General features: G+C 39.2%; 1 protein-coding gene across 2 annotated transcripts; it reads right to left on the bottom strand.

The window, feature by feature from the left end:
* Positions 1-41,606: 41,606 nt before the first annotated feature.
* ZDBF2 (zinc finger DBF-type containing 2) lies at positions 41,607-64,747 on the bottom strand. Of its 2 annotated transcripts, XM_044937621.2 has the most exons (5): positions 64,480-64,747; positions 57,614-61,421; positions 55,229-55,333; positions 54,008-54,135; positions 41,607-50,267 (listed from the first exon to the last, which is right to left on the bottom strand). In XM_044937621.2, exons 3-5 carry the CDS (start codon positions 55,286-55,288, stop codon positions 43,184-43,186), a joined length of 7,272 nt encoding a protein of 2,423 aa, XP_044793556.2. In that variant the 5' UTR covers positions 55,289-55,333; positions 57,614-61,421; positions 64,480-64,747; the 3' UTR covers positions 41,607-43,183. The 2 variants fall into 2 exon arrangements, with proteins under 2 accessions (XP_044793556.2, XP_044793557.2); XM_044937622.2 differs by lacking the exon at positions 64,480-64,747 and having other exon boundaries at positions 57,614-62,076.
* Positions 64,748-72,089: the final 7,342 nt, after the last annotated feature.

Below are 72,089 nucleotides of genomic sequence, written 5' to 3'. Positions count from 1 at the left end.
TCCCAGCCCCCATTACTCTATAAAGTCCCAGAGGATAGGGACCTTATCTTGTTCTCAATATATATTGATTGAATGAGTGAAGAAACTAAGGGAGACTTAGAAACACTTATATAAGCGGGGGACCTCCATGGGCAGAAGACTTTCATTCTGCTTCCTGTTGAACATCTGGAATGCAATCACCTTTCCAGTTGTCCCAGCACCCAGCAGAGACACGAACTCCTGAAAGTAAATCGGGTGGTGAGCATGGTTTGGGAGATGTGCTATAGATGGGATTCATTTATCACTGAAAACTGGCAAAGGGGTTTGAAAGAAAAAGTACAAGTCAGGGTAGAAGTTGAATGTGTAATGCGAGGGAAGAGTGTTGTGGGCCAGGGCCAAATGGGAGTCAAAACCAGACTGTAAGGGGTTTCCATAGATCCTAGATCCTGTCAACCAGGGAAAACACTGGCCCTGATCAAACTAGAGAGGCCAGAACACAAGTTACCCTAGGCAGTGGCTTCACCGTGGAGTGCACTCAGGTCTGGCATTAATCAGGTGGAGAACTGATAGCACTAAAGAGCCAGAGGACATGGTTTATGAACACAAGGACATCCTCCTCTCAATACCATAAGATTATGTGAGCAAATACACCGAGACGCCATCTTGGAGTGAAACAAGAAGGAAGAAGAAAGACCAAAGACCAATAAGATTAGTTAAATTGGTTTTTTTCATATTCATAGATTCCTTTTTGTTTTTCTTTTCAGCAATACTTTTTGTTTTTCCTTTCAGCAATACTTTTTGGGAGGCCTTTTTGAAGAATTATACAATAAACAAGTGATGAGCTGTAAATATATTAAAAACAGAGAAGGATAATAAAAAAATGCTATTATCAAAGCTGATCTGATGCTCAATGGAAAAAATGGAGAAGGGACACTATCATTTTGACTCAATATGCTTAACTTTAGGTTTAAATCACTGAAATAGATTAAGTTTATTTTTCTTCTGAAAAGAAGATCACTTCAATTTTGGAGAAGCATGAATCTACCTTTCCTCAACACATTCAAGTGATAGTGTAAGAAAATTAAAAGATTTCACAGCAAATGAATAACAGAACTCTGATGGGCTATGATTTGGAAATATCAGTCTATATAGCTGATTTGAATACTACCTATTAATGCTTTTTGTCTGGTTCTAGAATGCTTGACTTATAAACTTCTGCTTCTAAGTCACTTCAGTCGTGTCCAACTCTGTGCAACCCCATAGATGGCAGCCCACCAGGCTCTGCCATCCCTGGGATTCTCCAGGCAAGAACAGTGGAGTGGGTTGCCATTTCCTTCTCCAATGCATGAAAGTGAAGTCGCTCAGTCGTGTCCGACTCTTCACGACCCCATGGACTGCAGCCTACCAGGCTCCTCTGTCCATGGGATTTTCCAGGCAAGAGTACTGGAGTGGGTTGCCATTGCCTTCTCCGAGCTGGGCAATTTCTTAGTAGTCATGTGTTTCAACCTTCCTTATTTTACAAATGAGAAGTGAAAGTGAAAGTCACTCAGTCGTGTTCGATTCTTTGCGACCCCAAGGACTATACAGTCAGATTTCTCCGGGCCAGAATACTGTAATGGGTAGCCTTTCCCTTCTCCAGGGGATCTTACCAACCTAGTGATCAAACCCAGGTCTCCTGCATTGCAGATGGAGTCCTTACCAGCTGAGCCCCAAGGGAAGCCCAAGTATACTGGAGTGGGTAGCCTATCCCTTCTCCAGCGGATCTTCCTGACCCAGGAATCGAACCTGGGGTCTCCTGCATTGCAGGTGGATTCTTTACCAACTGAGCTATCAGGGAAACCCCACAAGTGAGAAAAGAGATATTATTTGTTCATCCCAGTTTTGTTTCTTTAAGATGCCATCCTTACCTCAAAAGTCTTGCCAGAATTCATATAGAGGTCCCTACTAAGTCACATGGATCCTCCACCTTCACTCGCCATGCACTCCCATCCTGTTCCAGGCTCTCCCTCTCTTATAATGCTTCATCCAGAGCTCCCTATCCACTTCATAACTGAATGCAGTATCTCCCCCTTCAGTGGTTCTGACTGCAGAGCCAGATCCATTTCTAAGCAGTTGCTCTCACTATGGCCCTGCAGTAAAATGATCTTATGAGTAGCTTCTAGGTAATCATCTACCTGATTTGACCCGGCCCTCAAGACCTCACACCAGCACATGGACCAGTATTCTTGCCTGGAGAATCCCATGGACAGAGCAGCCTGCTGAGCTACATACAGTCCATAGGGTCACACAGAGTCAGGCATGACTGAAGCAACTTAGCATGTATGCATGGAAGGCAAGATTCTCAGGTCTGTTCTGACCTTGACAATGAGAATAACTATGTTTTTTATTTTTCCACATCTTGAGCTCTTCAATTAGATCATAGATTCCTTGAAACAAGGGTTATTCATTTTTATATTCTTCCCCATATTATCTAATACAGCTCCTGGCATATAAGTATTGATGAAAATATTGATTAATTGATTTAAATCACTCCCTGGTCACCAATGCAACCCCACACCATATTCTGAGTGAGAAGAGTAGGCAGCTGCCGGCTTGATATAAATTTAGAGTTTAGGAAAGCTCTCCCAACCCAAGGACTGGTTCTCTCTGCCAAGATCCCTAAAATAACCACATTACTCACTCCTTTGAGTCAAGGCCTTGAAAATTCTTGTTAAAATGCAAATGTCATCTGAGAGGGATAACATGAAGTTATCAATACCTATTAATAACATAGAATATGATTAGCTTAGCAGAGCATATGAAAGATCCAGAGCATGGAAAAGCAGGCTTAAGTCAGTCCCCAAATTTAGGACCTGGTGAGATCAGGAACAGTATCTTGGCAATAGGTGGATATATATCGAAAAGAACAAGTATCTCAGAAAACTCAAATTAGGTAATAGTAAAAATGCATGATGCAAAATGTAAAAATGATTAGGAGTCATATAATAACTAATTTTAGGGTACATACTCTGAGTCAGGTGGCTTTCTGGGTGCTTTATATATTTTAGCTCACTTTTCATTTCTTCATCTATAAGACAGGTATAATTATTATTCCACATCTTTAGTTGAAGAAACCAAGAGAGAGAAACATCAAGTGATTTACCTAATGTCAGGAAACCAGTAACAGGCTAGCCCTAGAACAAGCTGTCTGATTCTAGAGTCTCTATGTTGAACCTCCAAGCCACAGCATTTGATTGTTGTTTTCATAATATGGTCATGATTTTGATCACAGAAAGACAGGTGATCATTCATTCCTCTTGAACTCACTCACCTACAATCTACAAGTCTCTCTATGTCTATCCTTTTCCAGTCCACCTGAAACCTAACCCAAGTTCTCTTTATTTCTCTTTTAAGAAGCACTCACTCTCTGCCAAGCACTATTCCAGTATTGCATCTCATTTAAGCCTCAGATAAAATATTAATGATTTCTACATGAAGAAATGAAGGCACAGGAATGTTCATTACCCTTAAAGTCATTCTGTAAATATTATCCTGGGGTTTAAACACACAAAGGCTAATTCCTGAGCTCTTTCCATATTTCTCTTGTGCTCCCAACCACATGGTTATCCTAAGAGTTTCCTAACTTGCTTCCCTTTTGCTGATCTTTCTCCAACTCTGACATCACAAACCATAAGTTTTCCCCTCCTAGCTCCTAATCTGTCACTCAAGGAAGTGAATACTGTGGCTACCACTTCCTCTTGCTGCTCCAGGAATAAGTACCTACCGAATATCTAATGACACATTTGACTACATTAAAAAAAAGAAAAAGAAGAAGAAATTAAACATTTCTCCAAGGACACAATTCAACAAACAAAGGGCAACTCAGTGGGGAGAGGGAAGGGTGGAGGGACAAGATAGAGGTTGGGGATTAAGAGGTACAAGCTACTATGTATAAAATAAATAAGCTACAAGGACATATGGGCTTCCCTGATAGCTCAGCTGGTAAAAAAAAAAAAAAAGTCCGCCTGCAATGTGGGAGACCTGGATTCGATCCTCGGGTTGGGAAGATCAACCTGGTGAAGGGAACAGATACCCACTCCAGTATTCTGGCTTGGGGAATTCAATGGACTGTATAGTCCACAGGATTGCAGAGAGTCAAACATTACTGAGTGACTTTCATTTTCACTTTTCACCTTCACAAGGACATACAGCAAAACACTGGGAATACAACCAATATTTTATAATGAAATACAACCTCTAAAAACTGGATCACTGGGACTTCCCTGGTGGTCCAGTGGTTAAGACTCTGTGCTTCTTTTGCAGGTTCGAGCCCTAGTTGGGGAAGTTCCATATGCTGCAAGGCACAGCCATAAAAAGAAATTCTGAATCACTATTTTGTACATCTGCAACTTATATAATATTGTATATCAACTATAACTCAATAAAAAAAGGGGGAGGAACAATTTAGGAAAATATTTACAGCACATGTAACAAAGGGCTAATTTTCTTCATTCACAAAGAGCTCTTAGAGGTATCTCTCCTCAAAAAGGAAATATTGGCATGGGATATAAACAGACTAAGTCTATTTTATTGAGCTGGCCAAAAAATTCATTCTGGGTTTTTTGGTACTATCTTATGGGGAAACCCAAACAAACTTTTCACCAACCCAATGAAGGGTCTGCACTTAGAGATAAGATAGCAGAGTACACCAAAATGGCAACTATTTTCAGAACAACCATCAGTGGAAAACGCCATAATCTACCAGAAAATATTTTCTATAACTAAAGATATAAAAAACAAACCACAATCAGACACAAGGAAAACTTCTTGTCTTCCCCTCTCTACCAGAAAGGGCAGATAGACTAAATCATTAGAGACAACACTGGACTCTTATCAGCCCAGAGATGGCACCAGAGAATACTACATAACAAACTTTGCTAAAAACACTTGTCCATTTTTGTAGTTGCTCAGTTGCTCAGTCTTGTCCAACTCTTTGTGACCCCATGGACTGCAGCATGCCAGGCTTCCCTGTCCTTCACCATCGCCCAGAGTTTACTCAAACTCTTGTCCACCGAGTCGGTGATGCCATCCAACCATCTCATCTTCTGTCATCCCTTCTCCTCCTGCCTTCAATCTTTCCCAGCATCAGGGTCTTTTTCAGTGAGTTGGCTTTTTGCAACAGGTGGCCAAAGTATTGGAGCTTCAGCTTTAGCATCAGTCCTTCCAATAAATATTCGGGACTGATTTCCTTTAGGATGGACTGATAGGATCTCCTTGCAGTCCAAGGAACTCTCAAGAGTCTTCTCCAATACCACAGCTCAGTTCAGTTCAGTTCAGTTCAGTCACTCAGTCGTGTCCGACTCTTTGCGACCCCATGAACTGCAGCACGCCAGGCCTTCCTGTCCATCACCATCTCCCGGAGTTCACTCAAACTCACGTCCATCGAGTTGGTGATGCCATCCGCCATCTCATCCTCCGTCGCCCCCTTCTCCTCCTGCCCCCAATCCTTCCTAGTATCAGGGTATTTTCCAATGAGTCAACTCTTTACATGAGGTGGCCAAAGTACTGGAGTTTCAGCTTTAGCATCATTCCTTCCAAAGAACACCCAGGACTGATCTCCTTCAGAATGGACTGGTTGGAGCTCCTTGCAGTCCAAGGGACTCTCAGAGTCTTCTCCAACACCACAGTTCAAAAGCATCAATTCTTTGGTGCTCAGCTTTCTTCACAGTCCAACTCTCACATCCATACATGACCACAGGAAAAACCATAGCCTTGACTAGATAGACCTTTGTTGGCAAAGTAATGTCTCTGTTTTTTAATATGCTATCCAGGTTGGTCATAACTTTCCTTGCAAGGAGTAAACATCTTTTAATTTCATGGCTGCAATCACCATCTGCAGTAATTTTGGAGCCCCAAAAAATAAAGTCTGATGCTTCTGTTTCCCCATCTATTTCCCATGAAGTGATGGGACCAGATGCCATGATCTTCGTTTTCTGAATGTTAAGCTTTAAGCCAACTTTTTCACTCTCCTCTTTCACTTTCATCAAGAGGCTCTTTAGTTATTCTTCACTTTCTGCCATAAGGGCGGTATCATCTGCATATCTGAGGTTATTGATATTTCTCCCAGCAATCTTGATTCCAGCTTGTGCTTCTTCCAGCCCAGCGTTTCTTATGATGTACTCTGCATATAAGTTAAATAAGCAGGGTGACAATACACAGCCTTGACATACTCCTTTTCCTATTTGGAACCAGCCTGTTGTTCCATGTCCAGTTCTAACTGTTGCTTCCTGACCTGCATATAGGTTTCTCAAGAGGCAGGTCAGGTGCTCTGGTATTCCCATCTCTTTCAGAATTTTCCACAGTTTATTGTGATCCACACAGTCAAAGGCTTTGGCATAGTCAATAAAGCAGAAATAGATGTTTTTCTGGACCTCTTTTGCTTTTTCCATGATCCAGCGGATGTTGGCAATTTGATCTCTTGTTCCTCTGCCTTTTCTAAAACCAGCTTGAATATCTGGAAGTTCATGGTTTACGTATTGCTGAAGCCTGGCTTGGAGAATTTTGAGCATTACTTTACTAGCATGTGAGATGAGTGCAATTGTGGAATAGTTTGAACATTCTTTGGCAATTGCCTTTCTTTGTGATTGGAATGAAAACTGACCTTTTCCAGGCCTGTGGCCACTGCTGAGTTTTCCAAATTTGCTGGCATATTGAGTGCAGCACTTTCACAGCATCATCTTTCAGAATTTGAAATAGCTCAACTGGAATTCCATCACCTCCACTAGCATTAATTCTTTGATGTTCAGCCTTCTTTATGGTCCAACTCTCACATCCATACATGACTACTGGAAAAACCATAGTTTTGACTATACAGACCTTAGTTGGCAAAGTACTGTCTCTGCTTTTTAATACTCTGTCTAGGTTTGTTAGTTTCCTTTATATATTTATCTTTCCATAATTTGCCATCCCCTAGAAGCTCAAGGTGCTTTTCCTTTGTTTTGTCATGACTCTACAAGTTTATTATTCTTTACTGTGCTCAGTCACGTCCAATTCTTTGCGACCCCGTGAACTGTAAGCCCACCAGGCTCTTCTGTTCATTGTTCTTTATTAAGATGCTATAAAAACCTGGCTGACACCTTGATCTTGGACATCCCAGCTTCCAGGACTGTGAGAAAAAAATGTTTGTTATTTTAGCCACCTAGTGTAGGGTATTTTACTATAGCAGCCCAAGTAGCCATACAAGTCCCTTCGCACTGGAGTTTTAAATTACTTTATGAAGGACAGGGAAGCCTGGCATGCTGCAGTCAATGGGGTCGCAAAGAATCAGAGATGACCGAGTGACTGAACAAAAACAAACAACTTCTTTTCTACTCTTACGCTTCCATTGAGGTTCTCATGTTCTTACATGTCTAACTGCCTGTGCCAAGAATGCAAAGCCCTAACTGATCTTTACCAGGACCATTTCTCAGGGTTATCTATAACCCGTGGAGATGAGGCAATGTTTTCCTCTGGGACAAAGAACAGACTTCCTTACAGCTTGCTATAAAACCAAATACAATTGCTTATAATACTATTTACAGCTGATGTTCATCATCAGTGGATTCAGTGTTTCTCTCCTGTAACACAACCCACTACATGTGCAAACATCCATCTGAACCCTGTGTATCCCTGCTATGGGACTTAGGAAACATAGGGACTGAAACATATATGCTAACTGATGCTTACACTATTAACCAGGCTGTGAGTAACATTGCCCTTTGTATCTTACCCAACAATCTTGTGTCTTCTACCAACATCCAGGAAGCTATAATAGGCTAAGTTATTAGCATGTAAGTAGAGTAAAATCAAACGTGCCTGATGGTGGAGCCCCTTTTCCACTTCTATTCCATTGCCCACACATTCTTTTGAAACACTCTTTCTTCCTACATTCACTTCTTTGTTTCTTCTTTTTCTCTTTATTTGGTTATCATAGTTTTAAAATTCCTTTTTCCCTACTAACTTCAAAATTATACTTTCTGTTTTTATTTTTTTATTATCCTTAGGTTATGCTCATGTGCCTCCAAAAAAAAGGTTTGATCAGTGTCCCCTTTCTTCTTCCAAAGTCTACAAAGATTTCAGCATGCTTTAGCACCACTTATACCATCTCTTTTTCCTTGTTACAGTGGCCTTTTAATTTAATTTCACCTCATTTTCATTTTCCTCCCCTTTTATTAGTTTTTTTTTGTTTGCTATATGTAATCGTTCAGGTTTACCACATGTTTACCAATCATTTTGCTCACCATTACCTCTTGCATCCCAATCCTTCCTTTTAGTTTTAATTCTTTTCTTAAAGCAAAGTATATCCTTAAGTAGTTCTTTTAGCAAAGGTTTGTGACAGGTAAATTTTTTCAGTCACTTTATCTGAAATACCATTATTTCATCCTCACTCTTTAGAGACTGCAATAGCAAATGTTTTTCACACTAGCATGCATAAGGATAATCTGGGGGAATTTGCCAAAAGCAGATTTTCTTGGGTTCATTTGAGATTCTAGGCTAGTAGTTTTGGAAGGGATGGGACAGGATTAAACTTTTTCAGCTACCAGTTAAAGTGAGTCTGATGTAACTATGTCAAAGCCACACTTTGGGAAGAAATAGAGCTATAGACAAATGCAGTGGGGAACCTGTTTAGTTTGTCTTTTTTACATTTTTCTCTTTACAAAATTTATACATACACATTAAAGGGATATTAGAAAAATAGAAAAATGAGAAAGAAAAAGTCAATTAATTATGTCCAAACACAATTGCCAGTAATATGATTATTTACAACTGATGTGCATTATTAGTGGATTCTAAATTTGCAAATGCACCTACTCTCTAAAATTTATTTGGAACCCCAAAATCAATACTTGTGGGCATGACATAGCGTGAAAAATGTTGAGCAGGCTACTGGATTTGCACTGGTTTCCAGATTAGTAAGGTCACTCTTTGCCTTCTATTTCAGCTCTCCTGCAAAGACCAGAGGATGGAACCAGTAGGGGGCAGTGTGGTGTAGCAAAAGAAGCTCTGGTTCTGCGATCACCTGGACAGGGTTTGAATCTTAACTCTGGTACCTGTGATGGGAGGGTCTCAGGCAAGTCCCTTAACACCTCTGAGCCTCATGGTTTTCTACGAGGATGATTTGTTTTTAGTATTTAAGATTATGATCTATGCGAGAGATGTATATGCAAGACCGTATTTCTCCTAGCAACAATTCACTAATTCAGTGTTTCCAGACTTTATGGAATATAACTACTAGTTTGAAAATGGACTGATTTTCTCCCAGGCTTTTTAATATGCTTCAGGTTTTTGCACTATTGCTGTTGAGATCTGTATGATATATATTTCTCACCCAGGTCAGCCTCTCCTATTCCTCATCACCATCTCTATGGCAGTGGTTTCACCCTGGCTGCACATCAGAATCACCTGGGGACCTCTTACAAAATCTTGATGCCCAGACCCCATCTCAAGAGGTTCAGATTCAGTTGTTATGAATTGGGCTCCGGGTATCAGTAGCTTTGAAAACTCCTAGGTTGTTCAGAGCAACCTGGAGCAGAACCTCTGTTTCATTTCTTTGGTGAAGAAGCAAATGGTCTCAGTACACCATGGAGCCACCCATTTGGCAGCCCCCTGTTCCTAAGGAGTAGTTACTCCCCTATGCCCAGCCCTGCTCTGGCCATGGCCCATTCCCCCGCCCACCAGTGCTTGGAATACTAGTGTCCTTCCTGGGACGGTGTTGCTATTTGTGCTGCTGAGTTCACACATAGTAAGTCAGTGAGTTACTACAGTAGTGAGCTACATGATGCTTTTACTGTGAAAATGAAAGTCGCTCAGTTGTGTCCGACTCTTTGCCATCCCATGGACTGTACAGTCCATGGAATTCTCCAGGCCGGAATACTGGAGTGGGTAGCTGTTCCCTTCTCTAGGGGATCTTCCCAACCTAGGATCTAGGTCCCCCACATTGCAGGCGGATTCATTACCAGCTGAGCCACCAGGGAAGCCCAAGAATACTGGAAGTGGGTAGCCTATCCCTTCTCCAGTGTATCTTCCTGACCTAGGAATCGAACCGAGATCTTCTGCATTGCAGGTGGATTCTTTACCAGCTGAGCTACCAGGGAAGCCCCTTTTACTGACCTGCTCCTTAATCTCCCTTCAACAGTACTGCACAAGCCTAAAAGAGAGACCAGACTTTCTGAAAGGTCAGAGGTAATGGAAGTGAAACACAGAGCAAAGAAAAATGCAAACCAGACACCAGAGACGAGGCTCCACAGTTCAAGGAAAAAGAGCCATCACTACCAAAGCAGTCTGTGGGCAGACCCAGAGCCCTGCCTGCAGCTCCTTTCTCTCATAAGCAGTCCGTGGGACACTCTCAGGAGAACATCTCCCAAAGTCAGAATAATATTCCAGGAAAGGTGCCTCTACCATTGTAAGGTAAAAACAGGCAGCTTTCTTCCGGATAGATTCAGCTGCATACACACACAGAGACAAAGAAAGTTCTGAGTTCAGTCTCAGTTCATACCAAGGAGTTAGAGAAACAGTTTCCTAGATGTGAGTTAACATGGGCCTCACATATACCGAAGATAATATTTTACCTTATCATATAAAACCACCTCACCACCCCACATCTGTTTCCTGTCTTCCTGCTCACAAATCCTTCCCAGGTTTGTAATTTCTGCATCTTTTTCAAGCATCTGAGATGGCCACATCTGGCTCCACAAAGAAATAGCAAGGCGTTGAAATCACTTGCTTTTCTGTCATATCAAATCATTGTCGTAGGTAGGGCATCTATCTCCAAGACTAGGTTTGTCAGTAGTAAAAGGCAACATGAGGTTTATTATTCTTCCCTACTTCACCAAAATCACTGCAGATGGTGACTGCAGCCATGAAATTAAAAGACACTTAACTCCTTGGAAGAAAAGTTATGACCAACCTAGAGAGCATATTGAAAAGCAGAGACATTACTTTGCCAACAAAGATCCGTCTAGTCAAGGCTATGGTTTTTCCAGTGGTCATGTATGGATGTGAGAGCTGGACTGTGAAGAAGGCTGAGCGCTGAAGAATTGATGCTTTTGACCTGTAGTGTTGGAGAAGACTCTTGAGAGTCCCTTGGACTGCAAGGAGATCCAACCAGTACATTCTGAAGGAGATCAGCCCTGGGATTTCTTTGGAAGGAATGATGCTAAAGCTGAAACTCCAGTACTTTGACCACCTCATGCGAAGAGTTGACTCATTGGAGAAGACTCTGATGCTGGGAGGGATTGGGGGCAGGAGGAGAAGGGGACTGACAGAGGATGAGATGGCTGGATGGCATCACTGACTCGATGGACATGAGTTTGAGTGAACTCCGGGAGATGGTGATGGACAGGGAGGCCTGGAGTGCTGCAATTCATGGGGTCGCAAAGAGTCGGACACGACTGAGCAACTGAACTGAACTGAACTGAACTTCACCCTGGGTGGTTGGGGTGAGGGCAGGGTGTGCAGAAATGAGAAGAGGAAAGAGAAGGTTTCAACTCTTTTTCTATATTTTATGGTTTTGGATTTTGATACAGTTTTGTATTTTAAGATGTTTACTAAATATTATTGCATAAGCACTGTCCCATTCTATAAAAGTGAAAGTGTTAATCAGTCGTGTCCAACTTTTTGCAATCCTATAGATGGTAGCCCGCCAGGTTCCTCTGTCCACAGAATTCTCCAGGCAATAATACTGGAGTGGGTTGCTATTCCCTTCTACAGGAGATCTTTCCATACTATAAAATAGTGTAATTAAGTATTTTTAGTTGCTGAAAAAAGTCTTATTGACCATGGCCTACTTCACTATGTAAATGTATATTAAGTTTGTTTCCAATTTTTATTATCTTAAATAATGCTGCATTAAACATCTCTGTATTCAAAATACCTTGCTTAGGACTATCTGCTGAGGACAGATGCTGAGGATGGAGAAATAGAACTGCTGAATCATAAGACAGATATATTTGTTAAATTCTTGATAAATATTGGCAACACTTATCCAAAAGATGTGTACAAGCTTGCATCTCTGCCAGAAAACTGGATGGGAATGAATTTTAAACAATAAATGGCATGATCAGAACTGCATTTTAGAAACATGTCTGGCTTCATGTCTAGGCCTGGTTAGGTGGGGTTTTGGTGATCCAGGTGTAGATGGTAAGGGCCTAGTAAAAGCTAGAGGGAAGGCTTCATTAAGTAGACTTAGCCACCAGACACCCAGGATAAAAGTAAGGTCCATATTGGCCTTAGAACCACCATGAATATAATACAAAACTGAAAAGAGCCTGAAGCAGTATCTTACTCTGTACCACAATTGTGACATGATGCTGTGTCTGCCAGATTTGGTTGGAAATTACTGCAGCATCTGAGGACCCCTGAGCTTCCCAGGTGGTGCTAGTGGTAAAGAACAAGCCTGCCAGTGTGGGAGATGTAAGAGATTTGATCCCTGGATCAGGAAGATCCCCTGGAGGAGGGCCCAGCAATCCATTCCAGTATTCTCGCCTGGAGAATTCCATGGACAGAGGAATCTAGAGGGCTGCGGTCCATGGGGTCACAAAGAGTCTGACATGAGCCAGCAGCTTAGCAGCACGCACACAACTGAGGACCCTTGAGGGTGTTTTCTATCCACATAAAGTTATATTGTGCACAAATGCCATCTACATGGATATCAGAGTAGCAAGAAGCACACAATCAAGCTTTTATTTTTTTAATCAAGCTTTTATTTTTAAAAAAACAATTGAAATACTTTCCTTTATTTCTTATTCCTAAAATATGCCATGCTCACTCTCATACTTCTAATTTTCAGGCTGATTTTCCCATGTTTTAGAGAGATTTAATGTCTTCAGAATAAATTTTTCTCAAAGAGTGCTTTAGAATCTAAAAATAATAGCTATAGCACTAGAGTTCCCTTTTACGTCACTAAGAAAGATAATTTTTATAAATCATTTTAAATTGTCCACTTGCAACTAACCAGAACTTAAATCTCTTTTTTAAAGACAGTAGAACTTGCATTTTAAATTCCATTACACAAAGTATATTGATCTAAAGCGCAGGTCTCAGATATATTAACTCTAACCACTACAGCAACAATTTTAACCAAAAATGATTATTATTATTATCAAAAAAATCATCAAAATTATAATAATCATCAAAAAGGAGAAGATGTTTATTTCATGTAGCCTAATTTTGCTTTCCTTTACATCTCTGGAAATTTTCCTAAAAATTTTCTAAATTTTCTAAATTTCCTAAAAATTAAAATTTTCAAAGCTGTCTATGGGGACAACATGACACAACTTTTTTTTTTCAGGATAAATCTTAAATGTTACTCCATCTATCCATTTATTATGCATCTGTCTAAATTGGTTCTTGTGTAAGAGATGCTTTTCATAAAAAAATGTAAATGATTACTTTTGTAAAAAATTCTGGTCCATTCACTTAGAATTTTCAGTTTCATTTAAGAATACACCAAAAGTCATGGAGTGCTGGGCACTTTCAAGAATATAATCAGGTGGGAGGGAAGTTCAAGAGGGAGGAGACACATATATAGTCATGACTGACTAGCAATGTTGTATAGCAGAAACCAACACAACATTGTAAAGCAATTCAGTTCAGTTCAGGGGCTCAGTCGTGTCTGACTTTGCAACCCCATGGACTGCAGCACACCAGGCTTCCCTGTCCATCACCAACTCCCGTCAAATTCATGTCCATTGAGTCAGTGATACCATCCAACCATCTCATCTTCTGTCATCCCCTTCTCCTCCTGCCTTCAATCTTTCCCAGCATCAGGGTCTTTTCCAATGAGTCAGTTCTTCGCATCAGGTGGCCAAAGTATTGGAGCTTCAGCTTCAGTATCAGTTCTTCCAGTGAATATTCAGGGCTGATTTCCTTTAGGATTGACAGCTGGATCTCCTTGCAGTCCAAGGGACTCTCAAGAGTCTTCTCCAACACCACAGTTCAAAAGCATCAATTCTTCAGCACTCAGCTTTCTTCACAGTCCAACTCTCACATCCATACATGACTGCTGGAAAAACCATAGCTTTGACTAGATGGATCTTTGTCAGCCAAGTAATGTCTCTGCTTTTTAATATGCTGTTTAGGTTGGTCATAGCTTTTCTTCCAGGGAACAACCATCTTTTAATTTCATGGCTGCAGCCACCATCTGCAGTGATTTTGGAGCTCCAAAAATAAAGTCTGCCACTGTTCCCACTGTTTCCTCATCTATTTGCCATGAAGGGATGGGATCAGATGCCATGATCTGAGCTTTCTGAATGTTGAGTTTTAAGCCAACTTTTTCACTCTCCTCTTTCACTTTCATCAAGAGGCTCTTTAGTTCTTCATTTTCTGCCATAAGGGTGGTGCCATCTGCATATCTGAGGTTATTGATATTTCTCCCAGCAATCTTGATTCCAGCTTGTGCTCATCCAGCCCAGCGTTTCTCATGATGTATTCTGCATATAAATTAAATAAGCAGGGTGACAATATACAGCCTTGACATACTCCTTTTCCTATTTGGAACCAGTCTGTTGTCCCATATCCATTTCTAACTGTTGCTTCCTGACCTGCATACAGATTTCTCAACTGGCAGGGTAGGTGGTCTGGTATTCCCATCTCTTTCAGAATTTTCCACCATTTATTGTGATCCACACAGTCAAAGGCTTTGGCATAGTCAATAAAGCAGAAATAGATGTTTTTCTGGAACTCTCTTGCTTTTTCGATGATCCAGCAGATGTTGGCAATTGCTCTGCCTTTTCTAAAACCAGTTTGAACATCTGGAAGTTCACGGTTCACGTATTGTTGAAGCCTGGCTTGGAGAATTTTGAGCATTACTTTGCTAGTGTGTGAGATGAGTGCAATTGTGCGGTAGTTTGAACATTCTTTGGCATTGCCTTTCTTAAGGATTCGAATGAAAACTGACCTTTTTCAGTCCTGTGGCCACTGCTGAGTTTTCCAAATTTGCTGGCATACTGAGTGCAGCACTTTAATAGCATCACCTTTTAGGATTTGAAATAGCTCAGCTGGAATTCCATCACCTCCACTAGCTTCGTTCGTAATGATGCTTCCTAAGGCCCACTTGACTTCACATTCCAGGATGTCTGGCTCTAGGTGAGTGATCACACCATCGTGATTATCTGGGTCGTGAAGATCTTTTTTGTACAGTTCTTCTGTGTATTCTTGCCACCTCTTCTTAATATCTTCTGCTTCTGTTAGGTCCATACAATTTCTGTCCTTTATTATGCCCATCTCTGCATGAAATGTTGTAAAGCAATTATCTTCCAATAAAAATAAAAAAGCGATTACAATAATAAATACTTTGTTGTTGCTGCTGTTTAGTTGCTAAGTCGTGTTTGACTCTTTTGCAGCCGTGTGGACTACAGCCTGCCAAGTTTCTCTGTACGTGGTATTTCCAGGAAAGAATATTAGAGTGGGTTGCTATTTCCTTCTCCAGGAGATGTTCCAACCAAGCAATCGAACCTGCGTCCCTTGCATCTCCTACATTGGCAGGCAAGTTCTTTACCACTGAGCCACCAGGGAAGATCAATAAATACTTAAAATAGTAGAAATAAGAATACATTCAATTTCTTCAACTAATTTTCTGCAGAATTTAATTGGCTTTCCTCTAATATCAACTCTGGTTTTAATTACTTAGATGAAGAATAAGGTTTTTGACTATTTCTTTGTCAAATACCAGGAAGATAATGCTTTATATTGTGTCAAAATAGTGAAATACAAAAACTACTTTGCTCCCCAAAGTACACTAAGTGTTGCAATTTACCAGATGGCAATGGATAATTGCCCAGTAGCCTGTGGAGAAACCTTTACTTAATAAACAGTTTTTTCTAAGATAGGAATAGAAGCAGAAATGGTCAGCTACTATTGAAGACTCTACCTGTAGTCCTAGAAGTGCAATCTGTCAGCTCCCTGTTATGTTCCTCGTCTAACCCTGTTGCTCTTCTGGAAATCACTGAAGCACAAATCATGCATCCTATGAGTCATAACTGCCCACCACTAATCTGTTATCCTTCTTGCTCTCCAGGGCAACCCCAAAATGCATTTCCAAATGAAAATTACTTCCTAATTTAGAATAAAGAGAGAGAAAACTATTGAACAACAACAACAAAAAAAAAACTGGTCTGCTTAGCAATTTTCAAAATTTAGCAGAAAGAGTAGATTCAGAAGAAAAAAGACCTAATCTACAGGCTTGCTCTCCAAGACAATTCTCAGCTCCTCTCTGCTCCCCACACACTCTTCAGCACCCTCCCAGTCTCAAGAAGCCAGCAATGGCCAATAGGTGCTTTGGGGGGTTTGGGTAGTGGATGGTGGTAGGCCTGAGTTAATGTGTATGTGAAGCCCTTAGAACAGCACCTAGCACACCATTAGCAGAGTGTGCTAGCTATTCTCATCATCAGGATTATTATTGTTATTAGGCAATGGTGAATCAGTCTTACTCCTTCTCAATTACTCTGGAATATTCTGGAAATTCTGAGCCAATGAAGAAGACTCCAGAGTGTCTCATCACAAATAAATGTGCAGGGTCCTTAAGTGCCTCTAATCTCCTCCGTTGGCCAGGCAGAGCCTCTAGCGGCTTGTGTTTTCTCACGAGAGGCCGTGATGGTGCTCTTGCTGCTTCTGTAGCACCAGCACCAGGGCCTCCCCACTATACCACAGTGAAGTGATTCACAACAGCTGCCATGCTCATCCACTGCTGCTCATACTGCCCTTGCTGTGGCATCACGATGACTAAAGGTCATCTCATCACCAGGATTATAGTCCTTCTATATGCTCATTGGGCTTCCCAGGTGGCTCAATGGTAAAGGATCCATTTGCCAATGCAGGAGATGCAGGAGATGTGGGTTTGATCCCCTGGGGTCAGGAAGGTCCCCTGGAGTAGGAAATAGCAACCCATTCCAGTATTCTTGCTTGAAAAATCCCATGGACAAAGGAGCCTGGAAGTCTATAGTCCATGGGGTCACAAAGAGTCAGACATGACTGAGCAACTGAGCATGAACACGATGATTCATTAAAGTGTAGTATCTCTTCTTTTATAGGTTATTTTCACTCTGTTTTGTTTGTCAAGGTGACTGATGTTTATATAATGATAACTATCTTTCCTATATTACCCTAAATATTGAGTAGAATATAGACAGATGGATAGAAGATAGATAGACAGATAGATGATAGATAAAAGAAAGAAAGGTAGCAGGGTAGGTAGGAGGTTGATAAATCACATAGTTCCTACTCTCTAAAATCTTACAGTGTTATTAAGGAGCTATTATTCTCATGGAATAACTAGATAAATGATACAACACAGTCAACTGTTTGAGTGTATAATACAAACTACCAATGTTCAAAGTATTCTAATATGAAAGAGATCATTTTGGGGGGTCCAAAATCACTGAAGATGGTGACTGCAGCCATGAAATTAAAAGATGCTTACTCCTTGGAAGAGAAGCTATATTAAGCAGCATATTAAGCAGCAGAGACATTACTTTGCCAGCAAAGTTCTGTCTAGTCAAAGCTATGGTTTTTCCAGTAGTCATGTATGGATGTGAGAGTTGGACTATAAAGAAAGCTGACTGCCAAAGAATTGATGCTTTTGAAATGTGGTATTGGAGAACACTCTTGACAGTCCCTTGGACTGCAAGGAGATCCAACCACCAATCCTAAAGGAAATCAGTCCTGAATATTCATTGGAAGGACTGATGCTGAAGCTGAAACTCCAAGACTTTGGCCACTTGATGAAAAGAACTGACACATTGGAAAAGACCCTGACTCTGGGAAAGATTGAAGGCGGGAGGAGAAGGGGACAACAGAGGATTAGATGGTTGGGTGATATCACCGATGGACATGAGTTTGAGCAAGCTCCACGAGATGGTGAAGGACAGGGAAACCTGGCATGCTGTAGCCCATGGGGTCGTAAAGAGTTGGACACGACTGAGTGACTGAACTGAAGAGTTAGGGAAGACAGCATAAAGTGCTTGGCTGTTACTGAGCTACTATTTGAGAATCAGGTAAAATATTGATTGAAAGAATGGACACAGATAAGTGGGGAAGTAGGAAGAGAAAAAAATGACAAAAGTAGAAAAGATTCCACAAACTACTGATTTTGAGCTTGGAAAATGAAAGGGAAGGGAAAGTCAAAACCCCCAACCATCTGAAATAAAGAATTTATGCTAGAAAATAAATGGGGGAATATTCATTCATTCAATTGTAACTAACAATAATTAAGGTAATGTTTGGCATTGCTGTTAGGCAGAATTCAAGCCATGTTTTGTGACTAAAGAGAGTCTCTTACAGAAGAACAACAGTCATGACAGGTATGGCGGAGGAGGTAAGTCTGGAAGAAGACCTAATAACATCCCCACATATACGCCTGCCTAGTCTTTCCCATCATCAACCCCCACCACTAAGACTAAAATTGTTTTGGAGGTGTTAATTTCAAAGTAACTGTGGGAAGTATAAAAGAGAGAGCTGAGGACAAGCCAATGGTGGCAAAACAAAACATACCCTTGAAGAGGAAGAAGCAGGATGTAAGGCTGGGAAACAGGGAGAAAACAAGCATCAAGGGTATCTGCAGCGATGGCAGGGCCCTCAACATGGCAAGCAGGAAGGAACAGGACAGGAAAATTCCCTGTGACGGAAGCAGAGCATATTGAAAGGCTGAGACATCAGCTGGCTTTTGGTCTCCATGTGGCATCTGAAGAGTTACACGTGTCATATGCTTTTCTGCTCATCAGGCCATCCCAAGCACCTCCTAGACAGGCCATGTGAGAAGGAATACCAGAAAGACAGTATGGAGTCACAAGGGCAAGGACAGTTGGCTACCTGCAAATAGTTATTCACACCTTCTTCTTTGGTAGAGATCCCCATCTATAGTCAAGTACATTGCTGCCTGAAATACAGACCGTGTTCCCCAGCCTTCCTCGTAGATAGGTACAGCCTGTAGCTAAGTTCCAATCAATGAGGTACAAGCCTAAGTATCAAATGGGTCTATTAGAAAAGAACCTGAAAAGAAACAATCTTGAAAGACTCCTTAAAATATGCCCGTGATTAGCTTTTCTTTGAGGAAATGTGAAAAATAACTAAATCCTACTTCAAGGTTAAATGGGATCATATCAGAGGTAGAGACAATCACCATCTGGTTAAATATTGTGCTATAGAAAGTTCTTTGGAAGGAGATATGAATGGTTTGAATAGGCAAAGTGAGAGTAGCATCAATAACAGTGAACAATTTTACTAGGGAGGTAAATGGCAGAAAGTACTAAGAGAAAATGCTAATATTTGCATATTCTCAGAAACCTTCCAGGGAATGGTTATTACAATAAAGATTTCAGATACCATGTCAAACTAGCATGGCAAAAACTGGAAAGCAAATGGACCTTTCAGTATCTAATAAATCATGCCATTTATGTAGGTGACTGATAAATAAAGGGAGGTTAACAAGGGAAACACCTTTAAATCAGCCAAATATTTCGTGAGTACTTACATACTAGGCATTCAAAGAAGAATAAACGTAAGTCCCACTTATATTTCCATTTTATATATTTCATCTCATATATCCATCAGATTTGCAAATTTGCTTTTTGTTTGTTTGTTGGGGGGGGGGTGTTTGGGTTTTTTGGCTGTGCTGGATCTTCACTGTGGTGCACTAGCTCTCTAGTTGCAGGGCTTTAGTTGCCCTGCAGCATGTGGGATCTTAGTTCCCCAACCGAGGATCGAACCTGCATGCCTTGTATTGAAAAGCAGATTCTTAACCAGTGGACCACCAGGGAAGTCCTCTCAATGTGTTTTATTCCCAAAGAAGAGGATAGCTTCCAAATCACTACTAAGAAGCTCTTCAATGTGACAAATTATTATAGATTTGTCTCAACAAATCACAACTGAGCTCCTTTAAGCTCTGAACCTAACACCCCCAGAAACAGAACACTTAATATGCCCAAAAGATTATAATTGTGTTTACTGTAAAATAGATACAGAAACTATCTTATTTAATTCTGAATCATAGTCTAGCCACTTTCTATCTCTTCTAAAACAGAGGAAATAACATTCTAACTGCAATTAGCTTAGCAATGAAGATAGTGAATTAAACCAGAACAGTGAACAAGATAGAAAAGACAGATTCAGGAACCTCTCATTTAAATTGAAAATGAGATGTTCAGCTGAGGACAAGGCAGGAAAATTCATGCAAAGACAACATTGGAGTTATGATAGCTCTAATGTGCTACCATAATGACAAACTTTTAACCCATGATTAATTTAACTCATTCACATGAGTCAACCTGCCAGTTATGTCAAAATAAGTCGCCCAAACAATAAATTCTGAAAACAGTTCCAGCAGATGTAAGAACAAGTGAGAAACGGGGTGGACAGAACGGGGAGGGTGGGGAGATTAGTCAGAGAAAATGGGGCTTGCGTGTAAGGCAGAATTCTACTCACCTGCCAATTCACTGGCTTTACTTGAGCCCAATGAACTCTTCAATTCAAAGTACCTCATAAAGAAATAAGTAGTCTAACTTCCTGGAAGACATTGGTTTGGTTGTTCAGATTTGGGACTAATTATTCATAAAATCAAAACTAGCAATTACCTACTAGATAGTGTGATTTGAGAGACAGGTCCATTTGCCCCTAAATTTTTGCACTTCTGGCTTGACATAGGACCTGAAATCCTCACTATTATAACCTTCCATTAAATGAGATATTCTCTGGAAGGTCCCTGGGAAAATGTAAGTATTTGTACTTAATGTCTGGTGCATGCTTAGTAGCTCATCTCTGACTCTTTGTGACCCTTTGGGCTGTAGCCCACCAGGTCAACGGAGAAGACACTGGCACCCCACTCCAGTACTCTTGCCTGGAAAATCCCATGGACGGAGGAGTCTAGTAGGCTGCAGTCCATGGGGTCTCTAGGAGTCCGACACAACTGAGCGACTTCACTTTCCCTTTTCCCTTTCATGCATTGGAGAAGGAAATGGCAACCCACTCCAGTGTTCTTGCCTGGAGAATCCCAGGGTTGGAGGAGCCTGGAGGGCTGCCGTCAGTGGGGTCGCACAGAGTCGGACATGACTGAAGCGACTTAGCAGCAGCAGCCACCAGATCAAGCTCCTATGTCCATGGAATTTTTCAGGCAAGAATCCTGGAGTGGGTTGCCATTTTCTTCTCCAGGGAATCTTCCTGACCCAGGGATCGAACTAACATCTCCTGCGTCTCGTGCATTGGAGGCAGATTCTTTGCCTGTTGAGTCCTTCTTTACAGGAAGCCCCTGTGTCTGGTACCTACTGCCAAGCCATCCTGTTACTCTCCTGCCTAGATAACTTTTATTGATCATGACTAGAGTTTTCCAAAATTGCCTGGGCTAATTCTGTGACTAGGCCTGTGGATTCTGACAAATGACTAAGCCAAGAGAATATGTGTATTGTTATATATATGGCTCTTTAAGAGATACTGACATATACTGTAAATACTGCATTTACTAATATTCCACTCACCATTAGGATTTAACTTCATTGTAAGTCAAGGAGGATCTCTACTTGAAATTTGCTGAGAATAAACTTCCAGTGTTCTCACTACATACAATGAGAACTATGAGAAATGATGGAATTGTCAATTAGCTTGATTATGGTAATCATTTCACAATGTATACATGTTTTAAAACATTGTGCTATATGTACATTTTTATATGCCAATTATGTTTCAATAAATATAGGGGATTTATTGAAATATAAACTGATTGGAATAGACATTTCTCCAAAGAGAAATGACTAATAAGCACTTAAAAAATGCTCTACATCACAAATCATATAGAAATCATGTAGGGCAAAGTAAATCAAATTGAGATCCCACTATACACCCATTAGGATGGGTGTTTTTTTTTTTTAAATAATAAGTTTTAGTGATAATAAGGAAAAATTAGCCCTTTTCTGGCTAAAATGATGAGATTGCCCCATTTTCAAGCAGCATGATTAACAATAGCAAAAGTTGGAAGCAATCCAAGTATCCATCTACGATGCTGTATATACATTCAATAGAATATTACTTAGCCTTTAAAAGAAGGGAAATTCTGACACATGCTATAAGATGGATAAACCTTGAAGACACTAAGCCCGTCACAAAAGGATACTGTATGATTCCAGTGGTATGAGGTTCCTAGAACAGTCAAATCCACAGAGACAGAAAATAGAACTGTGGTTGCTAGGGGGCTGGGGATAGAAGAGAGCTGGAAGTTATTGTTTAATGGGTCTCATGTTTCAGTTGGGGAAGTTGAATATTTTCTGCAGATGGATTGTGGTGGTACCTCCACAACCATGTGAATCTACTTAATGCTCCTGAACTGTACACTTAAAATTGGTTCAAGTGGTAAATTTTATGTTACATGTTTTACCACAATAAAAAAAAAAAGTCAGCTAAAACAAAACACAACCCACAGCTGAAGCTGTCTGTCCTCTCATGCAGAACTTCCCCAAAGTAACGCCGGGCATTGGCCTAGTGCCCAGTTAACTGTAAATTTTGAATTACTTTCAGAGCTTGGCCAAAATACAAGCTATATATAGGGCCACATCAAGATTCTAATGCATTATGTCTGGGGTGGAGTCTGAGCATTTTTTAATATTCCCCTGGTGGTTCTAATATGTAGCTGTGTTTAAAGGCTGCCATTCTACAATTTCACCATAGCAGATTTAGAGGCAAGAAAACAGTTATCTATCTTTTTTTGTTCATGATTAACTCAACTCTAAATGGACTGATTTTATATAATGAAACATGGTGATCTTTTTTTTACATTATGCTATATTGACATATAGCAAGAAATTGAATAAAGTCTGAAAACTTGACTTAGAGACTTATTACTTAAAAAAAGAATTGATGGAATCTTTTAAAATTAAGTTTTTAGGGACTTCCTTGGTGGTCCAGTGGTTAAGACTTTGCCTTCCAGTGTAAGGGCATGGATTCCATCCTTGGCCAGGGAGCTAAGATCGCACATGCCTTGCAACCAAAAAATAAATTCAAAACATAAAACAGAAGCAACATTGTGACAAATTCAATAGACTTTAAAAATTGCTCACATGAAAAAAAAATCTTTTAAAAAAATTAAGTTTTTAGACACATTTTCCCCAATTTCTTCTGTTAACTTACTGTTGAAATTTCTTAGATGTCCACAGAATACTTTCTAAGCTGGTAGGAAAATGTCACCTCACATGTTGTTTTGGTAGATGCTGGAATTGTAAAAAAAATTCTGATTATTTGTTCATGGGTATATCACAGTTTATATTTTAAAAGTCAGCTTCCCCCTGAAATAATCACTGTCTTTTCAGTGAAAGCACAATACAGTAATTGTATCCTATTTGCATCTACAGATTCATTCATTATTAACAACTTTATGATTTTACATATCAATCAGCATCTTTCTGAAGAGGGAAATTTTTTTATTACATACTAAGTCAACAGTCGAAAGAAACAGGTGATTCTTGATTAAGTGCTGACACACGGTATCATGGAAACATTGAATAGAAACTCAAAGACCTGGTATCTAGAATATGTGCCACTCAGTCTAGTGTTTAGAACTAAGTACTCACTGCCCCAGCTGAATGAAAGAAAGTACTCTCAGTCAAAAGGTTATGCTTCTTCCCAGGGTCAATCTACATACAATGACCCATGGACCCAGACCTCTTGCCTCAACCCACACATCTCTGAAGGCCCATCCCCACTTTAGAGTTTCCTGGCTAAACACATCACAGTTCAACCTGTCTCTCCCCAGTCCTGCTTTCCTTGCTCCCAAGAGCAAGCTCTAATAAATGATTGGCAACTGAATCATCATCTCAGAGTCTGTTTCCATGGAAACCAGACTTGCATCACCTATTCTCTCAACTAGCTCTGTAACCATAGTAAAATCACTTAATCACACTTACCTCTGTAACTGAAGAATATTTACTGAGCTTGGAACCACTGGAAATTTCCAGTCACACTAAACAATGTTCTGCACTGGCAGAGGAGACCTGCCCTCGGGACTCACCTGCTGTAACCAAGCTTATACATTTTCCAGTCTAACCCTTTGCATCCCACCCACTCCCCCCACTTTAAATGGCAAGAAGGGGAAATTCTGTGTCACTACAGGCACTGTCTTTAAGGTCCATCAATTCCAAAGGAGCCTCTGACCTTCCACTTGATAGAAAATGTCCTAGGATAGGGGTAGCTTGGGATGATCATGGTTTACCTGGGTTTACACTAACAGACCCATGTGCCAGAAATGTCAAGTCCCAGGCAAATCTGGTCACCATAACATGGCTCCATATACCCCTCGGTCCTTGGATTTGCACAGTTGATCATCATCCTGGTGATTCTGGCTGCCTAACTGTACACAAGACAGAGGGTAAGTAAGTCCCAAATCACATGTCTAGGTCAGTTCTCCTGCTTATCACAACTGTGCTTGTTAGTTATCCAACTGTGTGTCTAATTTTGTCTCCTCAAATAGACTTCAAGTGCCACATGGGCCCATGTGCCTTGTTCATGGCTGCATCCTTAGTGCTTAGAAGAGCACCTGGCACACAAGCAGTGACTAATAAATATTTGTTGGATAAATGAGTGAAGTGGGACGGAAGGAGATGTGTAACACCTGGGATCTACTCAGAGGGTGGAAGACTAAAAGAGTATAAGTGCAAGTTACTCAGAGTGAAAGTAGATAAATAGGGAGTGGAAGACTAAGTGGGCATTCGAGCTTGTAGCATGCTTCCCCTTTCCTGTATCATATCACTATATTACTGAACTACTGTCAAACTTATGGCTTACTCCAACACTCAGATTTGACACACATTCATAATTTTCTATCAGATCAAATACATTGTGCCTGGAATATAGTAAGCCCATTTAAAAAAAAACATAATAAATAAATGTTGTCTGAATGAATGAGCTGTATCACTATTTTCAGGGTTACTATTTCAAACAAGTTCCCTGACAAGGAGCACTTTATCTAGAAGAAATCCTAGCAGATATTTGGTCAAACCTTCTGATTTCTCTTCTCAAGGCAACTGCATATCACATCTTAGTTCCCTTAAAGTATCATTATCTATAGATTTCTAGTTTTCTCTAACTGGCTACTACTAAAATAAAGCAAGCCCTTTCGTAGCACTTGAAGACACCCTGAAATTCTCCTTTTGTATATCTTCATGACCGTAATAAAAACATTTATAGTATAACTTCTGCCCACATAACTGCTTTTTGATCTTGTTGATGCTTTACCCTGAAGCTGACCTGAATTGAAACATATGCTAAAAAAAAAAATACAGAAACTTCCTTGTTCTGTGAAATTACTAACCAGTAAATGGTATCCATTTTGAACAACTCATAGAAACAGAATTCATATTGAAAATGACATCTTTTAGATTCTGGTGTAACGATAATTTTGGAACATGAAAATTGATTTTGCCCACATGAGATACCAGAATCGATTTCTGTCCCTGTTCTTTGCTCTTATAAGTGATTTTTATCTTTGGAGGACTTAGAGCTCTATAGAAACTGAACAGCTTCATTTGTCGAGCTGAAAGGTTATTTTATCTCATCAACCTATTTAATACCATATAAATATTTATAAAATTGCATTGATGAGTACACTGCTATAGCTTATAATAAAAATCATATGAGCCAAGTGATATAAATAAATAAGCAAACAAGCCAGATGATAAACAGTTGGTAGATTAAACAACTCAAAGCTTGTTTCACGCCTATCTTCACTGCTAATCAAGGCTTCTTAGCTGAGATAATGGGGTGCTTAAAGCTCCTAGCAGCATTGCGCCTGGAACACAAGATGATCTAAGTCAGCAGTTCTCACAACATGACCCATGGACTGCTGGGGATCAGGGATACTCTTCCAGGAAAGTGAAAGTCACTCAGTCATGTCCAACTCTTTGCAATCCCATGGACTGTAGCCTGCCAGGCTCCTCTGTCCATGAAATTCCCCAGGCCAGAATACTGGGGTAGGCAGCCATTCCTGCTCCAGGGGATCCTTCCAACTCAAGGACTGAACCCAGGTCTCCCACATTGCGGGCAGATTCTTTACCATCTTTACCACCAGGGAAGCCTACCCTTTCAGGGGGTCATAAGATAAAAAATTAATTTTGTAGTATTACTAAGACATCATTTGAGGGGCTTGCCTCATCAAGTTAACATTTCTATTGATAGCACAAAATGATAGTGATCGAAAGTGCTGGAACTTAAGTACATAATAAAATAGCGGTGCTGTACCAATGGTTATTATAGTCTTTACCAAAATGTGCTTATTGAGGGAAAAACAGGTTCATTTAAGAATGCCCTTGATGAATCAGTAAAAATTATTAGTTATAGTCTATCTGGGTGGTTAGGTACATGTCTTTTAAATAGTCCATAAAATGAAATGGTAAGTACACAAAAATCTCCTGAGTATTACACCTGAAACTTATGTAATATTGTAAACCAACTCATAACTCAATAAAAAATAAATCAAATAAAATTAAAAAGAACTATTGTGCACTAAACTAAAACTAAAGTCTCCAGGAAGAGAATTTGCACAGTTGATTTGTGAACTAGACTTTTTCCTGTAACCTCATTTTTCTTGAAAAAACAAAAAAGAGCAAGGTATGCTTATTCAGATTTGTATATTTGGCAGACACTTTATTGAAAATAAACAAAATGAACCTTTAACTTTAAGGAAAACAACTGACAGTATTGTTACCAATGATAAAATGCAAGCTTTTTCACTTGAAAATTAGAATTTTAGAAAACTGTATCCAACACTGTGAACTTAACAGTTTGCCAGTACTTTAAGAACTTTCTGATACAATTAGCAGTAATATAAATAATTTTTTGATATTGTATAATATGTGTCAGCATTTGGAAGGTCTGCATATCTCAGTGAAATGGCATTTTCCCAAATGATCAATGCATAGTAAGTTACAAAATCATGCAAGGGTTAAAGATTCATTCAAAATGCAAAACAAACCAAGGGACCTTAAAGTAACAAAGTATAAAATGATCACTGGTATGATTTTAGATTTCACATTGCAACTATTCTTTAAGAAACTACCACTTGTCAAGTTTCAATGTAATTTCAAAGACAAATGTACACAGTTACCTGACAAGACTTTTAAAATACTTCTTGTTTATTCCACTTGACATCTATTTAAGGCCATTTTTTTTTCATAATTCAACCAAAGCCACAGATTGAGTCCTGAAAGAGATATGTTATTTGGCCATAAAAAGGAATGAAGTACTGATGATTGCAACAATAAGGGTGAATCTTGAAAACATGATGCCAAACAAAAGAAGCCAGATCAGAGGCCACACATTGCAAGATTCCATCTGTATGAAAGGTTCAGAACAAGCAAATCTATTAGATTCATAAAATAGATGAGTGACTGCTAAGGAATGGTGTAAAGGAAATTGGGAAGTTGCTGCTAACAAGTATGTGTTTCTTTTGGGGATGGTGAAAATGTTCTAAAATTAGAGAGTGGTAAAGGTTGTACAACTTTGTGATTATACTAGAAAATCGCTCAATTATATATTTCTAAAAGGGAAATTTTATGGCATGTGAATTAAATCTCAACTAAAAATTACATTAAAAAAGAAATTATGAACCTGGTGCATTAGTTTCCTAGGGCTTCTGTAACAACCACAGAATTGTAACTTAAAGCATCAGAAATTTATTCTCACAATTCTGGGGGCCCAAAGTCTGAAATCAAGGTGTCAGCAGGGCTGTGGTCCCTCTGGGATTTCTGGGGAGAATTCGTCTTTGTCTCTTCTAGCCTTGATGGCTGCTGGTGTTCCTTGGTCATATTACTCCAAACTCTGACTCTATCTTCATATCACTTTACCGTATGTGTCTGTGGTCTTCCTCTTTCCTAGTAAGGACACTTGTGAGTTATTATCAATCTACCACACCTGGGTTTATATATAAATAACTGATGTAATATGGCAGCTGTAGATGTGTGCCATATGGATTTGTCAGTCAGCTCAAGCTCAGCTCAAGTTAGCTGACAGCCTCCAACTACAACATCTTCAAGATTTCCCACACTCTGCCTGGCAACCCCAAGCCAATGACCGTGCATGGCAGGTATGCAAGGGACTGGTCACCTCCCAACATGGGACCCCTCCATCCACAGTCCTTATGCCAGAGCCCTCCATTGAGGGTTAGCCCTTTCCTACTTAATTCATCTCCCTCTTTTTACCTGCCTGTTTCTATTTCTGTTTATATCTCACAGAGTCACTCCCATCACTTTCACTACCAACTTGGACTTGACGTCTTTTTCCCAGAGGATTCAAACTCAGTTGATCTTGAGAGTAGTCCAAAACAGTGGATAGCAAAAGGGACTTTCAGGATTAGGTTACTCACTGCCCAGCTGCAAATGAGGACCCTATGCCCCAGTGGCATGGATAGTTCCCAGCAAAAGGTGGCGCTATTCACTAAACTTTTACCAGTGGTGACCCAGGAGAGTGTTCTGATGCAGGAGACTTTTCTGGCCAGTGCATTAATTCAGGCATTTGTGGGTGAACCATACATACAAGGACAATGGAACTGGCTGTTTAATATTGTAGGATATAAAGGGGCAATGATAAACTGAAGCCACTTATTTTAAAGCTAAGCATGTGAGACAAAAAACAGCTTCCAAAGAGATGTATCTCCCACAATTAGAGAACAGACACAGCTGTGGAGCCAATTTAGGATAGCCAGTCTTCAAAGACTATTGAATACTCAGCCAAGGCAAGTCTGTTTTACTAAGATCAGGGCTCTGGCTAGAAAATACAGGACTTTAAAATATGGGATAAAAATGAATTTTCCCATAAGACTTTGGCTCTGTAGACTAAGCCCTCACAGACTACCTATCCCTCCCTATGAAGACTTACCATTTCCTCCATGAGGCTCCCTTCTGAGTGAGCACCTCCCCTATGAGAAAGACACTATGGAGATGTCTCCCTTTGCGTGTCAACCAACACCCCATCTCAGAAGCTGTTTCCACCTCCTCAGCTGTCTGATCAATAACTAGGGTGAAATCCCTGGAAACATGTTGGAAATAATAAGGGAAGAAGAGATTATAACCTAAAGGACCAGCAAGGATTAGCTAAGATATACAGGTAGAAGTCAAAGGACTGGATTTTTGAGTGTGCTTGATCAATTCCCGTACAAGCAAGAGTTTACTGACTTAAGAGACACTGTCTCAGAACACAAGATTTAGCACCCTGGCAAGGACCCAAAGAGATGAGAGAAACTCACTGGTGGGGTGACTTTAAACACCTGGAGAAAGCAATGAGCCATGCTAAGTAAATTTAAATGCATGAGTTGCCCTGAAAAGCAGTGGTAAAAGTCATTTAAAGCCTCAGGGAATTGAACATGCTGGAATGCATATATGTGTGGGGCCAGAAGACAACCAGAGAATAATATTCCACAGGAGAACCGGGAGGACACACTATTCACAAGGGCCGTCAGAAATGCAGTAGGGAGCACTTAGAACTCATTCACTCACTTAATCTTCACAAAGACCTGCAAAGGGGTGCTATTATCCCTACTTAATATGAGAAATATGAGCCTGACAAAGATTTAATTACCTGCCCCTAGCTATGTAGGCATTCCTAACTGAGCCAGGATTTTAAGTAAACCTTCTGACCCTACACAGGAGCCCCCTGACCTATTTCTGCTCTCTGAGTGCTGGGGCGCTTGCAGAGGTAACAGTGCTCCCTGATTTATAGTCAAGTGCTTGCTTGCCTTTGGATTCTGACCTTTCCTAGATTCCTCTGACCCTCTGTTTCTCTTCAATATTGTGACTTAGCTTCTTCTGTCTTGAATATGAGCCCCATGTCTGTGATTCACTGTTAGATATCTTCTTGGTGGGGTGCATAAAGGTAAAGTTTTTAATGTATGTAAAAAAATTGACTTGGTTGGACTTGCATAATAATGTAGAAATTAAGCCATAAGACCTAAGAAAAAGAAATACAAAAAAAGGAAATGCAGTAGGAGAGCCAGGCAGAAAGGCTCAGAGACAGCAGTGGCAATAATGGGTCCCTGAAATGGTAAAGACCAGGCACATAACTGCCCAGCAAGAGCAGAAAGATAGGCCTGAGATCAAGCTTATGCAAGACAAGAAAGCATGTGTGAGCTGCACGGAGAAGTAGTCCAGACTCCCATTTGCCTTCCTTGGTTGCACCAATGTTCCTCCTTTAGCTTACACGTCATGGTGATATGGAGGGTCCCACATGAACAGCTGAATCACGAGGAGAAAACTTGAGCTAGGTTCACAGATGGATTGGCTCTGAATATTGGTGAAAGCTGAACATAAATGGAAGCTGCATTACATCCCATCCAGGGGTGACTTTGAAAGACAGTGGTGAGAAAAAAAATCTTTACAATGACAGGAGCCTCACCTGGCACACCTGATCACTCACTTGTGTGGAAGGAGAAATGGTCCAAGGTGAGAATATATACAAAATCATAAGCAGTAAAGAATGGCCTGATAGGGACTTCGGTGGTAATCCAATGGCTAAGACTCCAAGCTCCCAGTGCAGGGGGCTTAGGCTCCATCCCTAGTCGGGGAAATAGATTTCACATGCCAAAAATAAGAGTTTGCATGTCACAGTGAAAGTCTGGCACAGCCGAATAAATAATTAAAAAAAAAAAAATGGCCTGATAGGCTGGTCAAGGGGTTAAGAGGAAAATTCTGAGTGACTGGAGAAAAGAGTTCTGGAGAAGAGGCAAGTGGATGGACAGATGGTGATGGGTACAAAGTGTAAAAACTTTTATGTCAAATGTTAAGGTCCACCAGAAAGCATGGAGGCAATAAACAACAGCATAGATAAAATGGTGACATTAGATAGCTTTCATCATTAATCACTTGAGAACAGGAAAGATGGACATACAAATAGAGTAACCACCATGTCAGGGATAGAGCCTGCCCATGGTCCCAAGAGCAAGAACTTTTACTTACCAAGGCCAATTGAGGTCCTGCTATCTCTGAATGTCTAAACTGCCAACAATAGAGACCAATGTTGAACCCATGATTGGGCACTATTAATGAAACCAACTATTAACAACCACGTGGTGGCCAGTTGACTACTCTGGACTCCCTATGTCCTCGAAAAGGCAGTGATTTGTTCTCTCAAGAACAGATACTTGTTTCAAGTAAAGGGAATGTCTTTTCTGCCTCCACTTTTCCTGCCAACATCCCTGATCTGAGGGTTTAGAGGGACCAATCTGCAACCATAAAACCACACACAACATAGCATCCAACCTACCTCACAGCAAAGGAAGTACAGTAATGAGCTCATGACCATGGGATTCACTGGTCATAATACACACAGTACCATCCAAACAGCAATGAGTCTGAAACAGCAGTGACATGGCTTATGAAGGTGTAAGCATAAAGGCAATAGTCCATAACAAACCTTGATGAAGGTATTCTCAAAAATGTACATGAAGAGGATGTGCACAGCTCAAGGTAAGGACTGTGGTAACCAAGGAGATACACCTCCTGGCTCTAAGAGGAATTCACTGGTCAGCAACCAGGAGTGCAGTTAACTTATCATCTCTAGCTGCAGAATCTTCAGGATCCACTAAGTATTTATGCTAAGCCCGTGAGTCTCTCGGACAACCCTCAGCCAACCACCGAGCCATTGCTACCCAATGTGAACTCTTCTATGGGTCACTGGAGCTCCCTTCTGGCTGGCCAAGACTTTATCAGACTGTACACGTCTGTGCCTCTCCCCACCCAACCCTCTTTATTTTCCCCTTCTCCTTTCATAGCTATCAGACATGTACTACATCTGAAGAACTCTTCTGCCTACTCTTGCTCCCTCCCTATTTCACAGGCATTTTTATTTGACAGGAATGTTTCACAATAAGTCTCTAGTTTCATTTCTAACTCTATTCATGTTTTTTCCTGGAATATATGCAATAATTAAATTTTTATCAATTAAATAAAGGTAATTTACATTTCCTACCTCAATATTACCCTGCCAATGGGCCTCTACTTAACACCATGCAGTTTAAGCACTTGTTAATGACTTCAATATGTACCTATAAAAAGTCCAGTGAGTGAAAGTCACTCAGTCATGTCTGACTTTTTGGGACCCCATGGACTATACAATCCATGGAATTCTCCAGGCCAGAATACTGGAGTGGGTAGCCTTTCCCTTCTCCAGGGGATCTTCCCAACCCAGGGATCGAACCGACGTCTCTCACATTGCAGGCAGATTCTTTACCAGCTGAGCCACAAGGGAAGCCCAGGAATACTGGCGTGGGTAGCCTATCCCTTCTCCAGTGGATCTTCTCAATCCAGGAATTAAACTGGGGTCTCCTGCATTGCAGGCAGATTCTTTACCAACTGAGCTATCAGGGAAGCCCCAAAAGTCCAGAGTTATTAATTTATTTTTTCAACAATTATTTATTGAATGCCTACTCTGTGTTAGATACAGGCATTGAAAATACAGTATTAAAGAAACCAGAAAAAATTCCTTCTTTTCATGGAACTTATATTCTATGGGGTTAGAGAGACAGTATAATAGACAGACTGCCAGAAATAAGCCTATCTGTACTATATTGCTCTTTTATCCTCAATAGAATTGCCTTTCACAACACGATAGCACAAAAATTAGCCTCAGCTTTTTATTATGGAACAATTTAAGAAAAAGCCATATGTTAAATCTCTGCTGCACTTTTTGGTAGAGCAACTAATTATAAATCCAGTTTGTCTACATTAGGAAAAGTACTTATTAAAAATGCACGTAGGCTGTGTTCCAACAGTTTTATTGTGTTCCAACAGTTTTATTTCTAGGAATTTATCTCAAGAAAATAATCATGAATATTCAAAAGCTTTATCCACAGGAATAGTAGTTGCAGAGTTTTTACATACTTGCAAAAAATAAACTGAAAACCATCTAATATATCTAGAATTATTTAAATAAACATGTAACCATGTATGCAATGGAGTACAGCAAGACCATTAAAAAATGTTGTTCAGGGACTTCCCTGGTGGTCTAGTGGTTAAGACTCCATGCTTCTAATGAAAGGGCACAGGTTCAATCCCTGTCAGGGGACTAAGATCCTGCATGCTGCCCAGCGAGGCCTAAAAATAAAAAAAAGTACCTTATTCAAAACTGTGTCAAGAAAAGATGATTACAATGTATTTAGTGGTGAGAAAACTAGTCAAAAAACAATCCTCCATACACTATTTACAGGATCATCTCATTAAAATGTATCTGGAAAAATATACACCAAAATACCAAAACTGTTATTTCTGGATGATTTTAACTTTGTCCATAGCTTCAAGTTTTTCTACAACAAACAAGGAAATTTATTTTTCTCTTATCTTAAATTTCTAAAAGTTTTGCTTTCACTTTTGTTTTTTGTAAAGAAAATTACTCAACATCTCTGACTTGAACATCCGTAAGTAAATCTGACAAATGACTTCTAGATAGTTGATATCCTAGAGATAAGTATTTTGATAGCCACAGCTCTTTCCCTCATAGCATTGTAGCTGTAAGAGGTGAAAGTGTCCTGTGGTGCCAAATAACTAGCCTAAAGGAAACTACTACCCAAACACCAGCATTCCCAGAAGCTTCTGGTCAGAATGCAGAACAGGCACTTAGCTGCTGAGGAATACAATGCTCCTTCAACATTCATTGATTATTGATTACAATAGATTTAACCTATGTCACAATCTTCTCCCATATGAGGTTTGCCCTCTCTCCTACCACTCCTAGTTAAGGAAAAAACACACATATGAACACACACACATGCACACACACACACACACACACTCACAAGATCCTTCAATGGCAAGTTATTAGAGAAGACTTTGTAACAAAATTCAAGGAAGGAAAAGAACCTCTTACTCATAATAACAAGTCAAAAATTGCTCGGAAAGTGACAAGAGATTGCTGCTGCTGCTAAGTTGCTTCAGTCGTGTCCAACTCTGTGCAACCCCATAGACAGCAGCCCATCAGGCTCCCCCGTCCCTGGGACTCTCCAGGCAAGAACACTGGAGTGGGTTGCCATTTCCTTTTCCAATGCATGAAAGTGAAAAGTGAAAATGAAGTCACTCAGTCGTATCCGACTCCCAGAGACCCCATGGACTACAGCCCACCAGGCTCCTCCATCCATGGGATTCTAACTCTTCCAGAATCCCAATGCTATGTGTTTGAATTTTAATATATAATTTATATACTGTTATAAACTTATAATTTTTTTTTCAAACAAATTGTAAAGAAAAAAAAAAGGACGCTGCCACTTCAAGTGTATATCCCTCAATGAATTCACCCCTCTTCATCCTCAGGATCTTCTACTTAAATTTCAAAATTGGAAAAAAAAAAAGATTCATACACCACACCAAAGTTTTGAAAATTAAAAGTTAAGTGGGAGAAATAAAAAAGATCTAGATTTCAAAGTATATGGGCTGAGTCCTGCAGAGCAGGCACGGGATGGCCAGGTGAGGGAGAAACATGCCACCCAACTGGGTTGAGAAGACTCCCACCAAATAAACAACCTTAAACCTAAAAGAACTAGGAAAAAAAAGAATAGATAAAACCCAAAGTTAGTAGAAGGAAAGAAATCATAAATATCGGAGGAGAAATAAATGGAGCCTGAAACAACAAATATTATATGATATCATATATGTGGAATTTAAAAAATAATACAAATATGTGTATCAAAGAGAAACAGACTCACATATTTTTTCCAAAAAAGCTTATGGTTACCAAAGTGGAGAGGAAAATGGGGAGGAATAAATTAGGTGTATGGGATTAACAAATACAAACTTCTATATAATAAAATAGGCTGCAGGGATATACCATGTAGCACAGAGAATTATACTCATTAACAACCTATAATGAAATATAATCTGCAAAAATGCTGAATCAATATGCTATACATTAACATAATATTTTAATTTCATGGCTGCAAGCACCATCTGCAGTGATTTTGGAGCCCAGAAAAATAAAGTCAGCCACTGTTTCCACTTTCCCCATCTATTTGCCATGAAATTAAAAGACGCTTACTCCTTGGAAGGAAAGTTATGACCAAACTAGACAGCATATTAAAAAGCAGACACATCACTTTGCCAACAAAGGTCCGTCTAGTCAAGGCTATGGTTTTTCCAGTGGTCATGTATGGATGTGAGAGTTGGACTATAAAGAAAGCTGAGTGCCAAAGAATTGATGCGTTTGAACTGTGGTGTTGGAGAAGACTCGTGAGAGTCCCTTGGACTACAAGGAGATCCAACCAGTCCGTCCTAGAGGAGATCAGTCCTGGGTGTTCATTGGAAGGACTGATGCTGAAGCTGAAACTCCAATACTTTGGCCACCTCATGTGAAGAGTTGACTCATTTGAAAAGACCCTGTTGCTGGGAAAGATTGAGGGCAGGAGGAGAAGGGGACAACAGAGGATAAGATGGATGGATGGCATCACCGACTCAATGGACATGGGTTTGGGTGAACTCCGGGAGTTGGTGATAGACAGGGAGGCCTGTGTTCATGGGGTCGCAAAGAGTCAGACACGACTGAGTGACTGAACTGAACTGAACTAACATAATACTGTAAATCGTCTTATACTTCAATTAGAATCTTTTCAAATAAACATCTGATGAAAATACAAACTTTTCCTTAGGAAGTCATTTTTGTGCTGTGATAAGATGGGTAACTAAGTGAGTCTATATAAATAACACTTCATCCTGGGGCAACAAACCAACACAGGAGAGACTATTCATAATAATGTAAACATAGAAAAACAATCTTTCCAAGATAATCATGAGAAATGCTTTGCAATGGGCCTCAATGTAGAAAGTTGGGGAATTCTTTAATGCCAAAGAGCACTATCTTGATCTAACACAAGGTTTTTTAATGATCTTTTGAAAGCCTAAGAATTATGTTGCAATTCCACAGACTTACCACTACAGAAATTGTCTTTCATTCATATACGTAATGAAAGTAATCAACTAGAGACCTGCTGAATTGATGTTTGGATCCTGGGCACCCACCATAGGCACATCAGTTCAGTTCAGTTCAGTTGCTCAGTCGTGTCCGACTCTTTGCAACCCCATGAATCGCAGCACACCAGACCTCCCTGTCCATCACCATCTCCCGGAGTTCACTCAGACTCATGTCCATCGAGTCGGTGATGCCATCCAGCCATCTCATCCTCTGTCATCCCCTTTTCCTCCTGCCCCCAATCCCTCCTAGCATCAGAGTCTTTTCCAATGAGTCAACTCTTCACATGAGGTGGCCAAAGTACTGGAGTTTCAGCTTTAGCATCATTCCTTCCAAAGAAATCCCAGGGCTGATCTCCTTTAGAATGGACTGGTTGGATCTCCTTGTAGTCCAAGGGGCTCTCAAGAGTCTTCTCCAACACCACAGGTCAAAAGCATCAATTCTTCGGTGCTTAGCTTTCTTCACAGTCCAACTCTCACATCCATACATGACCACTGGAAAAACCACAGCCTTGACCAGACGGACTTTTGTTGGCAAAGTAATGTCTCTGCTTTTCAATATGCTGTCTAGGTTGGTCATAACTTTCCTTCCGAGGAGTAAGCGTCTTTTAATTTCATGGCTGCAGTCACCATCTGCAGTGATTTTGGAGCCCAAAAAAATAAAGTCTGACACTATTTCCACTGTTTCCCCATCTAGTAGGGGTCTAAGTAATATTTGTTAAATACATTAATAAATAACTGCCTTATCTATGCTCAGTTAGATAAATGTAACAGATAAAATATTCACAGTCACAGGTGCCACTAAGCTGAGCTGTGAAAAAAATGTAACTATTTGTTGATAATTTACTTTATATGAGAGCCCCCATTTCAGATTATTAAACGCTTTTACTCTAAAATAAAAACAAAAGTTAGATATTTTCAATCATCACATTTATTCATATTGACATCACATGACTTTTGTTATAATACACTGAGAAGTCCACAGATTTTTCTGCCCCACCCCACCGCCCACAGAAAAAGCATTATAAAGAAACACCACACAAACTCAAACTAAGGGACATTCCACAAAGAAACTTGTTTGTACACTTCAAAATGTCAAGTTATAAGATACAAAGAAAGGCTGAGGAACTGTTCCATATTGAAGAAAATTAGAATCATGACAATGTGTGATCCTGAATTAAATCCTGGACCTATAGAGGATGCGTTGGAGCAGTCTGTAAAATCCAAGTGAGACCGGTGGAGTAGAGGGTAATAATCATATCAACACTGGTTTCCTGATTTTGATAAGGTACACTGTGGTTATGTAGGAGAGGAATTTTTTTTTTTTTTTGGCTGCACCAAGCGACATGCAGAATCTTAGTTCCCTGACTAGGGAATCAAACCCAGACCCCCTCTAGTGGAAGCATGAAGTCTTAACCATTGGACCGGCAGGGAAGTCCCCGTAGGATAGTCATTTTATTTATTTATTTTTTAGGATAGTCATTTTAAACAAGAACTTTCACTATGACCGGTACCATCATCAACATTTCCTGGCTTTATTGTACATGTAAGATTAGGAAAACGGGCAACTTGGATATGGTTCTCAGTTTAGTTACTTGTAAGCAATTCATAATGAAAGTAATGTGTTGACACTGAAAATGAGAATTCACGAAGCACAATGAAAAGAATGCCAAGAAGAGCAGTAAAAAAAAATAAGAGTCAAAAACAGAGGAAGTATAAAGCATTCAAGTATGGAATAAGAGCACTCACAAAGGCAGATATCCAGTTTGTTGTGGATCTGGGGTAGTAATCGAGGATAACAGGTATACGAGGCATAAAGGAACATCTAACCTCACACCTAATAGCTTTTATCATATTTGTCATCAGAAGACCAGTGTTCTGTTACCAGATTTATCAAAAATTAATTATAAATACTACTCAGCAATTTAAAAAAGAACAAATACTGTTACATGCTATATGAATAACCCCAAAAAACATTACAGGAAATGAAAAAAAGTCAGACACAAAACACAATTTATTATATGATGCCATTTGTATGAAAAGTCCAGAAAAAAGCTAAACTATAAAGACAGACAATAGATTAGGGGTGGCCTGAAATTGGGGATGAGGAAGGGAATGGGGATTATTTGTAATCCTCATTTGATTATAGAAAACAATTCATCTTTAATCCCCAAACTGAAGCTCAATGCCTTAATTTTTTCATCGGCTATTTAGTCACAATTACAGTTCCTAACTCAAAAGGGCCCTCTGAAGATCAAATGAGACAACACAGGTCAAAAGTTTAGAACAATTTAGGTCAAAAGTACCAAACAAGTCTGGTACTTAGGGCTCAACAAGTACATACACATGCCCAGCTTAAAAATTCAGAAAATAAAATGCATGTAAACAAATATGCATGTAATAAATGGTAAACATAGAGAAAAGTACAAGTTCATACTTTAAAGATTCAGCATTAAAGTACAGTTCATCCTAATCAAGGTAAATAATTTAAAAGACTTTAGGAGAACTTTTTAAATATGTACAATCAAGTATAAGAACACATGAAAATTATTAAATATACTGTTATTTCCCTAGTATTTTCGGTCTCAATGAAGTATAAGGAAATGTTGAGACTCCTCCTCAGCCTTTCATCTTCTTGACATTTTGATGGGTAATTTCCCGATTTTTTTAATTACATGATTTTTCACAGTTTTCCACATTTTTTCTATATATAAAAGTCCTTTATTGAAAACTGGCTCCCAACTAACATTTTTACTTTATTAACGTTTTTATATAAGGAGAAGTCTCTTATTTAAGATACATATATAACAGAGACTTCTCCTTATATAATCCAATATAATCCTGGACCAAAACTCTAGAAACCAATACTGGTGAGGCCAAAGGCACTGACATAGACACGTACACTCTTCCATGTTTTCTCATTCTTTAAAACATGCGCATGGTATTGGTATTGGAGGCACCAAGTTCTCTTCCAGTAGGTGTCAAATAATGATACAGGTACTGTCTCCTGAATTCAATCTGTTCACGGACTCTTTCCATACAGGTATACAAAGTGAAAAACTGCTAACCCACCACTCCAGCAGACAAAGACAAAGTTGTTTAATCTTAATCCTTTGAAATAACTACTTCATCGAATATAGCCTACGTATCTTTGGTTAAATTATTTTCTCACCAGCATCAACATTTATATTCCCCTACATTATCTGTATGACGTTTATAAAATGAACTTCTGTTTTCCCTATTCTATCATTTCTTAAGTATTCCCAGATAAAGTTCCTAACGTGAAGAGAAAATAGAGGCAAATTTCAATATTTGATAAATTTTATCATGGTAATTTTGAAAACAAATTTACTCTTTAAATTGCATTATAAAAAATACATTACTCTTCACATTCATTTTACATGGAAATATATAATCTTTTGAGTATTTAAATATAGTTTCTCTTTAGCAAAATCATGTCATTCAGAGCCTGAGTTACACAAAAATGTAAACACACAAGTCCAAAACACACTTTACACATTGTCTACATACTACAAAATTTGGAATAATTATAGTAAACATTTATGCAAGGACAAGATTAATAAAACACTCACTATGGTTATCATTTGATTTTTTACTATTAAAAGAATTTAATGCATACTTGAATACACACACAGAAAAATCCAATTTTTATCTAATATGTAAATTAAGCCCAAACAAATTTTGACAAAGGTGCACTCTTGTATCCTACCAAACTCTGAAAGTTATTCACTACGTATTTAAATTATAACATTTAAAATTTCAACTTTTCAAGCCTGTCTAAAATAACAATGACTATAGGAACTCAGTAAACATTTCAAAATGCTTTTTAAAATCATTAGGACTATTTTATACTTTAAACTTTAGATATAAACCTTTTCTTCTTAAGGAAAAAAAAAAAGGTACTTAGAAGAGTTTCCAATGTGAAAAATGGTAGTAAATTTTCTTCAAGTTTTTGATCAGTTGAATTATAAGAACTTTCTTCTCTGCATGATGTAATCACAGTAGATATGATACATCACAATTACATGGTACGTTTTTTTCCATATGATCTCTTGCTTTTAAACTGACACTAAAAGCTTGCAGAATGCCTATTAACAGTACTCAAGAGAATTACATGTCTACTTCATAGGGAAAAAAGACACCAATACCCACAAGTAGAATATTTTTATGAATTAACTGCTTATTTACTTCCTAATCAGTAGGACAGTTTTCTTTCTAAATTAAAATTGCAGGATTATTCCAAATTAGCAGCTGACAGTGATATTTTAAGAAAAGAAATTAAAATATTTGAATATAGGGTAAGTTGAAGTTGCTCTGCAACTAAAAATATAAACATTTGTCCATTTTTAAACCTAATTACTGCTTTAAATTTAGAAGTAAAGATATTATTTGGAAAACTCACCAGTGGCCACAGGACTGGAAAAGGTCAGTTTTCATTCCAATCCCTAAGAAAGGCAATGCCAGAATGTACAACTACCACACAATTGCACTCATCTCACATACTAGCAACGTGATGCTCAAAATTCTCCAAGCCATGAATAGTATATTTCAACAAGCCACTTCAACAGCACATGAATAGTGTACTTCAACAAGCCACTTCAACAGCACATGAATAGTGAACTTCCAGATGTTCAAGCTGGATTTAGAAAAGGCAGAGGAACCAGAAATCAAATTGCCAGCATCCACTGGATCATAGGATAAGCAAGAGAGTTCCAGAAAAACATCCTCTTTGACTACACCAATGCCTTTGACTGTATGGATCACAACAACTGCGGAAAATTCTCAGAGATAGGAATACCAGACCACCTGACCTGCCTCCTGAGAAATCTGTATGCAGGTCAAGAAGCAACAGTTAGAACTGGACATGGAACAACGGATGGGTTCCATCCAAATCAGGAAAAGAACACATTAAGGCTGTACATTGCCACCCTGCTTATTTAACTAATATGCAGAGTACATCATGCGAAATGCCAGGCTGAATGAAGCACAGGCTGGAATCAAGATTGCTGGGAGAAATATCAGTAACGTCAGATATGCAGATGGCGCCACCATTCTGGCAGAAAGCAAAGAACTAAAGAGCCTCTTGATGAAAATGAAAGAGGAGAGTGAAAAAGTTGGCTTAAAACTCAACATTCAGAAAACTAAGATCATGGCATATGGTACCATCACTTCATGGCAAATAGATGGGAAAACAATGGAAATAGTGAGGGACTATTTTGGGGCGGCTCCAAAATCACTGCAGATGGTGATTGCAGCCATGAAATTAAAAGATGGTTGCTCCTTAGAAGAAAAGCTATGACCAACCTAGACAGCATATTAAAAAGCAGACATTACTCTGCCGACAAAGGTCCGTCTAGTCAAAGGTATGGTTTTTCCAGCAGTCATGCATGGATGTGAGTTGGACTATAAAGAAAGATGAGCACCTAAGAATTGATGTTTTTGAACTGTGGTCTTGGAGAAGACTCTCGTGAGTTCCTTGGATAGCAAGGCGATCCAACCAGTCCATCCTAAAGGAAATCAGTCATGAATAGTCATTGGAAGGACTGATGCTGAAACTGGAATACTTTGGCAACCTAATGCGAAGAACTGACTCATTGGAAAAGATCCTGATGCTGGGAAAAACTGAAAGCAGGAAGTGAAGGGGAGGACAGAGGATGACATTGTTGGATGGCATCATCGACTCCATGGACATGAGTTTGAGTAAGCTCTGGGTGTTGGTGATGGACAGGAAAGCCTGGCATGCTGGGGTCGCAAAGAGTCGGACACAACTGAGCAGCTGAACAGACCTAAAAGAAATTATTAATACAATACAACGTCCATAACATACCCACAGGCTAAATAATGGCCCCTGAAATAAAGCTACATTTAGGAACTAACTGTTACACTGTACTTAATTCTGAAGTAACACATTTTTATTTCTGAAATCATGGTACACTGATCAAGTTTAAATTAATTATGGTTTACACAATATAGAAGCTGAAATTCATGTTTCCCTTTTAGCATCAATGACAGAAAAGGATCCAGTTTCCTTGACTTAGTAGGATAATTGAATGAATCTGTATCAGCACAACCAGTGTCCCTGAATAAAAGATCTAAAGATTTTTTGAGTATGTCAGACCTAAACTGCATATCTTGACATCTTTCATTTGAACTATTAAAATCAGTTAGCAAGTTGAAGGAAGGCCAAACCAATAAATACAGCTTTTCACTAGCGAAATGGGGCTACACTTAGGTTATCAGTTTTATTGGTGATGGTGGTTTAGTTGCTAAGTCGTGTTCAACTCTTGCGACCCCATGGACTGCAGCCCGCCAGGCTTCTCTGTCCATGGAATTCTCCAGGAAAGAATACTGCAGTGGATTGCCATTTCCTTCTCCAGGGAATCTTCCCCACCCAGGGATCGAGCCTGGGTCTCCTGCATTGCAGGCAGATTCTTTACCACCTGAGCCACCAGGGAAGCTCGTAGAAAAGCATAATCACACTGGCAAGATCCTTTTCCCCTTAAGATCTAGTAATGCTAAAGAAAAACCTACAAATATTGTATATATACAATATGGATGTATCTCAATGAAGAACGTTGAAGCCCTGCAGATACAGTTTAAAAGAAACAGGAGTCTGGTATGTATTTAAATCAGCAGGCAGTTTTTTTTAAAACTGGATTAAAGTTAATGAAATCTCATTCTCTGTAACACTTTTGAAAGAAAGATCAATTGTATTTTGTGTGTGATTATTTAGGTTAATCCCACTCAAAGGCTGAGATAATCTATTAGAACTTCTTTCTAACTACCCAGGGGGAATATGACATTGACAACACTACTTTGAAACACACAGAAAATAACTACATCGTCATCTTTCCAATTTTTAAAAAGGAAATAAGAAGACAGCATTGTATGTTTGCCACATTCATCCTTGCAATATTTTAAGCTGCTGACATGAGACACAATCATAAAAAATAAATGGGACACGATTGAAGGTAGCAAAGGGTATATATATATTGTGCTAAATTATGTAATATAAATTAAGATGAAGCTCTTCCACAACAAAGGGACAAAGGGCACTTAAAAAAAAAAAAAAACAACCCTAACACTAATTTTAAATGAATATTAAAAGTCCTGAAAAATAAGGCTATAGCAAAATAGATGAAGGTTCATTTTTTCCACCAGTTAGGAAAGCTATGTACACTAAGTGCCAAATATAACTTCAACTGAAGCACTGAATCTTCAACCAGCCCTTAACAGAAACACCTTTAGTCTACTTCATTACCTCATAATTTGTTAGAGAATCGAGTCTTCATTCTATCCGAATACGGTACACCAGAAAACAAACTTCTCAAATCATATGTTCTGATAGGTCTACACGGCTTTCTCTGTTGTCTTCTAGGGTGTTTTTTATTACCATTCTTCTTACTTCGTGCAACGCTGGAAGAGGTCTGCACACGTTGCTTAGGAGAAGAACTTGCTATAGCTCGTGACTGCTCTTCAGCTCCTGCTGACAGAACTGAGGTGTTTGAGAGCATATTAGCTGGTTTCTTCACCTTCTTTAACCTACTAACATTAGCTTTTTTCTTCTTAATATGCATCCTAACAAAAGTGCTCCTGGACTGATATTTGTGACGCAAAAAAACAGAGTATTTTGGAATATACTTTTTAATTATATCACTTAGTTTGCTCTGAATCCAAATCGACCGTTTTTCTGAAGCAATTCTGATATTTTGCTGGGGAATAACTGATCTATAACCTTTTTTGGGAAAATCCGGCTTGTTATTAGTTAATACCTTCCTTCTCTGATTTTTGCTTTTATTTTTCAAAAACTTTTTTCTAAACGATTTTGATGAGGTATTGGCAACATCACGACTTGAAAAAGTTGACTGGAAATTACTTTCCCTTGAAATTTCACTAGAACTAAAAATCTTGGATTTTTCTGGAAACACAGAAGATTCACTGGCCCCCTGACCTGACTTTAGGTCATGTCCTACTGACACTGTCATAAAAGGTACTGATGCAGAGCTTTGTACATAAGGATCATTACCTTCTGCATTAGAATTTAAGTGGTTAACATGCATTTCAACACAATTATTCCTGTCAGACCCTGGTACTTCTATGTTCAGAGGAGGATCAATTACAATTTGCTTATTCAATGGGTCATAACAATTAAAGGAAGTCTGGTTAAATTTGTACTGTATGTTAATATCCCAATTATTTCTACTACAGTGCCTCCTTTTAGAAACGTGGTTGGATTCACCTTTCTTCAACTTAATATTTGAAGAAAGAATATAAATTAAGGTATTTGCCTGCAAAGGCTTCAAAACGCCAATACATGATTCAGGAAATTCATTTTTTTTAACTTTCTCTCTTGTTTTCCAGTTGTTTTGTAAAAGTAAACACTTCCTTACTGGAGAGTCTTTCTCTTGTCCTCTAATTCTTTTTGTCCCTGGTTGACTTGTGAGATTGGTTTGAGTTCCATGGCTATCTTTTATAGCCTGGTCTTGAGAGGCCACTTGCCATGTTTGTTCATGATTCCTTTCTGTTGAAGGATGATGGTTAGGTTTATCTAAAGCCACTGAAAAGTCATCAGTATGTGAAATACCACCCTTATTATCATCACAATCTGAGAGAATTTGAATTGATGTGGTGTCCTGATTGAGGTCAGTCCAGGTCATCTTTTTTTCTTCATTCAAAAATTTTTTTTTCCTTTTTCTCATCTCACAGTCACTAACAAAGGAACAGTAGAAATGATCTTTCTTAAATTCCTTCACAAGAGCACTCATTTGCACATCATCTTCTTTCATTATCTGAGACCGCGTTTTCCCCACAAATGAAGGAGGGACGGGAGGCAAGTCTTCAGGAAGTAGTTCATGAAAATCATCTTCTATGACCTCCTTTGCTTTTTCCAAGTTCCTTATAGAATCAACCACAGGAACAGAGTCTGAATGGGAATTATTATGATTTGTTTCTTTCTGGTCAAAAGACATCTTCTTAAATAGGTTGATCTTATTAACAGCTTCTTGAGGCCGGTCATTGCCAGACTGGAGAGAAGGATCACGTTGAAAATTCACCCCAGAACCACAAGGTTCACAGCTCATACTTTCTAGATCAGTATGTTTTAACTTCAAAAGGTTTTCTTGATCAGGCATTTGATGGATTACCAATCCAGGAGATGCATTACAATCCATTGTGGAAACACCAGATTCACAGTTCTTATCTTTTAGGCCAATATTTTCTACATCTTTCCAAAGGCTGACTCCTTTGTCAACCTTCTGCTTTTGCTGAGTTACTGGCTGAGAAGTCTCCTCCCATTCAAAGTTTCTTTTAGGACCACTAGATTGACAGCTCTTATCTTTGGGGTCACTATATTTTGTCTTTTTTTTTTCAGATTCTTGCGACTGGTAAGTCATGGACTGATGAGAGGAATCAATTTGAAAACTCAGTTCAGAAACATAAGGCTCACAGCTTGTCTCTTCCAGAATAATATAGTCTTGCTTCTGCTTTACTACTTTGAAGACCTTTTTGGAATGGTTTGTCACTGATTGAGGAGAGGCTTCACAAATATATCTTAGTTCAGAATCACAAGAGTCACAGTTCTCATCTAGGTCAAAACTTTCTGCATTTATACAGCTGATTTCTTTGGCAGTCCTTTGAGGTGAATCAATCACTGGCTGAAAACGGACATCAGAATCTGAAATCATTTCACAGTCATTATCCCTTGCCGTCAGGTCCATAAACAGCATCTTATCTGTTTCTCTGTCTGACTCTTCAAGTTCGTTTATCACTATTTGAAGAGGAACATCAGAATCACACATTATTTCAGAATCCCTAGGTTCACTAACCTCTTCCATGCCAAGACACTTTTCCATCTGAAGATTTATCTCTTTGCAAGCCACCTGAGGTTGGTCAACTCCTAACTGAAGATGAACACCAGAATCACATTTTATTTCAGAAACACTAAGTTCACAGTTCTTATTTTCTAGGTCATTCTGATCCTCCTCTTGCAAGTTTATTTCTTTGACAGCCACAGCAGAATGACCAGCTACAAAGTCAACATCAGAATCATAACTTACTTCAAAATCACCTAGTTTGTATCTCTTATCTTCCAGGTAAATATGGTCTTCCTCCCAAAGACCTATTTCTTTAACAGCTTTTCTTTGAAGCTGGCCAGTCACTGACTGAAGAGGATATTCAGAAACAAAATTTATCTTAGGACCACAAGGATCATTGCTTTTATCTTCCAAATTGGTTTGCTGCTCTTCCAAATCGTGGTGTGGCTCAACCACTGACTGGAGAGGGGTATTTGAAACAAAAATTATTTCAGAATCATTAGGTTCATAGCTCTTAGCACTCAGACAAACAGGTCCCTCCCTCAGAAGATTCATTTCTGTAACAGCCTCTTGAACTTCATTAGCCACAGACTGAAGAGGTCCATCAGAAACAAAGTCTATTTTTGAATCACTAGGTTTGACAACCTTATCTTCCAAGTCAACATGCTCCTTCAGAAGGTTTACATCCTTAACAACTTCAGTTTGGCCAGCCACTGACTGAAAATGGACATCAGAGTCAGATACAATTTCAAAATGCTTAGGTTCATCTCTCTTATCTTCCATGTCAACTTCATCCCTCCAAGGGCTTATTTCTTTAGCAGTTTGTCTAAGCTGGTTGGCCACTGATTGAAAGGGGTCATCAGAATTAAAATTTATTTTAGAACCACAAGATTGATTGTGCTTATCTCCTAGTTCAGTATGCTTTTGCTCCAAAATAGTTATCTGAGGATGATCAACTACTAACTGATCCGTGAGATCAGAATTCAAACTCATTGCAAAACCACTATCTTGCCTGTTCTTATCTTTCAAGTACACATGATTTTCATTCTTGAGGTTTATTTGTTTAACAGCCACTTTAGGTTGACTGGACACAGATGGAAGAGAAACATCAGAATTATATATTAATTCAGAATCATTAGGTTCATCAACCTTATTCTTCAGGCTCATATCCTCTTCTTTCTGCACTTTTGTTTCTTCAACCATTTCCTGATATTGTTCGGTCAATGGCTGAAGAGGGTCAGCAGAATCAAAATCTATTTTACCATAACTAGATTCATTGTTTGTATCTTCCAAATGAACATGTTTTTCCTTCAAAAGGACTAGTTGAGGTTGGTCAATGACTAAATGAAGAAGGTTATTAGTATTCAATTTTTTTTCAAAGCCTCTGGGTCCAGTACTTTCATCTTTTGGGTCAACATGGTCGTCCTTCAAAACAGTTGTCTGAGGTTTTTCATTCATTGACTGAAGAGGGACATCAGAGCCCAAAATTATTTCAGAACTACTATATTTACCACTCTTGTTCTCTAGAACAACATGTTCTTCTTTCTGAACACTTATTTCTTTAACAGTTATTTGAGGTTCAGTCATTGAATAATCAGAATCTAAACTTATTTCAGAACCACTATATTCAGCACTTTGACCTTTTAACTTAGCATGCTTTTCTTTTTGAAGCCCTAGTTCTTTCACAATCAGTTCCGGTCTGTGAGTCACTGACTGAACAGGGGTATCAGTATCCAAACTTGTTTCAGAAACTTTTAACTCATTACTCTTATCTGTTAAATTCACATGTTCTTCTTTTTGGTTTATTTCTTTAATAGCTATAGAAAGATGACCAGTCACTAAATGAAAAGTAATACCAGATTTCAAACTGTTTTCAGAAACAACAGGTACATTATCCTTATTTTCTAAGTGTATATTCTCCCCTTTCTGAAGGTTTCTTTCTTTAATAGGATCTTCAGAATGTCCAGTCATTGAACGAAAAATATCATAATCAAACATTTCAGAATCACTAGATTCATTTCCCTTATTTTCTAAGTGTACCCACTCTTCTTTTTGAGGATTTAGGTTTTTAACAGCTTCTTCTGGCTGCTTAATCACTGAGTGAAAAGGGATATAAGAAGCCAAACTCATTTCAGAACTGGTGGGTGCATCATCTTTCTCTCCTAAGTGTGTACACACTTCTTTCTGAATGAATGTTTCTTTCACCACTACTTCAGGTTGATAAGTCCCTGAATGAAGAGGCACACCAGAATCAAAAGTTATTTCAGAAACACAAGATTCATTACTCTTATTTTCCAGATCAATAGGATCTTCCTCATAAACAGTTACTTGAGATTGGTCAACTACTGGCTGAAGAGGACTATCAGAATAAAAAGTTATTTCAGAACTAATTGATTCAAAGCTCTCATCTTCCAAGTTAACATGCTTCTTATTTATTTCTTCAACATCCAGCTCAGGATACTCAGAAACTGACATAAAAGAAGAATCGGAGTCAAAAGTAGACTCACAACTGGAACATCCATAGCTCTTAACTTCCATGTCAACATTTAATGCTTTCAGATTTATTTCACCACAAGAGCCCATAGGGTGAGAATCAAAACTGAGATCAGAAATGCCAGACTTAATACTCTTGATCTCCAGGTCAACAGCTACTTCCTGAGTGTTTACCTCTTTAACTGCAACTTGGGATTGGGCAGGCACCAACTGAGGATCTGTTTTCATCAAATGAAACTTTATCTCAGGACCATGAAATTCACAGTTCATATCCACAAGGTCATTCTTTTCTTTCCGAAGACTGATATTTTCAACATCCTTCTGAGGTCCATCAGACACGCTCTCAAGAGAGACATCACAATCAAGATATGCTTTAGCACTACTGGGTTTATAATGACTATCTTTTAGAGAGACAGGCCTATCCTCCAGGTTTCTTTCACTGACAGGCATGTGAGGATGGTTGAAGACTGACTGAAGAGAAACATCACAATCAAAACTTGTTTCAGAACAACTCGATCCATAGTTCTTATCAACCAAGCTAATGTGAACCTTCTTCTGAAGTTCTGTTTCTGTGACAGTCACTGGGAATTGGCCAGGCATTGACTGAAGCGAGAAGATAGAATCAGCACTTATTTCAGAGCTACTAGATCCATAGTTCATATCAACCAAGCCAACGAGCACCCCCTTAGGAAGGTTTACTTCTTTCTCAGGCTGTTGGCGGCAGTCATCAGTTGACTGAAGTGAAGCATCACAATCAAAATTCATCTCAGAATCGCTGGATTCATAGCTTTCATCAACCAGCCTAATATGCATTACCTTCTGAACACTTTCATCTTTCACTTGAGTTTTGCTGGTAGTCACCTGAAGGGAGTCATCACAATCAGAGCTTCTTTCAGAAATATAAGATGTATTATTCTTATATTGCAAATCAGTATGTACTTCCTTTGAAAGGTTTATTTCTTCAACAGTCACTTTGGATTGGTCCATCAGTGAATAAAAAGAGGAAGTGCCATCAAAACTTACTGCAGAATCTCTTGATCCACAGTTCTTATCTTCTTGGTCAATCTGCTCCCCCTTCCCAAGGTCTGGTTCAGTCTCTTCACAGTGATCAGATGCTGACTGAAGAGAGCCACCAGCAAACTTCATTTCAGAACTCACTGCGATCTTCTGCTCCCAAAAGGCTGACTTGTTAAAAACCAAATGCTTTCCTTCCTGGTTATGATCAATATTAGAAAAGAATTTCTCATGGTGCTTTGGAATGTCATCTTCCAAGATTCCTTTATTAGAAGGCATGTCAGTTTTACTTAGGTTGACTACTGGATTTACTGCAAATTTAGAAAGAGATTCCAATTTTAAAGAGTTTTCAGTACCCACAAATTCATGGACTTTAAAGTCAGTTGACAAAGCTTTAGTCTGAGAATTTACATCTTCCTGAAAGGTCAACTTATCTGAGTTTATACATAAAGACTTTCTGTTTAACTCTTTAGGTTTCTGATACGGAACTGAAGAAGTTTCTGGATGGGATGGTAGAATAGGGTTTCTAGAGCCCTTATTTAGCTGTTCTAGGTACTTGTCAGCTTTGTTTGGGTCACATTTGTTAACTAAATCCAAATGGACTCCAAGTGATAAACCAGTAGTAGTGTCAGTTGTAACTGGTCTTTCATGAGAACTTTCAGGTAAACAACTAACAGGAGCATTAGAAATCACTGATGAACATATTACACTTTGTCTATTATTTGTACTGTGACTAACACCAACTGGATTAAACTCTTTCATACTGCTCCCAATTTTCTGAATGAACTCCAAGGGATGCTGTTGTCCTTTCTCCAGTTTTTGAATAACTGATGGTCGATCTGAAACACTATGCATATATTCCTGAGGCCTAGAATACACCTTTTCAATGGGTTCAGATGCCTTGGTAGATATCTCTTCTCTGACTCCAGCAGCATCCTCAGTCTTTATTTCAGGACTAAAATCATCATTAGGAACCACTTCTGAAGGTGACACAGTAGTCATATGAAGTCTCTCATTTTGCAGTGATCTAAAAAATAAGGGGGAAAATTCCATTAAAATATTTTGACATCCGTTTAAGATTTTTCAATGCATAATAAATTCTATGTTCTTTCTACCCTGGGCCAGATTCCTAGAACAGAGAGTTTCAAAATAAATTAATTTTGTAACATTTGGCTAAGGACAGAAAAGAAGGTAGAATCATAAAATCAAACAAGTTGAAAATCCCAAAGGATTCTATGAAACCAGCATCACCCTGATGCTATACCAAACAAAGATATCACACACACACAAAAAATTACAGGTCAGTATCACTTATATTGATACATAGACATAAAAATGCTCAACAAAATATTAGCAAATCAAATCCAACAATTCATTAATGGATCATACACCATGATCAAGTGGGATTTACCCCAAGGATGTAAGGATTTTTTAATATCTGCAGAATCAATCACTGTGGTATACCACATTAACAAACTGAAGAATAAAAACCATATGATCATCTCAGTAGATGCAGAAAAAGCTTTTGACAAAATTCAACATCTATTTATGATTTCAAAAAAACTCTCCAGCAAGAGGGCATAAAGGGAACATATCTAACAAAATAGGCTATTTATGACAAATCCACAGCTAACATCATACTCAACAGTGAAAAGTCTAAAGCATTTCCTCTAAGACAAGAAAAGGATGAACAAGACAAGGATGCCCACTCTCACCATTTTTATTGAACAGTTTTAGAAGTCTTAGTCACAGAAACTAGAGAAGAAAAAGAAACAAAAGGAATCCAAAATGGAAAGGAAGAAGTAAAACTGTCATTGTTTGCAGATGAATACTATACATAGAAAATCTTAAAGATACCACCAAAAAAAATTAGCACTCATCAATGAATTGATAAAGTTGCAGGATACAAATTAATATACAGAAATCTACTGCATACACTAACAACAAACTATCAGAGAAATTAAAGTAACAATCCCATCTACCACCTCCTCAAAAAAGAATTAAATACCTAGGAATACACCTACCTAAGAAAACAAAAGATCTGTACTCAGAAAACTATAAGACACTGATGAAAGAAACTGACAGAGGTACAAACAGATGGAAAGATACACTGTGTTCCTGGAAGAATCAATGTTGTTAAAATGAATATACTACCCAAGGCAATCTACAGAGTCACTGAAATCCCTATCTAAACACCGAAGGTTTTCTTCACAGAACGAGAGCAAATAATTTTAAAAGTTGTATGGAAACACAAAAGACCCTCAACAGCCAAAACAATCTTGAGAAAGAACAGAGCTAGAGGAATCATGCTTCCTGACTTCATGCTACAGTAATCTACACAGTATGGTACTGGCACAAAAATAGATACATAGATCAATGAAACAGAACAGTGTTCAGAAGCAAACCTACACACTTATGCTTAATCTATGACAAGTGGAAGTCACTCAGTTGTGTCTGCCCCTTTGGGACCCCATGGACTGTAGCCTGCCAGGTTCCTCTGTCCATGGAATTCTCCAGGCAAGAATATTGGAGTAGGTTGCCATTCCCTTCTCCAGGAGATCTTCCCAACACAGGGATCGAACCTGGGTCTTCTGCACTGCAGGCAGATTCTTTACCATCTGAGCCACCAGGGAAGCCCAAATCTATGACATAGGAGGCAAGACAGTCTTTTTAATAAGTGATGCTTGGAAAATGAATAGCTAGCTACATGAAAAAGAATGAAATTAAAACTTTCTCTTAACACCATATACGAAAATAGACTCAAAATGGATTAAAACCCTAAATGTAAGACCAGATACTATAAAACTCCTAGAGGAAAACACAGGCAAAACACTGACATAAATCACAGCAATATTTTTTTGGATCCACCTCACAGAGCAATGGAAATAAAAGCAAAAATTAATGAACAGGACCTAATTAAACTTTAAAACTTTTCACAACAAAGGATATCATCAACAAAATAAAAAGACATCAAGCATACCCAAATTTAGAAAACATCCTACAAAATAACTGGCCAGTACTCTTCTAAAAAGTGTCAAGGTCTTAAAAGCAGAGACAGACTAAGGAGCAATTCAAGAGTATGGCAAAGTACAGAAATGTGACAATTCAATGCGCTGAGTGGTCCTGGATGGAATGTTGGTCCCCAAAACAGGACATTAGTAAACACAACTGACAAAATCTGAATGAGTTCTATAAACAGTATGGATGGTATCATGGTGATTTCATGGATTTGATCACTATACTGTGGTTATTTTATTTTTCTTATTTATTTTTGGCTGCACTGGGTCTTCCTGGCTAGTGTGCAGCCTTTCTCTAGTTTCAGGGAACACGGCTACTCCTCCTTGAGGGGCATGGGCTTCTCACTGCACTGGCTTCTCTTGTGGTAGAGCACAGACTCTAGACCCGCGGGCTTCAGTAGTTGCGGCTCACAGGCTCTAGTTGTGGCACACAGGATTAGTTCCTCCATGGCATGCGGATCTTCCCGGACCAAGGATCAAACCCGTGACCCTTGCACTGGCAGGCAGATTCCTATCCACTATCACTAGGGAAGTCCACTGTGGTTATTTTAGATTTAACATTTGGGGAAGCTAGGTGAACGTTACACAAGAAAAATTCCTTGTACCAGTTTGCAACTAAATTTTTTAAGTCTGAAATTATTCTAAAATGAAAAGTTAAAAAATAAAAAATATTTTAATGTCCATAAACTTTAGCCCAAAAGCTCACAGTCTAGAAGTCTACTCCACAGAAAGAGCTGGATGTACAAATATGTTTGTTAAAGCATTTTTTATATACACTATAAACTGGTAATTTATACTGACCTCAAGATAGGTTAATTCCATCTTTCCACCAGCTAAGAAAACAAATATTTTTTCCTAACTTTTCCCCATCATAAATTTTTAGTCATTTGCTAAGTTTTAGGTTGGTGACTTGCAAAGTGTGCAAGAAGTTTACCCTTTATTCTGCTGCTAGGACCAAAGTCAACTAATACTGTACAGGTGTGCTAATGATCTACGTTGCTTTACCTTAACAGCTGTAGCAGCAAACTCATCCGAGTACATAATCTGATTTTCTACCAAAGTTCTTCTTCAACATAGGACATTAACTTTTTAAAATGTTATCAAAACATTTTTTATTAAAACAATCAAAATATATTAATAAAAGAGTAAGCTATCAAGATACTGACAAATTATAAAAATAATCAATTCTGTTTTACAGAGTAGCATAGAGTTAGCAAATAGTTCCATTAATGTGGAATAAATGTTTACCTTGACTATCCTTACTTAGCTACTATCACCAACTTTTGGTTACTAATCTTGTTAAAGTTATGTTTGTTCCCACCTTTTTACCCTGCTTAATCCTGTGACATCCTTGATGATACATATTTACCAGCCTGACTTTTCTTTAGAAAAAGCATAGTATAGTCCATATCTTTTAGAGTGAGATTTTTTTTTACTTAACCTAGGAAAAATTTTTGAACAACTGCAAAGATAAGTTACTAGATAAAGGTTCACTTTATATTCCCTGATTCAAAGATTCACTTTAGGAAATATTAAGATGTTAACACAAACATCTACTGTAATATATAACTACGTACTAATATTCCCTAGAGAAGGGCATGGCACCCCTCTCCAGTATTCTTGCCTGGAGAATCCCACGGACAGAGGAGGCTGGTGGGGCTGCAGTCCACAGGGTCGCACAGAGTGGCACACAAATGAAGCAACTTGGCACACATGAATATACTAATATTATTTCACTCAGTTACTCCACCTGCTTTCCTGATAATGACATGGGTGGTGCTGCAGTACATCCCGCAAGAAACGTTCCATCAAACTAGCAGCACCCATCCGTTGTCTTTTCTGTGTGATCAAGGATCTGTGACAGTCACTGCATAGATGCTAGGAAGTAAGAAGAAAACGAACATTTCTAAATATTCTAATGGGTAAACATACTAACGGGTAATACTCATTAGTAGTGAGAGCATCACAATATAAATTCATCATACTCCTGGTAAAAGTATAAATTGATATACCCTTTATATAAAGCAATTCTAAAATACTCATCTGAAAACCATTTAAGGGGAGTGCAAATCAATGCAGAATATTAGAGGACATAGAGCTCACTTCTCCCCATGAACATATCAAAAATACATCTACATGTGAAACAATTCTCCCTGAAAACTAACTGGAAATGAGTAAAAGGACTCCTGCACAACCATGGCTGTAAGAAAGATACACAGGAAGGGCAGGAAGGGTACGAAGGGAAGAAAAACAAGCAAGTGGTTTGTACCTGTGCTCAGGGGAGGGGATTCAAAGGCAAAGGGAGACCAGTCTCTCTATCGGGAGGGTAAATGACCCGTACAACCATTGTGTTTTTCACTTTCAGTACAGTATTCAATAAATTACATGTTACCCAATCATTATAAAACAGGCTTTGCATTAAATGATTTTGCTCAACCGTAGGCTGATATAAGTATTCCGAGTACTTTTAGGGTAGGCTAGGTAAGCTGTGATGTTCAGTAGATTAGGTGTGTTAAACGCATTATCAATTTCAGAGACTTTCAAATTATGATCAGGATGTAATCCCACCCTTCTGCCTCAGGGTCTCTATCCTTGCCCCTCTAACCTAGAAATTCTGCCCCTCAAGATATAAGCAAGTCTGATCCTCACATTTCATTCAAATCTCAGCTCAAATGTCACTTCTGTAACCTCACCTGGCCACTCTACCTAAAATCACACCTTCTTCCCCATTTTACTTTCCTCATATCATTTTATCACAGTCTGACACACAATGTACTAAATTTATGTGACTACTTATTTTCTGTCTTAGTGCATCAAACTGTAAGCTTCATGAATAAAAGAAACTGATTTTGTTCACAGCCATACAAGCCACATCTCCTCATTAGTAGATTCTCAATATTGATTGTGTAAAAGAAGCGAAAGTTATGAGTAGGTCCCTTGTGGTATAACCATAGTAATAGGATCTTCTCACCTGCTCCAGGTTATTATAGAATACACAACAAAAACTGCAATATCCTGATCTGTTCTGCATGTTGAAAAACCAAAGTCAGATGGCAATTGTCCTTGAATACTCAAACTGGAAGAAAAGAAAAATGACAAAAACACAATAATTCCTTACTACCATGAGGAAGATAGCTATGATAACACCATAGAACAGAAATTCATTCTTGAGTCCTACTCACTAGTATTTCTAATAATTATGAGAATAGAAAGGGCTACCATGTGCTACTGAACCAATCAGTGAGCCCGCAATTAACTGAGACCTATCTTCACCATTGCAACGGAAAGAATAAAATACTTAGGAATATATCTACCTAAAGAAACTAAAGACCTATATATAGAAAACTATAAAACACTGGTGAAAGAAATCAAAGAGGACACTAACAGATGGAGAAATATACCATGTTCATGGATTGGAAGACTCAATATAGTGAAAATGAGTATACTACCCAAAGCAATCTATAGATTCAATGCAATCCCTATCAAGCTACCAACAGTATTCTTCACAGAGCTAGAACAAATAATTTCACAATTTGTATGGAAATACAAAAAACCTCGAATAGCCAAAGCGATCTTGAGAAAGAAGACTGGAACTGGAGGAATCAACCTACCTGACTTCAGGCTCTACTACAAAGCCACAGTTATCAAGACAGTATGGTACTGGCACAAAGACAGAAATATAGATCAATGGAATAAAATAGAAAGCCCAGAGATAAATCCACGCACATATGGACACCTTATCTTTGACAAAGGAGGCAAGAATATACAATGGATTAAAGACAATCTCTTTAACAAGTGGTGCTGGGAAATCTGGTCAACCACGTGTAAAAGAATGAAACTAGAACACTTTCTAACACCATACACAAAAATAAACTCAAAATGGATTAAAGATCTCAACGTAAGACCAGAAACTATAAAACTCCTAGAGGAGAACATAGGCAAAACACTCTCTGACATACATCACAGCAGGATCCTCTATGACCCACCTCCCAGAATATTGGAAATAAAAGCAAAAATAAACAAATGGGACCTAATTAACCTTAAAAGCTTCTGCACATCAAAGGAAATTATTAGCAAGGTGAAAAGACAGCCTTCAGAATGGGAGAAGATAATAGCAAATGAAGCAACTGACAAACAACTAATCTCGAGAATATACAAGCAACTCCTACAGCTCAACTCCAGAAAAATAAATGACCCAATCAAAAATGGGCCAAAGAACTAAATAGACATTTCTCCAAAGAAGACATACAGATGGCTAACAAACACATGAAAAGATGCTCAACATCACTCATTATCAGAGAAATGCAAATCAAAACCACTATGAGGTACCATTTCACACCAGTCAGAATGGCTGCGATCCAAAAGTCTACAAGTAATAAATGCTGGAGAGGGTGTGGAAAAAAGGGAACCCTCTTACACTGTTGGTGGGAATGCAAACTAGTACAGCCACTATGGAGAACAGTGTGGAGATTCCTTAAAAAACTGGAAATAGAACCGCCTTATGATCCAACAATCCCACTGCTGGGCATACACACTGAGGAAACCAGAAGGGAAAGAGACACGCATACCCCAGTGTTCATCGCAGCACTGTTTATAATAGCCAGGACATGGAAGCAACCTAGATGTCCATCAGCAGATGAATGGATAAGAAAGCTGTGGTACATATACACAATGGAGTATTACTCAGCCATTAAAAAGAATACATTTGAATCAGTTCTAATGAGGTGGATGAAACTGGAGCCTATTATACAGAGTGAAGTAAGCCAGAAAGAAAAACACCAATACAGTATACTAACGCATATATATGGAATTTAGAAAGATGGTAACAATAACCCTGTGTACGAGACAGCAAAAGAGACACTGATGTATAGAACAGTCTTATGGACTCTGTGGGAGAGGGAGAGGGCGGGAAGATTTGGGAGAATGGCATTGAAACATGTAAAATATCATGTATGAAACGAGCTGCCAGTCCAGGTTCGATGCACGATACTGGATGCTTGAGGCTGGTGCACTGGGACGACCCAGAGGGATGGTATGGGGAGGAGGGAGGAGGGTTCAGGATGGGGAACACATGTATACCTGTGGCAGATTCATTTTGATATTTGGCAAAACTAATACAATTATGTAAAGTTTAAAAATAAAATAAAATAAAAATATTTTAATTCTAATTATTTTAAACACTCAACTGTCAAAAAATATAAAGAGAATGACTCTAATATTATTTCTGATAAGATTGTCTACAACAGGAAAAGTTTATTCACTAAAATCAGTGTTCAAACATTGAAATCACAACCTTAAAACCAATGAGAATAACAAAGCTTCATTAAATCAAAATTCTATCATAACATTCACTTACCCATTACTTTTTATTATGAGAAACTTTGATAGTGTCTGACTTCTCACTTATAAGGAAAATAAATCAATTAAATCAGCCTCTGAAATAAAGAATATTAAAAAAAATTATTTACTTAAAATTTGATCTTTTTTCCTTTAATTTCCTTTACTTATTAACCTGAAGCAACAAAATAAAAGAAACTTTAAGTTGCATTCACAGATATGGCAATTTTCAGGCTGAGATAACTCTAGAGTTTAAACCTAAACTCTGAAGATAGTTAAATAAACTTTTAAGTGCTTTATTTAAAATATAATCAAAACATTCATTGAATAAAAGGCAAAATGAAAGTATGAGTTAACCATCTCACACACATGCGCGCAAAATTTAAATTTTATCTTTAACCCTTATGGTAACTCCCAAGGCATTATTACCTGCCATTTCCATTATCTCTAGTGCCATATATATGCCACAATGAAACAGACCTATAATAAACCAAAAGCACCCATTGGCATTTTCAAAAATTCACATGCTAGGACCCCAAAAACATGGAACCAAAATCCCCTAGTAGGAAGCAGGCACATGCATATTACACAAATTTAAAACGTTCCAAGATGATTCTGATACAGGTTGAACCAATAACATGTCATTTTTCATGTAGTAACAAAATCCTTAAAGGTACCATTTCTTTGGGGCCTGGGATGATATTAAATGACCAAATGGCTCTTTTTATACAAACTCTGAATTCCATTGGTACCTGGTATTTTTATAAAGTAACAAATCATTTACCTTGAGCAGAAAAGATCAGATATTTCATCAGCTATATTTAGTCCTGGCAAACATCTATAAATCAAAATAAAACTGTTTAACAACAAAAAAAAAGATAAGCCCTCTAAGTGTCTACCATTAACTAAATAAACACCCTCAAGTCACAATTTAAATTTGAAAAGTGACACAATTATGTATCCAATAACAGAAGAAAATTAACTTTTGAACACAAAGCATTTTATATGCTATGACTCACTGAATCCCACATGACCTCTTAAGACGTCCTGGAACAGAGCAACTCTGATGGTTCACTGAACCCACCGTCAAATACTTCACATCTCTGGGTTCTCGGAACAGTAGCTGTAAGAACGCAAGGCACACCTGTGCCTCTGGTAGGGTTAAGAACAAAGACGCCATCAAACCCAAAATGAACTTTATGAGAAACTTTTCAAAGAAATATTTATGTGAAATTTAAGTTTGGGTCTTGTACTAACCACACCAACACTTAGCTCTTGTGTTAGTTTTAGTTTAAAAAAAAAATACTGTCATTTCCCTATCAGCTATCTATATCAATTGACAGTTCAGCCAAATTATCAATGTTTTATTCCTCCACATTGTTGTGAGCCAAGTGTTGACTCCCCCACTCCCCCAATCCCTTATCCAGAATCACTGGTTAGCAAAAAAATTCCAACACTTGGACTCAACACCTGACACCATTGTCTGATCAAGGAATAAACATTTAGCTCCTACCCTGGTTAAAGGTCCATGCTAGGAGCATGAAGGGATAGAAAGAAATACAAGACAAGCTTTCTTGCTCTCAATAAGTTTAAATGGAACTGGGAAATAAATATAAAAATATGAGGTGGTATCTGAGAAATGTCTAGGCACAAATAATACGTGCAAATGGGTTTAGTTGCAAAATTCAGTTTTAGCTGTAGGAACCAGGATGTCATAGCAGATATGGTTTTATAACTGGACATTGGGAACCGCAAAGAATTTGCTGACACAATTGTCAGGAACAGATATTCCAAGGATCACAGAGATAAAAGTACAAAAGCAAGAAAGCTCAAGGTACCTTTGGAGATGGTAAGTTGACAAGTTCAGCTGGAGCTACGTTTTCACTTAAGAATTTAAGGGGCATTAGAGCAAGAAAAGCAGACTGAAGTTTGACATAATAGGATTTAAAAGCAGGGATCCCCAAACTCTGGGACCTAATGCCTGATGATTTGAGGTGGAGTTGATGCAATAATAAAAGAAAGAAATCAGTGCGCAAGAAACGCAGTGTGCTTGAATCATCCCAAAACCATCTCCCTCACCCCCTTCTTTGTGGAAAAACTGTCTTCCACGAAACCTGTCCCGGGTGCCAAAAAGTTTGGGAACCCCTGATTTAGACCATATCTTTAGGCAGCATATAAATTTTTTGAAAAGCAGTGTATTCAGAGAGTGCTTTAAGAAAATTCTAGAAAAACAGTTCTTCCCTACTCAAAGATGTTTTTCACAGGATTAGGAATATAGCTTTAAACTATTCAGCGCCAGTTCCTAGAATATTGAAGAATTAGTTAATACCCAAAACATTTAAGTTCAAAGAGTCAGTATCCCTTAGAGCAAAGACTTAGTTCCATTTATGCTTATAAATTAGGAAAACACACATTAACTTTTTTTAAGAAATGACTTTTATTAATTTTATTATGAAATTTATTGACTTATTTTATTATGAAAGTAAAACAAAATTATAGCACATTTATAAAAATTAAGAAAGAGCGAGCGTAGGAATCAGCCATAATCCCACTACCCACCATTCAATTTGCCATATAATCTTGTTCTAAACATGTTTTTACAAAAATGGAATGATACTACCCATTCTGTTTTATAGTCTCCTCTCTTTTAACCATATATGATGAATACCTCTATATGATAATATATATAATTCCAAAACAGAATATTTAGACTACATACTATTTCATTTTATCAGTGTAAGATAAAAGTCCTCTTGCCTAACAAGAAAAGACCCAGCAGTTGGTGAGTTAACTTTTTAAAAATTTGTCAATAAGATGATTTGTAAAATACATACACATATAACCTTAATATTTTATCCAACTTAAAACATACAAATTAATACACTCTTGATTTAAGATCAAGATGGGCATTTTTGCTTCACTGAGGTCTCTTTGTGGACAAGTCAGCTTGAGTTCCGAGTCTTTTTTCATATTTTCATAAACACATTTGATTTACCCTCAAGGAGTTACTGAAACCAAGTCCCCCTAAAACTGAGTTCCTCAAATGACTTTTATAATTAACCTTTCTATCCAAAACTTTATTCCCTTTCTTATCCCACCCCTGGTCCCTTTAGGACTGCAGTAAGTATCAAAGAAAAGGGGGGTACTGAGACCCAGCAGGACCCTGAGGGGCCCTCCCAGGTGCAAAAGCCCCTCCATGTCTCCAATTTCTTGTTTGTAGAAAAAGGCTTTAGCCTCCTAGACCTTCCCTGAGTTCCAAAAAGCAAAGAGGGAAATGAGAATGCAGAACCAAAGGAAAAGCAGTTAGTCAAGAAAAGTAAGTATAGCTTAAACAATATTTCAGTGATAAAACAATCGTAGGGGGTGTGTGTGTGTGGGTGTGTGTGTGTGTCTATAATAATCTGAAGCATAACTTCCAGCTTTTTTTTTTTTTTTGCAGAAACTAAGAGCCCTCCCACACTCAGGCCAGGGATGGGTGGAGCTGACTACATGCTGAAAGCAGGTAGACTGAAAGCAGGTAGACTGGCTGGAACCAGAAGGTTAAGGATTAAGAGTTCTGAGCCATCACCCAATTATCTCACCACAAACCAATCAGAAAAAAGTCCATCAACCCTCATCCCAAATGTTGTGTTGTCCTTAAAAGACACTTCCTGAAAGTCATCAGGGAGTTTGGTTCTTTTGAACACGAATTGCCTTTTTTCCTTGGTTGGCACCCTGCAAATAAAAGCTGTAGTTTCCTTTACAACCTGGTGTCAGTAGACTGGCTTTGCTGTGCAGCAGGCGAGCAGACCCAAGTTCGGTTCGGTAACATTTCCATTTTGGTTCCTCTAAAACAGAATAAGAACTTAAAGACATTTTCAAAACCGAAAGCAGTATTACAATTAATGCTTAAGAATTTCCTAAACCTTTTACAGTTGTGATACCCAATTAAGTACTTTTGCAACAGCCTTTTTTTGAGGCCAAAGCATTTATTTTTCATAAAAATAACAATGCTACAAAAAAAATGACAGTGTTTACACTCTTTTTTCATTGATTTATGTAATATTTAAAACTGCAAAAAACAATCTGGGGCAGGGAATAGAGATCTCTGAAGTGCTTGAGATAACCAGCAGAACTAACTCAAAACAGAAATAAAGTTGTGCTTTTTTTTTTTCCCCAGAACTATTTCTTGCATATCTAAGATCTGTACCTACTGCAGAGATAAATAAACACATTGCTGAAATGCCTTGAGTTAGAAGCATGTGAGTTTCTCAAGCTGCGACAATGAATAAGAACCAAATCCAGAATCCCTGTGAGAAATATTTTTCAATTGCCCGACAACAGAGACATCAGCTTAACAGGAAATAAGGAAAGACTGGGACTTTTTCTGATGGTCCAGTGGTTAAGACTGCGCTCTCAATGCAGGAGGCACAGGTTTGATCCCTGGTAATGAAAGTAAGATCCTACATGCCCTATAGAGGGGCCAAAATAAATAAATTAATAAGTGAAAGTGAAAGTCTCGACCAACTCTTTTCGACCCCGTGGACCACAGAGTCCATGAATTCTCCAGGCCAGAATACTGGAGTGGGTAGCCTTTCCCTTCTCCAGGGGATCTTCCCAACTCAGGGATCAAACCCAGGTCTCACGCAAGGCATTCGGATTCTTTACCAGCTAAGCCACAAGGGAAATCCAAGAATACTGGAGTGAGTAGCCTATCCCTTCTCCAGGGGATCTTCCTGACCCAGGAATTGAACAGGGGTCTCCTGCATTGATTCTGCACTGATTCTTTACCAACTGAGCTATCAAGGGCATTTGGTCTACTGAATAAGAAAATCTAAAATATTTTTCTAGCAATAGGAAAACAATAGGGCAGCAATCACAAAATAATGACCAAATGATATTAAAAGACCATCTTAATTCAGGGTACCCCTCTTTATAACATTATTAACTAATTTTCAATTTCCCACTTTTTTGGATTATCTGCCTTATAGAGGTTTACCTCTGATGACAAGAATTATCCTGGATACCCTCACTCAGTCTTAATAGATAACTTCTAGTGAATACTTAACCAAATATGTTCCAGGCACTAAAACAACAGTTTCACATGCATTACTGCATCTGAATATCAAACACCCTTAAAAGGTTGGTGTTCCAATAACTCCCACATTACAAATCAGGAAGTTCAGAGAGAAGCACTCTCTTATTCCAGTCACTCACCAATAACCAGTGTAGCTCCGAAATGACTCTGTCAATCTGAGCAGTTTATGCTCTTAATCTGTGAACTTCTTTCAAAGGCTTTCTCTCTGTATTTTCAGGAATGCTAATTGATTGTTTTAATATTACGTGAAAACATGTAATTAAGAATCTAATGTGCTACAAAACACAAGGTCACATAGACCAAAGAAAAGAGTAAAACTACTGTTAATCTTAATTGCATCATTGCGCCCATTCTTTTTTCTTTTTTCATTTTTTTCCCCTCCCATTCAGAGATGAGTGCTGACAGTACCTTGGATTAGTGATTTCCAAATTTAATTAGCATGGCACACGGGAAGTAACACATTTTATATCATAACCCAGTATATGTAAACACCCAGTATATGTAAACACCACACACACATTAGAACAGCTTAACAAAACACTACCTTCATTACATGTAATGAGCTCTGGTATTTCTGTGTTACCTTATTTTGGCTTATGAAATTAATTTAGTAGTTATGATCTACTAAATTAATTTCACAATTCACTAATGGTTTGAAAGCTGCCATTTTAAAAAACATTATCTCAAGTGATTAAACAAAGCAAACAATATTTTATAGAAAATGGTACTCTGAATTCAGTTTATTTCCATCCAACATCCTGGCCACTGCAGTGACATTTATTAAGCTTTTTAATAGTTTCTCTGCTAAGGTTAGTCACTGGTCAAGACAGAAGAAGAAAATTTTTTGCTGTTCAGGCTTTGGGTCCAAATCAGTGCAATTTGGGAAGGCAGTAGAAAGATGTTTACACATTAATATAGGAAAAGTCTTTCTTGTATTAAAAAACAGGTCATATTAGCAACCCATTCATGAAACACGAATATATGTTTTGTGTCTCAAACAGTTAATAGTGACTCTGTCTTGAGAATAAGGGTTTTATAGCTTTTTTCAACGTTTTTCCCTCCCTGATAGTACATAATCTGCAAAAAAAAAATAGACAAAATTTCAATTTGAAGGGGCAAAAAAAGTGTTTTAGTTCCATGAGAGCTGGTATCTCTTCCACGCGCTGCCAGAATCATGTTAGAACTGGAAAGGGCCTTAGGAGCTCGTGAAAATGACCGCGTGATCTGACCAGATTTACACAACCGTTGCACGATAATAGTAAACCGATCATTAACACAAAAATCTAACGTTTTCAAAGCAAATTCTGATCGCCAGAGGCCGCTGAAGGCCTAGATTTGGGGACAGTTGCACACAACGCGGGACACTGAGAGTGGACACTGGCATCTATGGACAGGTGGCTCCGGGTCTCGGCTCTACAGGCGCCTCTGCACTTCCCCGCGGGCACAAAGCCCTAAATCCGACCTCCACAGGTAGCCCCTCCCCAGCCCCACTCTCAGGCCTCGTCCCGGAGCCCCTCTGATCCAGGGCCCCCGACAGAAGCGCAGGGCAGCCAGCTCGCCACCTCCACCCACGACCCAGGCCCCCTGGATCCCGGCCCGGAGATGCCGGCCCGGCTCCCGCAGGAGGGGCAGAAGGGGACTCGGGGCGAGGGGAAGCCGAGGACCTGCGCGGTAGGCGCCGGCGACTGGCGAGCCGTCTGCGCGTCCGTCGAGAGGAAGAAGGCGCCCGGCCCGAGCCCGCCGGTGTCGCCCGGCCCCGCCCGGCCCGCGCCCGCTCCGCCCCTACTCCGCCCCGCAGCCGTTCTCACCTCGGTGAAAGATTCCCCAATTCCTTCCCGGCCTGGGGTGAAGGCTGAGGACCTGGGAACTGCGCTCCCTTCTACTTCGGTTCCACCGCGGCGTCCGGACCCCAAGGTCGGCCAGACAGCAGCCGCTGCCCGCCGCCCGCGGAGCAAGAAATAGGAGCCGCCGTCTCTCCCGCCTGTGCGGGAGGATAAGCAGAGCGGGAGCGTCACTCGCAGGTCCCCCGTCCCGCATCACCACTGAGCCCACGTAGACATGCCCGGGAAATGCAGCCTCGCGGCTCTCATTAAGGTTTGACGTCAAGGAAGGTGCGAGAACAGGGGCCCCACTGACGCAGGAGCCGCGGGACCGCCCCCTGCCCACCCCTCGCCCCTGTTGCTGGAATGCCCCTTCCTCCCGCCCTAGTGTCCCCTCCCCACGTCTTCCGAAGGAATACTTCCTCAAGGGTCAGGGCCCCAGTCCGGAGCTTGTGAGATCAAACCTGTTTTAAACCGAGCGACTAGACTCCCAGCGCAGCATGGACTCCAAGGTTTTAGCTTTTGAAGACCCCCATAGAAGTTGCTTGCCTATTCAAAGCCGCAGAGCAATTGTAGAAAAGAAAATGGAGCTGTTCAAGGTTTATTTGTGTATTCTTGCAATGTATACTCAAGGCACCCCTTTATAGGATCTTAAGACGAATCCTATTAATACCTCCTTTGACAAATGAGAAGGAAATGGCAACCCACTCCAGTATTATTGCCTGGAGAATCCCATGGACAGAGGAGCGTGGGCTGTGGCCCATGGGATCGCAAAGAGTCCGACAGGACTGAACAACTTTCAGTTGACAAATAAGAAAAGTGAGATTTAAAGAAGTTAGATATTTGGAGATCTGCACTGCACATGAAAAGGTTATGAAAATTAACCAGAATCCACTTAGTCATACGGCACTGCTACTCACTACGAATATAGTGGAGTGGAAAAAACACTATAGTTTTGTGTGTGAGAGATGCAAACCTAAATCAACCGCAGTATTGAATATATCATAATAATTTGTGAGGAGGAAAATCATCATACCAAAAATGTAGAGGGTCTCCAATTGGAGAGCGTGTCTTATATAAAAATAACCTTAGCATGAGCTACTCTTCTCTTTAGTTGCTGCTATAACTATCAATACACTTTTTTGGTAAACTTGTGACATTGCAAACTGCCCCCCCTTTTTTTTCAAGCATCCACTGAAGTGGTGTCCATAGTTTCCTTTCTTTTTGTATTTCTCAGCTCTTGCCTCCCCTACTACATCTTTCTCCCGCTTTAAACTTGGGATTATTGCAACTGTTCGTTTAAAACCCGTTTACATTTTTTTGACACACCAAAAATTGCTCCTTTGAGGCAAACCCTTTCCAAGTCCTAACCTTGGAAATGATGAAAGAAAACCCTTTACACATTAACCCAGCCACCATACCATGATGTATTTTGCAGATGCTACGACACACATTTTCCACTGCTTAACATCTCTGAAATCGGGATGCATTTTACAAACTGGTCTCAATATTATTGGCCAGCTGGTTATATTAACCAAGTTGTCATTCCCTCCATACATAGAAACTTGAATGTAGCTGTTCACATTGTCCTCACTTCAACTGAGTTAAGTGCATTGTTTAATAAAACTCAAAACCCTAAGAGGAAGGATGTACACCACTAACGCTTTTGCACACACACACACACACACACACACACACACACACACAAAGTACTGTGTGGAAAATTGCAGCCATCAACAACTGATTCAGAAAGTGATTTAGAAAAGTTGGAATGTAAAGAAAATTGAGGAACACTATAACCAATTTTACTTACTAGCAGTCCTTCCAGACAAGATTCAGTCTAGTGGCATTGGGTGCATTTTCAATAGAACCTAATTATTTTTAAGATTAAGCTCAGAAGTAATAATTTCCTCCCAATCCTTTATTAACCCATTATAGATATAAACCCATACATTCAGCAAATACTTGTTTAAAATACTTGTTTAAAAGATGCTAAGAATCAAGGTTCCAATTGTATGTATTTCACTCCCTACTCAGGGAGAAAATGACTATATATATATATATATATAATTTCATAATCTTCTTTCTTCAAAGGAAGTAAAAAAGCTGTTCTTCTGTGTCCACAAATACGTGTACTTTGTAAGCTGTGCAAGCTAACATTAGGCTAGTGTCTTAAGGGAGATGGCTACAGGGAAAACCTAGATCTCATTCCTAAGTCATAAAAGAATTAAGATTCCATCCATCTAGAGTTTGAATTACGTTTCCCCCAAGTTCTGTTGTTGTGCCTACCTACCTATTTACAGTTAGTTCAGATCATTATGAAGCTTTTAATCATTAGCTTGGCATTTTACCTCTTTAAAGGATATAATGTCATCTTTAAGGGAAAAGAATTCATTCACATGCCTCATCCAAATGACTATTTAAGAATTAATGAGAATGGTAAAAAAAAAATACCTCCCATTTCATCTTGTTCTTGATCCCCTCTTATATTTCCCATCTTAGACAAAAGTTTCATCCAAAAGAAGAAGAGGGATAAGGAAAGAAGAATAGTGCTGAAGTCTTCATCTTTCTGATTGTTGGAACAAGAAAGAACAAAGAGATTTGAGAAAAGAAATGAAAGTTAAAGTATATAGCTTCAAGTTAAAGTATATAGCTTCAAAGTATATAGCTTTCCTATGGTGGACCTAGGAAAATCGCAGTATAAACCCTGGGGAGGAGAGCTCAGGGGAGATTGTGCAGATGAGTTAAGTCTTCGTTTATCGTGTAAGAATTTAATATACAACTGACCCTCAGATTTGACTCTCAGACAACACAGATTTGAACTGCTGGAGGAGAAGAGTCAGTACCTCTAACCCCTGCATAATGTCTGAAGTTGGCATATCACCAAATAGCAATATAAACCTATTTCTAAGAAGACTTACAGATTATCCTTCAGAAATGAGGACCAAAAACATTTTTTACTGGTTGCTTCTGCTCGTCAGGAGTGGACGTAGGCAAAGGCATAGCAGCAGGGCAAATGACTACACTTTTAACATCATAGCGTTTTCCCCCAAAGCAATTTAAAATTATGTACAGTAAGGTTTAACTTCTCTGTTATAGCCTTCCCATCCTATTTTCTTTCTTCAGTCTAATCAAATCAACTCTATTCCAGTTTTACATCCTGCGGAAACACCTGTAACATGCCTTCATACCAAGACAAGGTTGGGACATGTTTGGCATCAGTTCAGTTCAGTTCAGTCGCTCAGTCGTGTCCGACTCTTTGCGACCCCATGAATCGCAGCACACCAGGTCTCCCTGTCCATCACCAACTCCCAGAGTTCACTCAGACTCATGTCCATCAAGTCAGTGATGCCATCCAGCCATCTCATCCTCTGTCGTCCCCTTCTCCTCCTGCCCCCAATCCCTCCCAGCATCAGAGTCTTTTCCAATGAGTCAACTCTCTGCATGAGGTAGCCAAAGTACTGGAGTTTCAGTTTCAGCATCATTTCCTCCAAAGAAATCCCAGGGCTGATCTCCTTCAGAATGGACTGGTTGGATCTCCTTGCAGTCCAAGGGACTCTCAAGAGTCTTCTCCAGCACCACAGGTCAAAAGCATCAATTCTTCGGTGCTCAGCCTTCTTCACAGTCCAACTCTCACACCCATACATGACCACAAGAAAAACCATAGCCTTGACCAGACAGACCTTTGTTGGCAAAGTAATGTCTCTGCTTTTCAATATGCTATCTAGGTTGGTCATAACTTTCCTTCCAAGGAGTAAGCATCTTTTAATTTCATGGCTGCAGTCACCATCTGCAGTGATTTTGGAGCCCCCAAAAGTAAAGTCTGACACTGTTTCCACTGTTTCCCCATCTATTTCCCATGAAGTGATGGGACTGGATGCCATTATCTTTGTTTTCTGAATGTTGAGCTTTAAGCCAACTTTTTCACTCTCCACTTCCACTTTCATCAAGAGGCTTTTTAGTTCCTCTTCACTTCCTGCCATAAGGATGGTGTCATCTGCACATGTGAGGTTATTGATATTTCACCCAGCAATCTTGATTCCAGCTTGTTTCTTCCAGTCCAGCATTTCTCATGATGTACTCTGCATATAAGTCAAATAAGCAGGGTGATAATATACAGCCTTGACGTACTCCTTTTCCTACTTGGAACCAGTCTGTTTAGTTCGCAATAATTCTTGACTAATTTTTACTATATTCTATTCCTTTCTCTTTTTTCCTTTCTCTTCTTCCCCTCTTTTGCTTCTGCCTGCCCATTTTTCTTTTCCTTCCTTTTTTCTTGCACAGAAACAGGTTGTATTCCTCAAAAACAGTGCTTTCAACTTCAGGCACTGATAAGGACTGAAAATGTCATTACTTAACACTTGTCCCTTCCTTTAACTCAAATGTCATTGCAAAGCTCATGTTCTCTGGTGTTTAAATTAAAAAAATAATAATAATTACTATGGCCTTTTTATATGATGAAGTTATCAATATGAAAACTATATTCTTGAGATTTTTCCTCTATTTAAGCTCCCAGGTGTTTTCATTGATTGACTTGCAACAATATAGAAGGATTTCATTGGAATACAGTTGCTGCTGCTAAGTCGCTTCAGTCGTGTCCGACTCTGTGCGACCCCATAGACAGCAGCCCACCAGGCTCCCCCGTCCCTGGGATTCTCCAGGCAAGAACACTGGAGTGGGTTGCCATTTCCTTCTCCAGAGAATACAGTTGCTATACGGAAAAATTTAAAGTCTAATGTGAATTCCATAAGCCCTATTTTTAAAAACTTTCCTGGTGACAGTTGACTATTATTTGAAAAAGAGCTCCAGGATATTGTAAGAGAAAAAAGCAACGTATAAAAAGTCTAAATTAGAAACAAAGAACTAGGAATATAAAGTTATACGGTAATTGTATTTTCACACTGACACTCAAATGAAACTCAGGATATGAATAGAATCCTCTGTGCCAGAGTTGAAGTTGTTTTAAACAGGAAAAATGAATATTTAGAGATTGAAATGTTTCGATGGTACTTGTTGTGTTCTGGTTTATGAGTCATCTGAATTTTTTTCTGTTTAAAATATTAGCCAGGGGCTTCCGCGGTGGCACACTGGTAGAGAATCTGCCCACCAGTGAGGGAGATGCGGGAGGTGGAGTTTAACCCTTCAATGGGGAAGATCCCTCAGAAGAGGAGATGGCAACCTGCTTCAGTATTCTTGCCTGGAGAATCCCAAGGACAGAGAAGTTTGGCGGGTTACAGACCAAGGAGTCACAAAGAGTTAAGACACTTAGCGTCAGAGCACCCACACACAGGGCTCTGGGCAGCTAAGCCTTCTTACCGCGAGCTACAGAGCCTGTGCACCGCCCCTAATGCTGCAGGAAGATCCCAAACGCGGAAACTTAGACTCGATGCAGCCAAAAGTAAAGAAAGAAAAATTGTAAGTAAGTGTCAAAATAAAATATCAGCTAAATTTAAACTTGTTGCCGCGCAGCGCAGCACAAATAAAAATAGAAAATTAAGAAATAAGGGGGTTTTTAAATTATTATTTCGGTTTCAAGCTGATTCTTTACCAGCTGTACTACGTACGAGTCAGTCAGTTCAGTCGCCCAGTTCAGTCCGTTCAGTCGCTCAGATGTGTGCGACGCTTTGCGACCCCATGAATCACAGCACACCAGGCTTCCCTTTCCATCACCAAATCCTGGAGTTTACCCAAACTCATGTCCATCAGGTCCGTGATGCCATCCAACCGTTCCATCCTCTGTCATCACCTTCTCATCCTGCCTTCAGTCTTTCCCAGCATCAGTTCCGTTCAGTTCAGTTGCTCATTTGTGTCCAACTCCAGGCTTCCCTGTCCATCACCAACTCCCAGACCTTATTCAAACTGATGTCCATCGAGTCAATGATGCCATCCAACTGTCTCATCTTCTGTCATCCCCTTCTCCTCCTGCCATCAATCTTTCCCAGAATCAGGGTCTTTTCAAAGGAGTCAGTTTTTCACATCAGGTGGCCAAAGTATTGGAGTTTCAGCTTCAGCATCAGTCCTTCCAATGAATATTCAGGACTGACTTCCTTTAAGATGGACTGGTTGGATCTCCTTTCAGTCCAAGGGACTCTCAAGAGTCTTCTCCAACACTACAGTTCAAAAGCATCAATTATTCGGTGCTCAGCTTTCTTTATAGTCCAACTCTCGCATTCATACATGACTACTGGAAAAACCATAGCTTTGACTAAATGACCTTTGTTCGCAAAGTAATGTCTCTGCTTTTTAATATGCTGTCTAGGTTGGTCATAACTTTTCCTCCAAGGAGCAAGCATCTTTTAATTTTATGGCTTCAGTCACCATCTGCAGTGATTTTGAAGCCCAAGAAAATAAAGTCTCTCACTGTTTCCATTGTTTCCCCATGTGCCATGAAGTGATGGGACAAGATGCCATGATCTTCCTTTTTATGAATGTTGAGTTGTAAGCCAGCTTTTTCACTCTCCTCTTTCACTTTCATCAAGAGGCTCTTTAGTTCTTTGCTTTCTGCCAGAAGGGTGGTGTCATCTGCATATCTGAGGTTATTGATATTTCTCCCAGCAATCTTGATTCCAGCTTGTGCTTCATCCAGCCCGGCATTTCGCATGATACTCTCTGCATAGTAGTAGTAGTTAAGTCACTAAGTTGTGTCTGACTCTTGCGACCCCATGGACTGTAGCCTGCCAGGCTCCTCTGTCCATGGGATTCTCCATGCAAGAGTACTGGAGTAGGTTGCCATTTCCTTCTCCAGGGGATCTTCCCGACCTAGGAATCGAACCCGGGTCTCTTGCATTGCGGGCAGATTCTTTACCGACTGAGCTAAAAGGGAAACCCACTCTCTGGGGCTGCTGCTGCTGCTAAGTCACTTCAGTCGTGTCCGACTCTGTGGGACCCCATAGACGGCAGCCCACCAGGCTCTCCCGTCCCTGGGATTCTCCAAACAAGAACACTGGCGTAGGTTGCCATTTCCTTCTCCAATGCATGAAAGTGAAAAGTGAACGTGAAATTGCTCAGTCGTGTCCGACTCTTAGCAACCCCATGGACTGCAGCCCACCAGGCTCCTCCGTTTACGAGATTTTCCAGGCCAGAGTGGAAATGACCTTCTCTCTGCATAGAAGTTAAATAAGCAGGGTGACAATATACAGCCTTGATGTACTCCTTTCCCAATTTGGAACCAGTGTGTTGTTCCATGTCCAGTTCTAACTGTTGCCTCTTGACCTGCATACAGATTTCTCAGGGGGCAGGTCAGGTGGTCTGGTATTCCCATCTCTTTCAGAAATTTCCACAGTTTGTGATGATCCACATAGTCCAAGGCTTTGGCATAGTCAATAAACCAGAAGTAGCTGTTTTTCTGGAACTCTCTTGCTTTTTCTATGATTCAGCGGATGTTGGCAATTTGATCTCTGGTTCCTCTGCCTTTTCTAAATCCAGCTTGAACATCTGGAAGTTCACGATTCACGTGCTGTTGAACCCTGGCTTGGAGAATTTTGAGCATTACTTTATTAGCGTGTGAGACGAGTGCAATTGTGCAGTAGTTTGAACCAGCAGGGAAGCCCCTTAACCAATATACAATACTACATTTTTATTTGTGGGCACAATGTTGC

This window comes from Bubalus bubalis, chromosome 2 (assembly GCF_019923935.1).
Source record: "Bubalus bubalis isolate 160015118507 breed Murrah chromosome 2, NDDB_SH_1, whole genome shotgun sequence".
NCBI lineage: Eukaryota > Metazoa > Chordata > Mammalia > Artiodactyla > Bovidae > Bubalus > Bubalus bubalis.
This window is presented reverse-complemented; position numbering and strand designations above follow the sequence as displayed.

Bases quoted from the DNA above. Each gene is read 5' to 3' on its own strand.
- ZDBF2 (XM_044937621.2), bottom strand. From the start codon at position 55,288: ATGCAGAACAGATCAGGATATTGCAGTTTTTGTTGTGTATTCTATAAT. The intron at 54,136-55,228 runs GTGAGAAGATCC...CTTACTTCCTAG, and splicing joins TCTATAATAACCTGGAGCAG to CATCTATGCAGTGACTGTCA. The intron at 50,268-54,007 runs GTGGAGTAACTG...CTTATTTTTTAG, and splicing joins TGTCATTATCAGGAAAGCAG to ATCACTGCAAAATGAGAGAC.